This window comes from Cryptomeria japonica, chromosome 9 (assembly GCF_030272615.1).
Source record: "Cryptomeria japonica chromosome 9, Sugi_1.0, whole genome shotgun sequence".
In the NCBI taxonomy this organism is placed as follows: Eukaryota; Viridiplantae; Streptophyta; class Pinopsida; order Cupressales; family Cupressaceae; genus Cryptomeria; species Cryptomeria japonica.
In genome coordinates this window covers 697,750,368-697,822,456 of record NC_081413.1, presented here as the reverse complement: position 1 = coordinate 697,822,456, position 72,089 = coordinate 697,750,368, and positions in this window count along the sequence as shown.

The following is a 72,089-nucleotide window of genomic DNA, read 5'->3' as shown; positions in this document are numbered from 1 at the left end:
GACACTTGGTAATGTTGAAGACATCATGTGGACACTTTTTTTTGAAGAATTAACCATTGGTATATTCATATTTGCATATTTGCTTTTATCGATAAAATAGGTCCAAGGTTACCTAGGGTTACACCGACAGGCTTATCTTTCCAGATCAGCATGGCACACTATGGAGATGATTTATTATTGTTCTAAAATGCATTAAGATGACATGTTTAATCAGTTATTGCATCAGATATTATATTATTTGTAAAAGTCTTTATTGTAATATCTTGTAGAGCCGACCTACTAAAATTGGTCTTAGGTTATGGTATAAATGTAAGATCTTATTTGTAAGATTGAATGTGAAATGTGAAAATAAGAATTGTGAGAAGGTATATGTGAGATTAAGCAGAGGTATACATGAAGACATCATTTGAAGGTGAAGCTAGGTTTTTGTAGAAGCATATCAACATTACACCAGTACTGAATCCAGCATATGAAGATGCTATTTTGTGCAGTACATTCTTATTGGATTTAACTATCCAACTGTAGTTAGTGTGACTCCCATTTTGTGATTGAGCAGTAAGCTCTAGGCTATTGGCCTTTCTGCATGTGCAGACCCCATTTATGTACACTTACTATCTGCAGTAGTATCATCTGATTATGGGTAATGTTTCCCACCATGGTTTTTCCCCTTACAGGGTTTCCACGTACAGATATTGGTGTTATGTGTTGTGGCTAACTTTATGTTTATGTTTCATGCATTAATCTTTACCCGTATAGCAATTATCTATTAACACTGTCTACCAACATACTTAACTAGTTTACCGATATTAAGCATTAAGTTGGTTAAGTTGTTTTGGTTTGAATTTATTAGACAACTGATTCACCCCTCCCCTCTCAGTTGTCTCTAAGACCTAACAATTGGTATCAGAGCCTAGTCCTCTTTTGCAGAAGTTTAACAACTTGAGGAGATCCAATGACTACTAATTATTTTAGGAAGGAAAGTCCTAAACTTGATGGAACCAACTATGGGATATGGAAGATAAGGATGGAGACACATCTAAATTGCATTGGTAAAGACATTTGGGAAGTTACAAAGAATGGCTATACTGTTGTTGTAGCTCGTCAGACCGCTCCAACTACCTTAGCTAAAGATGAGGAGAATGATTGCAAAGCAAGAGAAGCACTTTTGAGCGCTTTATCAGATCAACAAATTATGGGATTATCATATAGGTCTACTGCTAATGCTATTTGGGATCATTTGGAAACATTGAAATAAGGAGATTCCATAGTCAAGATTGCAAAACTTGAAAGCTTTCAAGTCAGGTATGAAGATCTGAAAATGGAAGAAGATGAAAGGATTTTTTCTTTTATGGAAAGAGTAAATGAAATTGTTTTGGGTATTAAATGTTGTGGAGGAACCTTGAGTGAGGATGAAATTGTTTCAAAAATATTAAGAGGATTGCCACCGGCATATAAAATGAAGGTTACTGCTATAAATGAGTTAAGAACAATGCCCAATACATCAATAACTAGGGATACATTGATTGGAAAACTTTCATCTTTTGAAATTGAGGAATTTGGTCCTGTTACTACTATAAAGATAGATTTGACCTTTAGAGCATCAACATCATCTACTCCATCATTTGACAAATCAGATTGGAAAGCCTTTTATGCAAGAGAACTTGAAGAAACTAGGAAGGAGAATGAAGAACTCGGAGAACTTGAAGCACTATTTGTAAGGAAAATGCCAAAAGGTCTAGTTGGAAGTAAGTATGAAGGTAAAGCACCCTTTAAATGTTTTAACTGCAATAAGATTGGTCATATGGCTTCGAGATGCCCTGATAGACATGCTAGACTAAGAGAAGAAGCTAGAAGAACATACACGTCTAATCCTAAATATCAAAGATGCAGATTTAAGAAGAAAAAAGACAAATCTTGTTACATTGTTGATGAAGGTGTGACTGATGATTGTGATGAGGATCCAATAGACAATGGATGGGTTTTTGTTGCTATAATAGAAGATCAACTGACACCTACTGCTCAACTGGTAGAACAAGCCCTAGCACCTAAAGTTGAAGTAAAGGATGAATGGATCATTGACTCAGGATGCTCACATCATATGACAGGAGACAAAGGTAAATTCTTGAACTTTCAAGAATACAATTGAGGTTTAGTAAGATTTGGAGATGACAAAGCCCATTCAATCAAAGGTAAGGGTACAATATCTCTTGATGGTAAGCATAACACTAACAATGTCTACTATGTTGAAGGATTAAAGCATAATCTTTTGAGTGTTGGTCAATTGGTTGAGAAAGGATTTCAGTTGCAATTTAAGAATGGAAAATGCAAAATCATGAATAGAACTGGTTTGGAAATTGCAACTAGTAATTAGACTAGAGGTAATATCTTTCATTTGAATAACAGTGAAAAGGCATGCTTGATTGAACATATAGATGAAATTTGGTTATGGTATAAGAGACTATGTCATGTAAACTTTGATTGCATGGTAAAGATCAGTAATTCTAAGGCAGTTAGAGTTCTACCTAAAATTGTGAAACCTCATAATACAATATGTAAGGAATGTCAATTTGGAAAACAAGTTAGAGCTAGTTTCAAAAGTATTCCAAAAAAATCCAATAATGCTCTTGATTTGATTCACACTGATTTATGTGGTCTAGCTAGAACTAAAAGCTTACAAAGTGATAGATATTTCATGCTAATTATTGATGATTATTCTAGAATGTGTTGGGTTACTTTTCTTAGAGAAAAATCAGAAGCACTTGGAAAGTTCAAGCTGTTCAAAGCAATGGTTGAAAATGAAACCGGTATGAAAATCAAATGTTTAAGATCAGATCAAGGAGGAGAATTCACATCTAAGGAATTTAATACATTCTATGAAGTGAATGGAATCAGAAGACAACTATTAGCACCTCGGACACCACAGCAGAATGGAGTTATTGAAAGGAAAAACAGAACTATCTTGGATGCAGCAAGAAGTATGTTATCTGAGGAAAATTTACCACATGTATATTGGAGAGAAGTAGTCAGCACAGCAGTCTATACATTCAACAAAGTTCACATCAAAGGTGAAACCGGTAAGACCCCTCATGAACTATGGTTTGGTAATACTCCTACTCTTAAGTATTTTGGAGTTTTTGGAAGCAAATTTGATCCTAGAAGTGATGAAGGAATATTTCTTGGTTATTTATCTAAGAGCAAGGCATATAGATGTTTTAATATGAGATTGCAGAAAATTGTTGAGAGTACAAATGTAAAGATTGATGAACAATTCAGAGGAACTTCAAGGTATATAGACTCTAAACCGGCAACAGAAATTGTGACAAATGAACCTACACTAAATCCACTGATATAGAATGAAGATCCAGTTACCCTGACACCATCAGAACAACAACAACAAACTAAGACACCCCGATATGTAAAATTGAATCATTCTGAAGATCAGATAATTGGAAACAAATTTAAAGAAGTTATGACAAGAGGAAGATTGGCAAATGAAGAGGTATGTCTTATTTCTCAAATTGAACCATCATCTGTTAATGAGGCATGTGAAGATAAATTTTGGATTAAAGCTATGTAAGAAGAATTAGAACAAACTAAGAAAAATAATACTTGGACATTAGTTCCCCGACCTAAAGATAAAAATGTAATTGGAACCAAATGTGTATTTAGAAACAAACTTAATAAAGATGGTAAGGTTTTCAGAAATAAAGCAAGAATAGTGTGTAAGGGATATTCTCAGAAAGAAGGAGTGGATTATAATGAAACCTTTGCACTGGTAGCTAGAATTGAGGCAGTCAGATTATTCTTGGCCTTTGTAGCTCACAAGAACTACAAAGTTTATCAAATGGATATTAAATGTGCATTCTTGAATGGAGATCTTGAAGAGGAATTCTATATTGAACAACCTGACGGATTTTCTTTGACAGATGACAATGATATGGTTTGCAGGTTAAGAAAAGCTCTGTATGGATTGAAACAAGCCCCAAGAGCTTGGTATGCAAGGTTGGATAAGTATCTTTTAAAGATTGGTTTTACTAAAGGAAATGCAGACAACAATTTATATTACAAAATAACTAATGATGACATCTTGATTATAGAATTATTCGTTGATGATATAATCTTTGGAGGAGAAGATGGATTATGTAAAGAATTTTCTATTAAAATGCAACAAGAATTTGAAATGTCTATTATTGGAGAAATAAAATTCTTTTTAGGATTGCAGATTTCACAGACTGACAAAGGTATATTTTTGAGTCAATCCAAGTACTTGAAAGAGTTACTAAATAAATTTGGGATGGAGAGCTCTAAACCGGTAAGTACACCTATGACTACAAATGACAAATTATCTCAAAGGGATGAATCTACACCTATTAATCCAACTAGATACAAATCTATGATATGAGGTTTACTGTATTTGACACAAACCAGACCTGATATTATGAATGCAGTATGTATTGTTTCTAGATTTCAAAGTAATCCTAGAGAAAATCATGAATCAGCAGTAAAAAGGATATTTCGGTACTTACAAGGCACTTCAAATCTTGGATTATGGTATCCTAGAGATGAAAATTTTGATCTATGTGCATACACAGATGCAAATTGGGCAGGAGATGTGGATGATAGAAAAAGCACCACCGATGGAGCATTTTTTCTTGGAAAGAGATTAGTTTCTTGGTTGAGTAAGAAATAGAGTTGTACATCTTTATCAACAGCAGAATCAGAATATGTTGCAGCAGCAACTAACTGTACATAGGTACTATGGCTTAAGCAAATGTTGAAAGACATAAAGGTAAAATGCAAGGAACCTATTACTATATATTGTGATAACACTACAACAATTGATATATCTAAGAATCCGGTATTACATTCTAAAACAAAACATGTTTCTATCAAACTGAATTTTCTAAGGGAAAAAGTTGAAGAAAAGGAGATAAAACTAGTTTATGTGAATACTAAAGAACAGCTTGCAGATATTTTCACAAAACCTTTGCATAAGGAGACTTTTGAATATCTCAGAGATCAGCTTGGAGTCATACCACCACCGGTAGAGACTTAGATAGTTGATGATTGTCATCAACCAATAGAATTAAAAGACAAATCTTTTACTCTAGTCTTTGATGAGGAAGCTACTTCTCAGGGGGAGTAGTTGGTATATTGAATTGATTGGTATTTTGTATATGAACTTGATTTTTGTAACTTTGGCATTTGATGTCAAAGGGGGAGAGATATCTATGGAAAAACACATTATCTTTTAAGGAGAGTTTGGTATTGAAAATCTTTGATAACACATGTTGCTCCCAGGGGGAGAGATTGTTGGTTTTGGGTATTTGGCATTTCTGTTTTGGCACTTTGATGGTTTTTCCATCTTGTGTTGCCATCAATGCCAAAGGGGGAGATTGTTGGTATTTTGGTATGGTTTTGTCATTGATGTCAACACCTACTAAAACACTAGCACTTTGGAGGTCTAGCAGCATTCACCGGCAAGCAAGTAACTATTGCACAGTTACTAGTATATAGTTCACCGGCAGGACATAATGATCACCGACACTTGGAATGATATGGAAGACACTTGATAATGTCGAAGACATCATGTGGACACTTTGTTTTGAAGAATTAATCATTGGTATATTCATATTTGCATATTTTCTTTTACCAGCAAATAGGTCCAAGGTTACCTAGGGTTACACCGACAGGCTTATCTTTTCCAGATCAGCATGGCATGCTATGGAGATGATTTATTATTGTTCTAAAATGAATTAAGCCAACATGTTTAATTGGTTATTGCAACGGATATTATATTATTTGTAAAAGTCTTTATTGTAATATCTTGTAGAGCTGACCTACTAAAATTGATCTTAGGTTATAGTATAAATGTAAGATCTTATTTGTAAGATCGAATGTGAAATGCAAAAAAATAATTGTGAGAAGGTATATGCGAGATTAAGCAGAGGTATACAAGAAGACATCATTTGAAGGTGAAGCTAGGTTTTTGTAGAAGCATATCAGTATTACACCGGTACTGAATCCAGCATATGAAGATTCTATTTTGTGCAATACATTCTTATTGGATTTAACTATCCAACTATAGTCAGTGTGACTCCCATTTTGTGATTGAGCAGTGAGCTCTAGGCTATTGGCCTTTCTGCATGTGCAGACCCCATTTATGTACACTTACTATCTATAGTAGTATCATCTAATTGTGGGTAAGGTTTCCCACCGTGGTTTTTCCCCTTACAGGGTTTCCACGTACAAATATTGGTGTTATGTGTTGTGGATAACTTTATGTTTATGTTTCATGCATTAATCTTTATCGGTATAGAAATTAACTATTAACACTATCTACCAGCATACTTAACTGGTTTATCGGTATTAAGAATTAAGTTGGTTAAGTTGTTTTGGTTTGAATTTATTAGACAACTGGTTCACCCCTGCCCCACTCAGTTGTCTCCGAGACCTAATAGAAGATTCAAGGAAAATTTGAAGGAGATAATTAGAGCTTAACCGATACTGAATCCAGCATATGAAGATGCTATTTTGAGTAGTACATTATCTAGGATTTAACCATCCTATTGTAGTTAGTGTGACTCTCATTTTGTGATTAAGTAGTGAGCTCTAGGCAGTTGGCCTTTCTGCATGTGCAGACCCCATTTGTACACATGTACTATCTGTAGTAGTATCATCCGATTGTGGATAAGTTTTCCCATAGTGGTTTTGCCTCTTATAGGGTTTCCATGTATGAATATCTATGTTATGTATTGTGGAAGTTATTTCTCTTTCTATTCCATGCATTAAGTTTCACCGGTATTCTTATTAACTGTTAAACTGTCAATCAACATTAAGTTTGATTAAGTTATATTTGGGTTGAAATTAATAGACAACTGATTCACCCCCCCCCCTCTCAATTACCTATGGGTCCTAATAGTCTCTACCAAGTAGGGCTCCTCCAATCATTGTAAGATATCTTCCATTCACCATTAAACGTCAGATCTATGTAGGATCTCTGATTGTTCACTCTTGACCTGCACACAACAACTATATGCCCCTTCAATTGAAGGAATATCCATCAAAAGTACTAGGATTATATCCTTCATATGCATTAAGTCTATATCCATTAAAAGTACTGGATCTAATTCTACAAACATTTGCAATATGACCTACCTTATGACAGTTAAAACATACTGGTTTGTAGGTTCTCTTACCAGTGTTCTTCTTGGTCTTTGGTGTAGGTCTGGCTTCATACATTGTGTCCTTTGTACCATATGGCTCTCCTTGTTCAAAGGTTGTGTATTCCAAGCCATATGTATCTCCTTACTACCTTTGTGTGTGAATCTGTTCATCAAGAATAATAGTGCTCTTATTCAATAGCTAGTAACTCATTTGCATCAGCCAACTCCTTGGTAAGCTCCTCATTATTCTTTGTGAGAATTTCTCTAAGAGACATAGCCATGTCTAGATCATCTTGTATTTCCTCTTTTTCCTCATAAAGATATGCATGTAGGGTACCAATCTTTTTGTTCAGCTTAAAGTTTCATGCTCCTTATCTCTTAATTTGTCTTCAGTTGTCCTCTTGGCTTCCAACTCTCTCCTTAGAATTGACTTTTCATCATTCACCTTTTCCACCTCATTGGACAAGGCATCAATTATTGCTTCCTCAAATGAACTAATTTCAATGAATTACATAAACTGCTCAGCCAACTCTTTTCTCTTAGCCAATGAAGCTTTGTACTTGACCTTTAGTTCATTAAGGGGTTCTTCAAATTCTGCAAGCCTATTTGAAAGCTCTTAGTAATTCATTGAACCTTCCCCCATGTTAGCCTTAGAGATCCTTCCCAAGCAGTTAAGCCTTCAGGAAATAGGCTTCGATACCAATTGATAAACTTATAAGTCACTGAGAGGGGGGCTAAATCAGTGCAAGAAAAAACATAATAAATCTGATAACTACTTTTACCAACTTGAAAATCAATAAGCATGCAAGAAATATAACCATAGAAGTAAACATCCAAAAAAGCTTGCAAACCATAACACAATGATTTTTCACATGGAAACCCAACTGGGAAAGCCATGGTGGGAATTAGTACCCACAAGGATATTCTAATTGTAGTATAGAGATCTTACCAATTAAGTTCATACAACCACCCTATTAGGGGCACACCCGGTTAAGAGTGTTTTAGCCTGGTTAAGAGCTATACAATAAGGCCTAGTAGGACCTAGCTCTATTAGGAGCTACCTACATTACTGGGATTTACAAACACAAGATAATATGTCACTTGGTTAGAGGATTTCACCTTTGGACCTGCTAGGATCCTACCGCACCCGATTAGGAGTGATCTTGTTATAGGATTTTCTTGCTAGAACTGTTAGGGACATAACAAGTTCAACTAATTTGACATTAGCACCTATGTGCCTAATTATATCTGCTTCTTCTCAACTTCCATCATTGACTAGACATGAATAGCAAACTTCTTCTTTAACCACACGATCAAATTCTCAGTCTTGATACGTGAAATCATACAACTTACATCTCCTTATAAAGAACCCTGTTAAGTAGGTTAAGAACCTTGGAACAATTCCCTAGGTTCATTGAATCTAGTCACCTTTTACATTTTCCTGCTCATTACACTTTTCTCTTATCAAAAAAATAATTCATAACTTAAAAACATAACAATAAGTGTACCAGTTACCGATTAAACTAACTTTCCTATACCAGTTCTCTGCTCTTCCTCACTCTAACGAGCAAATCCATCATAACTCACTCAATACACTGAATCTACTAATATGGTTTGGAACATAGGTGCATGTTCTTTTCTCCAACACTCTTATAAAACCACAATATATAACTCTTCTCCTATCATCCATATCAACTGCTTGATCATCGCTTTGTTCTTGTTTAACAGTCGACAACAACTTAGCAGTTTTGTTGTCTAACTGATTCCACTACCAGTTAGGCTATACCGGTCGGTCTAGATGACCCAGATGACTAAACAAACATGGTTTCCATCAATGACAATTCTATTACAACTATATCATCATCATCAAGCCAGTAAAATTTTTGCAGCATTCTTTGTTTTCTTTCAAATGAACATGCAAAATTTAGATAGATTACCAAAGGATATTCTTTAGAAGTATAGAAAGGATATCACATTTATAATTACAATTGACAAATGCTACATGGAAGATATTGTTGCTAGAAAATTTTAGGTCCCTCCTTTTAGATATGAAGTTCTGGTTGATATGCTTGATGGCACAGCTAAAGTTCTCTTGGAGAGTTTGGTACATGAATCCCAAGAATGTTTTGAGATTGTTGATGAAAAATCATTACAAGTCTGGATGGAACTGACCAAAAAGCACAATTAAAAGAGAGTGAAAAAGGTCATTCAAGAATCCCTAGACAAGACCAATCTGACTAAGGAAGAAATCTCTAAGGTCGGAAATCTAGAAGACTTGGTGCATCTAGAACAGCCAAGGCTTATTGGGAAGAGCTTCCCTCCTAAAGCTCTCCAAAGAAAAAAATCAAAATCAAAAGGAAAACTATTGTCCTAGAGTCCGAGGAAGAAGTAGAAGAAGATGGGCAGTAGTGGATACATTTCTGGAAGTCTAAAGGAAAGAAGGTCAAAAAACCTCTTGATACAAAAAGTATCTATGAATCCCTCTCTCGCAAAAAAAGTCCAAGGGAGGTAGGTAATCTATTTACTAATGCTAGTGTTGAAGATCACAATTCCCTTATTAAAGGTTTTATTATGTATTGTTTAAAGTTTGAATCTGCAATTGAGAAATATAGAAATATATTTCCAAACAAATTGTATGAAGAGTTAATGTCAATTAAGAAAATTTCTAGAGAAGAGGAACAAGTTATTAAAGATCATATCTTTGAAGTAGTTGGCTCCACCCTCTCTCCAAAAAACAAGGCCACCTTATTGGAAGTATGTTAAATAGAGTTAAGAACCAAAAATAAATTAGATGATCTCATGCTTCATGTACTGAAGACCATATAGAAGGTTCATAAAGAGATCATGGATACAATTGTGTATATTGCCAAAAACCATGGTATTTTCCTCTATAATTTGAGTACCACGATTGGTATATCTAACAATGTGCACATTACCACCTCTGAAGACAAAGGTGATCCCTCAATTAGTCTTCTCAATAATTCGATGGATGTGAATGATGTGTTTTCCATGGAAATTTATGTAGACAGTGTTATGGATAGAAAAGATGCTCTCGAAATCACTGAAGGCCCTCTGGTCAATCCTGGATCCGACAAGGTAAAATAAGTTGAAGGTTCTATTGTCAACCAAGTCTCCAATAAGGAAGAGAAAAACAATAAATGTGAAATTCTAGATCAAAAGTAGATGTAGATGTCTCCGATACGGAATCTAATATGCAGGTATCTATAATTGAAACAAATCCTCGCTCCTCAGAAGATGCATGGAAGAAGACATTCTCTGCTTCATTGATACTCCTACCAATCACATCTTCTATACAATTTATTGATTTCTCCAATATGGATCAGATACAAAAGCTTGATATTGGAGAAACATTCATTTCCTCTACAAGGCAACATTTTCATAAAGGCAATCAAATTGTTGAAGATCTCCTGACAACACTCCATGCTGGTATATCTGAATTTTAGTTAGATCCAGATATTTTTTTTGCAATTTGGAGGAATTGATTATGTGTTGCATTGATGTTTTGAAATTCATGGAAACACCAAATGTTTTGGTTGTTTACTAGTTTCTGGTTGGTTCTAGTAGAGTAGCTGGTTTATGATATTGATCTAGTATGCTTTGGTTTATGGAATTTATTTGGATGTATCATTCATGATATTCAGATATGTATCATGATTAGTTGGTTCGGGATTTGATCACTCAGGAGCTATCATTTATTCTAGTATGCCTTTTGGTCACTAGTGAGGGTTTTACCAGTAGAGCTTTGTTGAAGATCTTTTGATGCATGTGATAAGTGGTGTTGGTGCGGCTTCTAGATGGATTTTGAGATGTTGTTGGTTATCTTGTTCATATTCTAGTTCATCGGTGGTGTTGAATTTGGTTTATGGTGATCTATTTTGGGTTTGATAATTATCTATGTTATGGTCTAGTTTATGTAACGTGTTGGAGGATGTTCTTGATGCATTACCGGTGGGATTTAATGATTGGTTTACATTGTTTTCATCCTAAGCTGACCTGGTTGATCATTGGATTGTGGTTTTATGTTATGAACTTATTGTATTATCTTTTAGGTGGGTTACCTAATTGTTTAGGTCCTGAGTTGGTATAAATATGAAGTAAGATATCTTTGTAGATCATGGTATGTGGGTTATAGGTTTAATTGTGTGTGAATAATGTTGTAATCATATGCAAAAGGTTTGGTCGATCATAGGTGATAAAATTTGGTTTGTGAGAGAGGTTTAAGACCTTCAGTATTGAGCTTAACTGGAACTGTACTCAAGCATAAAAGATTCTCTACTTGCAGTTCAATCTTCATTCTAAATTGTAGTCTAATGGTTTTGTAGTTAGTGATGCTTATTGTTTTGATGAACAGTGTGCTCTAGGCTGTTGGCCTTCCTGCATGTGTAGGCCCCTCACTATTTTTATCAAAAACTTACTATAGAAGTATTATCTGACTATGGGTAGGCTTCCCACCGTAGTTTTTTCCTTTACTAGGTTTTCCATGTACAAATATTGGTGTCAAGTGTTATGGATGGATGGTAACTATTCTGTGATTTATGTTTATGTTTAATTGCTATATTTGTCATTCTGGTATATGGTTTATGTGTTTCGGTAATAAGAATTTGAATGCTTAAAGTTCTATAATCCGGTGACAACCGATTCACCCCCCCTCTCAGTTGTCCTCTAGTTATTTGAAATGTTTAACAATTGGTATCAGAGCTTAGTCATCTCTACAGAATATTACCTGCTTGAGGAAGATCGTATGGCATCTAGAATTTCAAGTTCATCAAGTGCAGCTACAAATTTTTTCTAGAGAGAAATTCCTAGGCTTGATGGAATAAATTACAGGGTATGGAAGATTCAGATGGAGAGTCATATGATATTTCTTGGAAAGGAGATTCGGGAGATAGTTGAGAATGGTGTTACATCATTTAATCCGGCATCTAGAAATCCTCCTCTGGTAGGTCTGGACAAATAACTTGAGAATGATTGTAGAGCTAGAGAAGCCCTTTTGTGTGCACTTTCTAATCAACAAATAATGGGACTAATAGACAAATCAACTGCAAAGTCTATATGGGACAAATTGGAGACTCTGAATGAAGGTGACCCTAGTGTTAAAATTGCTAAAATTGATGGTTACTGGGTGAGTCATGAGAACCTGAAGATGGAAGAAGATGAAAGGATTACTACTTTTATGGAGAGAGTTAAAGAGATTATTTTGGGAATTCAATATTGTGGTGGATCTCTAAGAAAAGATGAAATGGTTTCTAAATTATTGAGAGTTTTTCCACTAGCTTATAAGATGAAGGCTACTACAATTAATGAGTTGAAAACTATGAAAAACACTTTTGTTAATAGGGATACCTTTCTTGGGAAGTTATCTTCTTTTGAACTTGAGGAATTTGGATCTTCTGGAGCTGTGAAATCCGAACCTTCTTTTTATGCATCTACATCATCTAGTGGTAAGTGTGATTGGAAAGTTTTATATATGAAGGAACTAGAGGATATGAAGAAACAAGATGAAGATTTTGAGAAACTTGAAGCCTTATTTGCTAGAAGAGTACCTAAAGGACTGACAAGAAGTAAGAATGAAGGAAATTTACCTTTTAAATGCTTTGCATGTAATAAGATAGGTCATTTTACATCTAGATGTCCTGAAAGGAATTCAAGATTTGAAGAAAGAGATAGAAGATATTGTAGGCCTAACCATGATTATCAGAACAAGCATAAGTATAGGAAAAACAAAGACCTATCATGTTACTATGCAAATGAGGAAGGTGTGACTAATTTTGATGATCAACCGACACAAGTTTCAGCTAGTGGATCTGGCAATGGAAAGGAATGGGTATTTTTGGCTATCAAGGAAGATGATCTAGTACCTAAAGAGAAAGCCCTTGCTGCTAAAATTGAAGACAAGCATGAATGGGTAATTGATAGTGGATGTTCACATCATATGACTAGAGATAAAAGGAAGTTCTTATCTATGAAATAATTTGATGGTGATCTGGTTACATTTGGAGATGACAAAGTTGTTGACATTATGGATGAATTGATTATGTGTTGCATTGATGTTTTGTCATTGATGTCAACACTAGCTGATATGGTTGGTTATCGATAGACATTTTTTGGTTACCAGTAGAAGATCTAGTGTTACCGAAAGAAGAGACTATCTATTCAATGCTTCCAGCATGTTTGGATTAGTGAAGTATGGTTGATTGCATGTGTTATATGCTCCATGAGAATGCTTTGGTAAGTTGGTATTGACTTGGTAATTAGATGGTATCATACATTCTGGTAAACCCTTACTGATATTGGTTTAAGGCTCTATTGAAAAAGCTTGCATTGAGGAATCTTGACAGGATGCATAAGTGGTGTTGGTGTGGCTTCTAGATGGGTTTTAGGATGCTGAAGATGTTCTTTGATCATGCTTCAACTACTTGAATTCATTTCTTTGGCATGGTGGACACAGAATAGGTTCAGTGCCTATCTAGGTTATGGACCAGTATCATGCTAACATTTACTCTACATGTTACTGAGATGTTTTGGGATGTTTTATGGATTTGTTATTGTTGTTTTGGTCTTAAGAAGAGATGGCATATCATTGTAGTATGGATTTATGAAATGATCTTATTGTAATATCTTTTAGGTGGATGACCTAGTTGGTTTAGGTCTTAGGGTTGGTATAAATGATTGTAAGATTTCATTGTAGATCATGGCATATATAAGAAAAAGTTGTCATGGTCTTAGAATGCAATATCATATGCAAAGGAGATTTGGTCGATCATAGGTGATCGAATTGGGATTAAGGAAGAGCTCAAAGGCCTCTAGTATTGAGCTTAACGGGGACAGTAATCAGACATGGTAGATGCTATCTCTAGTAGTTCACTCTATTGGATTGTTGTCCATTTATCTTGAGGTGGTTTTAACCTCTGTAGTTAGTGAGACCCTTTTGTAATGAGCATTACGCTCTAGGCAGTGTGCCTTCCTGCAAGTGCAAGCCCCTTATTGTGACACATACTTTCTGTAGAAGTATCATCTGAGTGTGGGTAGGCTTCCCATCATGGTTTTTCCCTTTCTGGGTTTTCCATGTAAAAATCATGGTGGTATGTGGTATGGTTTCTTTGCATTGATTATCTATTTAATTGTTAAGTTGCATTGTTTACCGGTATTTGTGTCTACTGACATGTATTTCTGCCTTACAAGTATTTGAATACTTGTGTGCTCTAGTTTGAAGCTATATTGTGGATTAACTGTTATAATCTGTTAAAAATTGATTTAGCCCCCTCCCCCCCTCAGTTGTTCAACAATTATCCTAACAATTGGTATCAGGGCTTTGGTCCTCTTTTATAGAAGATTAACTTCTTGAGGTAGATCCTATGGAAACTAACACTTCTAATCCACCAACAACTATTATCATAAGAGAAATCCCTAAGCTTGATGGAAAAAAATGTGGGATATGGAAAATTCGAATGGAGACTCATCTTAGATGTCTTGGCAAGGATATTTGGGAGGTCACTAAGAAAGGGTACAGACCTTATGATCTGGCATCTGGCAATCCTACTCCTGCAAACTTGGATGAACATTGAGAATGATTGCAGAGCTAGAGAAGCCCTCTTGTGTGCACATACTGATCAGTAGATCATGGGATTAACTAATAAATCATCGGCTAAGGTTATGTGGGACAAATTACAAACTCTGAATGAAGGTGATCCTACTGTCAAAATTGCTAAACTTGATGGTTACCAGGTAAGATATAAAAACTTGAAAATGGAAGATAATTAAAGAATTGTTGTGTTTATGGAAAGAGTAAATGAGATTGTTATGGGAATACGATGTTGTGGAGGATTTCTAAGTGAAGATGAAATAGTTTCCAAATTATTGAGAGCCCTTCCAATGGCTTACAAGATGAAGGAAACTACAATTAATGAGTTGAGAACAATGGAAAACTCTTTAGTTAACAGAGACATTCTGATTGGGAAATTATCTACAAGATGAAGGAAACTACAATTAATGAGTTGAGAACAATGGAAAACTCTTCAGTTAACAGAGACATTCTAATTGGGAAATTATCTGCTTTTGAGCTTGAAGAATTTGGATCTTCTGGAGTTGTAAAGTCTGAACCTACTTTTCATGCATCATCATCATCATCTACCGACAAAAGTGATTGGAAAGTCTTATATACAAAATAATTGGAGGAATTGAGGAAAGAAGATGAATAAATTGAGCAACTTGAAGCCTTATTTGCTAGAAGAATACCTAAAGGTCCAATAGGAAGTAAGTATGAAGAAAAAACACCTTTTAAATGTTTTTCATGTAAAAAGATTGGTCATTTTGCATCTAGATGTCCTAAAAGGAATGCAAGGTTTGAGGAAAGAGTTAAGAAATATTTTAAGCCTAACCAAAACAAATATAGATTCAAGAAAAGTAAACAATGTTACATAGCAGATGAGGAAGGAGTAACTGATGAATCTAGAGATGAATCAATAGAAGACTCTGCTAGTGGATTCGGAAATTGAAAGGAATGGGTATTCTGTGCTTTAAAGAAAGATGATCCGGAACTGGCTATCAAAAATGAAGAAAAGGCCTTGGCAAAAAAAGTTGAAGATAAGGATGAATGGGTAATTTATAGTGGATTCTCACTGGAGATAAAGGGAAATTTTTGTCCCTGCAAAAATACAATGGTGGTCAAGTTAGATTTAGAGATGACAAAGCATGTATCATTAGAGGTAGAGGTACTATTTCTCTAGATGGTAAGAATAATACTGATAATGTCTATTATGTAGAAGGTTTAAAGCATAATATTTTGAGTGTTAGTTAATTGGTTGATAAGGGTTTTCAACTTCAGTTTAAATATAGAAAGTGCAAAATCATTAACAAGACTGGTTTGGAGATTGCAACCGGTATTCAGACTGGAGGTAATATCTTTCACTTGAACATTGGTAATAAAACTTGTTTGAATGCTCATATTGATGAGAGTTGGTTATGGAATAAGAGGTTGTGTCATGTTAATTATGATTGTATATTAAGATCAGAACAACTAAGATAGTTAGAGATATACCTAAGATTATGAAGCCTCATAATCCAGTATGTAAGGAATGCCAATTGGGAAAGCAAGTTAGAAGTTATTTCAAGAGAATACATGATAAATCTAATGATTTAATTTATTTGATTCATACTAACTTATGTGGTCCAACAAGGACTAGAAGCATTCAAGGAGATAGGTATTTCATGTTGATTATTGATGACTATTCTAGGATGATGTGGGTGACTTTTCTTAAGGAGAAATCTGAAGATTTTGAGAAATTCAAGATCTTTAGAGAAAAGGTTGAAATTGAAACTGGATTGAAAATCAAATGTCTAAGATCCGATCATAGTGGTGAGTTCACTCCTCATGAATTTATAAGTTATTGTGAGACAAATGGAATTAGGAGACAACTATCTACACCTAGGACTCCTCAATAGAACTAAGTAGTGGAAAGAAAGAACAAAACCATATTGGATGCAGCAAGTTCTATGATGATGGAAGCCAAATTGCCTCATATCTACTAGAGAGAAGCAGTGAGTATAGTAGTCTACACATTCAACAGAGTTCACATCAAAGGTGAAACCAGTAAGACCCCTTATGAATTATGGTTTGGACATACACCTATTGTTAAGTACTTCAGAATTTTTGGAAGTAAATTCTATATCAAAAGAGATGATTCAATTGGAAAGTTTGATCCTAGATGTGATGAAGGGATATTTCTTGGTTATTCAATTCAAAGAAAAGCATATAGATGTTATAACAAAAGATTACAGAAAATTGTTGAAAGTGCTAATGTGAAAGTGGATGAACAATACAGAAATCATTCTATATCATTTGCAGGGAACCGGCAGTGAAAATGATCATAACTAAACTGACGATACCTTAACCGGTATAGGAAACTGAGATAATTACGCTGGCACAATCAGAAAATTCAATTGTGACTGATGATTAGAGAAGTGAACCTAAAGTTCAGAAGACACCAAGGTATGTAAGATTAAATGACTCTGAAGATCAAATCATTGGAGATAAGAACAAGGGAGTTATGACTAGAAGAAAACTGTCAAATGAAGAGCTATGTCTTATTTCTCAAGTTGAACTGACAACTATTATTGAAGCTTGTAAGGATAAACATTGGTTAAAGGCTATGGAAGATGAATTAGATTAGATAGAGAAGAATGAAACTTGGACTTTAGTTCCCCGACCTAAAAATAAGAATGTTTTTGGAACTAAATGGGTTTTTAGGAATAAAATGAAAGAAGATGGTCAAGTTGTAAGAAACAAGGCTAGATTGGTTTGTAAAGGATATTCTCAAATGGAAGGAATTGATCATGGTGAGAGATTTTCACCTATAGCTATAATTGAAGCTGTTAGACTATTTCTTGCCTATGCAACTTATAAAAAATATAAAGTTTATCAAATGGATGTTAAATGTGCATTTTTGAATGGTGAACTTGAATAAGAAGTATAAATTGAGTAGCCTAGTGTATTTTTATTGATAGATGATAAAGATATGGTTTGCAAATTGAAGAAAGTTTTATTTGGACTGAAACGAGCTCCTAGAGCTTGTTATGCAAGATTGGATAAATATCTTTTGAAGCTTAGTTTTACTAAAGGCAGTGCTAATATTAATTTATATTATAAGATCACTGATAATGATATTCTGATTATTGAAGTATTTGTTGATGATATCATTTTTGGAGGAGAAGATAAATTGTGCATGGAATTTGCTAACAATATGAAGAATGAATTTGAAATATCCATGATTGGTGAGATGAAGTTTTTCTTAGGCTTGTAGATTACTCAAACTAACAAAGGAATTTTTATTTGTCAAACCAAGTATCTGAGGGAATTTTTGAATAAGTTTGGTATGGATAATTCCAAACCAATAAGTACTCCTATGGTGACAAGTGAGAAATTATCTATCAAGGATAATTCTACACCTGTAAATCTGGCAAGGTACATATCTATGATTGGTGGTCTGTTATATCTAACTAGACCTGATATTATGAATGCAATAAGTTTTGTTTCAAGATATCAAAGTAATCCTAGAGTAAATCATGAATGTGCAGTAAAGAGGATATTCCGGTATTTGCAAGGAACAACATAATATGGTTTATGGTATTCTAAAAATCATGATTTTACTTTATGTGCATATACTGACTCAGATTGGGTAGGTGATACTGATGACAGAAAGAGAACTTCTAGTGGAGCTTTGCTTCTTAGAAAGAAACTGATTTCATGTATCGACAAAAAACAGTCATGCATTTCTTTATCTACTGCAGAAGTTGAGTATGTTGCAGCAGCAACTACTTGCACTCAAGTCCTATGGACGAAGAAAATGTTGAAGGATATTAGGGTAAATTGTTGTGAACTGGTAGTTATCTACTGTGATAACTCTACAGCTATTGACATGTCTAAGAATCTGGTATTTCATTCTAAGACTAAGAATATATTAATAAAGTACAACTTTCTGAAGGACAAGGTAAAAGAAAAGGAAGTCAAATTGGTTTATGTGAACACTAAAGAATAGATTACAAACATATTCACCAAACCACTGTCTAAGGAATCATCTGAGTATTTGAGAGACAGGTTAGGGGTTTCTGCCCCTCTGGTAGAGACTTGATTGATGTAGTTTTCCATTAGTCCGACATGCATTACCAGAGATATTATTCATTCTGGCACTGATGAGTGGTGCTAATACTTAGGGGGAGTAGTCAGCTTTAAAATACAGAGGTTTACATTATTTCTTTAATATATTTGTTAGATTTTTGAAATTGATGTTAAAGGGGGACTGATGTTGATGTGAAAATAAAGAAAAAGCAGTTGTATACATTAGGGGGAGATATCTATCCATAAATTTACAGAGATATCATTCACACAGATTTTTGGTTGTCTTCCACAGGGGGAGACTTGTTTGGCACTTCTTGGTACTTAGATGTTTTTCACATATAGTGTTGCCATCAATGCCAAAGGGGGAGATTGTTGGCATTATGGATGAATTGATTATGTGTTGCATTGATGTTTTTTCATTGATGTCAACACTAGTTGATATGGTTGGTTACCAACAGATAGGTTCTGGTTACCGATAGAAGATCTAGTGTTACCGAAAGAAGAGACTATCTGTTCGACACTTCTAACATGTTTGGATTAGTGCAGTATGTTTGATTTCATGTGTTATATGCTCCATGAGAATGCTTTGGTTAGTTGGTATTGACTTGGTAATTGGATGATATCATACATTTTGGTAAACCCTTACCGACATTCGCTTAAGGCTCTACCGATAGAGCTTTCACTAAGGAATCTTGACAGGATGCATAAGTGGTGTTGGTGCGGCTTCTAGATGGATTTTAGGATGCTGAAGATGTTCTTTAATCATGCTTCAACTACTTGAAGACATTGCTTTGGCGTGGTCTACACACAATAGGTTCAGTGCCTATCTAGGTTATAGACTGGTATCATGCTAACATGTACTCTACACGTTACTAGGATGTTTTATAGATTTGTTATTATTGTTTTGGTCTTAATCCGACATGGTATATCATTGTAATATGGATTTATGAAATGATCTTATTGTAATATCTTTTACGTGGCCGACCTAGTTGGTTTAGGTCTTAGGGTTGGTATAAATGATTGCAATATCTCATTGTAGATCATGGAATATATAAGAAAAAGGTGTCATGGTCTTAGAATGCAATATCATATGCAAAGGAGATTTGGTCGATCATAGGTGATCGAATTGTGATTAAGGAAGAGGTCAAAGGCTTTTGGTATTGATCTTAATTAGGACTATAATCAAGCATGGTAGATGCTATCTCTGATAGTTCACTCTATTGGATTGTTGTCCATTTATCTTCAAGTGGTTTTAACCATTGTATTCAATGAGACTCTTTTGTAATAAGCAATATGCTCTAGGAAGTGTTCCTTTCTGGAAGTGCAGGCCCCTTACTGCAACCCATACTTTCTGTAGAAGTATCATCTAACTATGGGTAGGCTTCCCATTGTGGTTTTTCCCTTTTCGAGTTTTCCACGTACAAATCATGGTGTTATATGGTATGGTTGCTTTCTATTGATTATTTGTTTAATTGTTAAGTTGCATTGTTTACCGGTATCTATGTCTACCAACATTTGTTTCTGCCTTACTGGTATTTGAATACTTATGTGCTCTAGTTTGAAGTTGCATTGTGGATTAAATGTTATAATTTGTTAACAATTGACTCATCCTCGCCCGCTCTCATTTGTTCACCGGTTATCCTAGCAAAAGCATGCATGATCAAGGGAAGAGGAACAATATCATTGGATATTAAGCATAACACTGATATTGTTTATTATGTTGAAGGTTTAAGGCATAATCTTTTGAGTGTAGGATAGTATACGAGATTTCAGTTATAGTTCAAGGATGGAAATTGCAATATTATCAATAGATCTGGATTAGATATTGCAACTGGTACACGGACTAAGGGTAATATCTTTCATATGAACTCTGGTGAGAAGACATGTTTGATTGCACAAATTCATGAGAGTTGACTATGGCATAAGAGGTTGTGTCATGTGAAATTTTGATTTCATTGTGAACATTAGTTCTACTAAGGCAGTTAGAGATATACCTAAGATTGTAAAGCCCTATAATCTGGTATGTAAAGAATGTCAAATAGGAAAGCAAGTTAGAATTTATTTTAAAAGTATACAAGACAAATCTAATGATTTTCTTGATCTTATTCATATTTATTTGTGTGGTCCTCCTAGAATCAAAAGTTTTCAGGGTGATAGATATTTCATGCTATTCATTGATGACTATTCAAGAATGATGTGGGTTACTTTTATAAGTGAGAAATCTAAAGCATTTGAAAAGTTTAAAATATTTAATTCTAAAGTTGAGATAGAGATAAGATTGCAGATTAAATGCTTAAGGTTAGATCAGGGTGGAGAATTCACATCTAGTGAATTTAATAGCTATTGTGAGAAGAATGGGATAAGGAAACAGTTGTCTGCACCCCGAACACCTCAGCAAAATGGAGTTGTGGAAAGGAAGAACATAACTATCTTGGTTGCAGCTAGAACTATGATGATGAAAGCTAATCTGCCTCATGTCTATTGGAGAGAAGTTGTAAGCACGACGATATACATATTCAATAGAGTTCACATCAAAGGAGATACCGGTAAGACACCTTATGAGTTATGATTTGGTCATACACTGACTGTTATGTTAGGGTTCCCACAAATACTGAGAGGGGGGGGGGTGAATTAGTATCTAACCGGTAATGAGATTTTCTTAAGATAGAACATGCAAAACATAAAGTAACAGTATACCGGTATGCAAGAATTAATGTAAATAATAGAATAAAAAACATCCACATGAAAAGAACACCATAACACAAGATGTTTAACGAGGAAACCCAGTGTGGGAAAAGCCTCAGTGGGATTTGTGACCCACAATATTCACTTACTGGCCAATAAGAGAATATTACTTACAATAGGGGCCTGCACATGCAGGAAGGCCAACTGCCTAGAGCACACTACTCAATAAGAAGTCACACTGACTTACAATGAGGATTATTCAAATCCAATGATATGTACTACTTTACAATAGCATCTTCAATGCTAGATTCAGTACTAGTTCTTGCTCTATTCTTTACATACACCCTTGACCTAGAATTCGCACATTAGGTCTTCCTTATAATTTTCTTTATGCTTCCTATCCATATCCTACAAATGACTACAATGATCTCTTTTATATACAAGAGTCATTTTACAATTTGCCAAGTCAGCTTACAATAATAAAAAAAATATTACATATCAAAAATCTTGTCGGCCTCTGTGCCGGTATACATGTTCTCTTCTATGCCACTGTACATCTTCTATGCCAGTGCCGGTGTAGATTGATCTTGCTGATGCCGGTGCACTGTCTTGTTTGAATAATGCTTTGCGGATATAATGTCTTGTTGGTGCCATAGGATTGCAAGGTTGCCATAAATGACAAAACCTTCAATCACATACAATGTCTCATTGGAGTGTCCATATGCCAACAATCTCCCCCTTTGGCATTGATGGCAACACTCATGAGAAATTTCAAAAGGATATCCAAAAATGTGTAGACCAAAAATGTTACCAAAAATGTGAGAACTCCCCCTGACCATATGATCCCTGTGTTTTTGAATTTTCTCATCCTACTACTCCCCCTTTGGCATCAATGACAAAGGTTAGTAGAGTTTGTAGTTGTACCAATCCATAACCTCAACCTTGTAGTTGGGTAGTTATTATCTGAAGAAGATCTCCCAAAATTAAGTGTATGCCATCCATAAACTTCTTACTGTCTTTTATTGCTGTCTCAGTTATGTTTACTATACCAGTGAGATACTGCAAGTGCTCTACCAATGTTTTGCTTCCCTATGTTAGTGCCTCTGAGATTTCCTTCCACAGAGATGCTAAATAGTCCAATCTTGGACTTAGTTTAGATCTCAAGAGTTTTGCCTTGTTTGTTATTTTCTCTTTTTCTCTTTCCAATTTGAGTACTTCTTCCTCAAAATTTGTTATCTTTTCCTCAAAAACTGATAATGTATCAGGTGAGTTAACAAAATTATCTGCAAGTTTATTGATCTCTTCCTATACCTTTCTCATCTTTTTGTCTACATCTATGGTCAAAAAGTTTGTCTTACAGGTGTCTTTGTACAGAGTTTTGTACTCTTTCAATAAATTGCACAGTTCCGGTAGAAGTGTGTCAAATTCCCTGTTACACTTCTTTATTCCTTCCTCAAAGAATTTATGTTTCTCTTTTTCTACAATTTCCTTTATAGTTTCTACCTTAGTTGGCTCAAAATTTCCAGAAATATATTTACAAAGTGTATCCAACTAGCCTAAAGAATCTTTATTGTTTATACTACAATTAGGAGCTATTGATTTCAAAAATGGAATTGAATCATCTATTGCTTTATAAGATTGTGAGCTATAATCAGTTATTTGCTTAATAGATTCAAGTAATACCTCAGTCACATTTGATGGTGACCCAACAAACTGAGTGCCGGTGGAAGTGACCATGCTAGTATTGACCTCTGGTAGGTCTAATTGTGTCTCCATCTCTTTAAGCACTGGTTTTCCTGCATCATTTCTTACCGGTGGCATCTGTTCTGGAGCCTTTAGCTCTGTTGGTTGCTCTATTTATGTTTCAAATTCCATCTTTTTCTCTGTATCTGCTGCCGGTTGCTCTTTGTTCCCTGTTACCGGAGGCTCTTTGGATATACCTAATTTATCTGTTGTATCCTTATCTACCACTATGTTGATCTTCTGAGTATCAACATTCACAATATATAGGACTTCAGGATTAGGATTATTATCCTTTGTATCCATACTCTCAGTTGTCGGTTGATCTTCAGTAGTTGTTGTTTTTACCGGTGGAGTATTTAGAGGAGGTGGGGGTAAGTTGTCTCTAATCTTAATACTTGGTTGTCCACCAACTTTACCTTTCCCTTTGTCCTTCTGATATACTAGAATAGGCTTAGGATTCCTATATTCTTCTTGTTTTTCTTTTTCAACCAAGAATATATCCCGACCATTTTTTGTTTCCTAAGAAACCTCTATAACTCTACCTGCCATCAATGAAATTTGCCGATGTGTAGTGGAAAAAACTATCCGGTTGGCCTAAGCTATCAGATCATCAATTTCCTTAGGTGAGTTAACTGGGTATACTGCAAGTAGTTTTTCTATTTTAATTTTCTTATCCAATTCAATTATTCCTTGCCTTCTGGCCTCAAGTCTTTTATATAGTTCATCAGGAATTTCATTTAAGACTTGCAACAAAAACTTTTTATACATGTCCATGTGTAATATAACACTCTCCTCAACTTGTCCTTTCTCATCATCTGATAGGATGTCATAGATTTTTACTATGTTTTTCAATTTACCTTCCTCTGTGATCTCATTTAGTAATATATCAAGAGGGGCCAAGTCAGTGTTTTTCTTTTTCTTCCTTTTGGGGGTCAGCTTCTTCTTAGGTGTGACCTTTCTAACTGGAGATCTCACAGCTTGTTGCTTATATCTTGTCCTTCTAGGTGAAGGAGTGGTTACCAGTGAGGGGTCTCTTTTCCTAACAACTCTTTTAAAAGTTGCTGGCATATCTCCTTCTGAGGAAGTACCTACCAGTGATAGATGAGTTTCAAGTTGTTGGGCTGCCAACTCATCTTCAGTTATGCCGGTTTTCTTTAATACATCTTCCTTTATGGCTTTTGCTTGCCTGGATCCTTTTCTCACAAATGCCTCAACCTTTTTCAGTCTCTTCTTAGATTGAATTTGACTTTCTATGGTCTCCACATTGCCAAATACTTCTTCCTTTGGTTCATTGGGGGCTTCCAGAAGTGCTTTGGCATAAGTTTCCACTATGTGGTCATCTGTTTCATACCCCATCTCTGTTACCCAGATTGTCCTTGGGATGACTGCTTCCATCCAGATCTCATCCTTTTTTATTACAAAACATATATCATCCTTGTATTTGTTGACAATTTCCTGTGATAGTCTGATTCTTTTATTCATTTTGACCTTTAGTGCTTGCAAATACTCACTGATATTCTTTTCCTTGTTTTCACCCATGTTGTTGAATAAGTCTGATAATTGTTTTCCTATCGGTATGTCGAATCCAAAAACCTCGTTGCCTATATCGGGAGCCTATTTGGTTATATGTAGCATTAAGCATACAAGTAAATTTCCAAATCTAAAGGTTCCTTTCTTATCTTTCTTGATTTTGCCTAGGTTATCAATCAGTTCATCTTTTAACCATTTGCAAACATCAATTTTCACATTGTCCTTAACCATGTCATAAGGACTCTTTATGCATAAACTAGAAACTGAGTTAAGCCTATTAGCATGAGTTTCTTTGTACCCTAAAATCATGCTAATGAATCTCACATTTGTATCAGTTACATCATTAACCCTCAATGATCTCTTGTCCGATGTTGCACTAGTTAACTTCGTTACTAGGTTATTGGAGACCTTAGTCTTGTCAGGTCTGTTACCGGTGGAAGGTAACCCTATTACTACTTTCACAGCTTCCTTTGTAATTTTGTGCACTGAATCAAGCCAAAAGAATGAACCATGTACCCTTCTTAAAACTATCCTAATCACTTCCTTGGGAAATTCAAGAATGCAGAGGATTTTAGTGAATCCTAGGGTTTCAACAACTTTATGTTCAGGTTTCACATTTCTGGAATTGTCACATATAACAGTCTTATACATGTTTTTGATTTCTTCATCACCTAGTTCCTCTATGTTGCAATGAATATACATTCTAGGGTCTTCTGCATAAACAACACCTTTTGGATTTTGGGAAAAAGCACCTGTATTGTCATCTTTCTTAGCTACCTCGGGAACTAGCTCAAGCATGGGCCTAGGGCATTTTATAACCTCGACTACTGTAGGGTTTGCTATGAATTCAGGTGCAGAGGAGGATACCATGATGATAAATACCTTTTTCTACTTTTGAATGGATTGATTGCTGAAGTGCTTTGCCTCTTTGCTCGAAAATGCCTTGGCTCGGAAATCTTCGCGCTCTCTGAAAGTTTGAATGTTTGGTGAAGTGAAATGGAGCCAAAACCTTATTTTATAAAGTCTTTTCTACTACCTACCACATTATTTTCTTGCTGGTAATGTATTAGCTCAACTTTATTTGCTGGTAATGAATGATTTTCAACTTCTTTTCTCTAACCGAGGGAATAATAGCACATGTGTCATTAGATTGCCAAACCCTCAAGATAATTTTCTTCAATTTGATGAAGAACATCCTGCCAGTGGAGCATTGCTCTATCCTTCCAGTGGAGCATCATATTGTCCTGCCGATGGAGCATTTGTTGGTTCTACCGGTGGAGGAGTATCCCCAATATTTAGATCACCTTTTCTAATCCATTGCTTTGAGAATTCTTGCTTAACCTCTTCAACCTTTTCTTTACCTTTCAAACTAGTACTTTTGTTGTCTACCGGTGTACCTTTACTTCTACAAAATTTAGCAATATGACCAATCTTGTTACATGCATAACAAGTTACATTAGTTTTCTGAATAGCTTTCCCATAACCTATGCCGGTTTGTGTTCTACATTTATTTGATAAATGACCAAATCTTCCACAAACATAACATCTTACATTCATTCTACAATTTTCAGAGTTATGACTAATTTTGTTGCATTCAGAGCATTGACCGGTGGGAGAATTGATGTTCTGATTATTCCTATATCTACATTCATTTGCCCTATGACCATATTTATTGCAGTTAAAGCATTTTCCATTGAATTTGTAAGTATTAGAAGGTCTTACCGGTTTGCTGTGATCCTGGGTATTTGCAATACCGGAGCTTTCTCCAACTTAAAATTCAATTCCAGAAGTGTCACCTTTGGGTTTTTGATTCTTCAATAAGGTACCAAGTTCTTCTGACCTTTTCTTGAATTTTTCTTTGTGTTGATTTGCAATTTCCAATTCCCTTTCCAAGATTTCTTTTTGTCTCATTAGTTCATTCGAGTCATTCTAAGTATGCATCAAATCTATTTTCAACATGTCATTTTCATAGCTAAGTCTTGTGTTCTCATTTGCTACATCACTTAGTCTCCTGGTCAATTCTTCTTCATTCTTCTTTCTATCCTCAATCTCTTTGCAAAATCTCATAGTCATATCCTGCATTTCATTTTTTGTTGTCATGATCTCTTGTTTCAATTTGCTTATCATATCATTTAGTGATTCCTTTTCATCATTCTCATTTTGCAATTTTTCACAAAGTTCTCTTCTCTTATTTCTTGTAATAGTAATATTTTCTTGAAGTGACTGAATAATGTCCTGAGCTGCTTTTAAATCATCTTCTAATTTGATATTTTTCAACTTCTCTGCATCATAGTCAATAAGAGCTCCTTCAAGTTGCTTCATCAGATTTTCCATCTTTATCGGTGTCAAGATCTTCCTCAAGCTGTTAGGCTTCTGAAAATAGAGGACCAGACTCTAATACCAATTGTTAGGGTTCCCACAGATACTGAGAGGGGGGGGGGTAAATCAGTATCTGACTAGTAATGAGATTTTCTTAAGATAGAACATGCAGAACATAAAGTAACAGTATACTGGTATGCAAGAATTAATGTAAATAATAGAATCAAGAACATCCACATGAAAAGAACACCATAACACAAGATGTTTAGCAAGGAAACCCGGTGTGGGAAAAACCTCGGAGGGATTTGTGACCCACAATATTCACTTACTGGCCAATAAGAGAATATTACTTACAATAGGGGCCTGCACATGCAGGAAGGCCAACTGCCTAGAGCACACTGCTCAATAAGAAGTCACACTGACTTATGATGAGGATTATGCAAATCCAATGATCTGTATTGCTTTACATATACCCTTGACCTACAATTCGCACATTAGGTCTGCCTTATAATTTTCTTTATGCTTCCTATCCATATCCTACAAATGACTACAATGATCTCTTTTATATACAAGAGTCATTTTACAATTTGCCAAGTCGGCTTACAATAATAAACAAAATATTACATATCAAAAATCTTGTCAGCCTCTGTGCCGGTATACATGTTCTCTTCTGTGCCAGTGTACATCTTTTGTGCCAGTGTTGGTGTAGATTGATCTTGCTGATGTCGGTGCACTATCTTGTTTGAATAATGCTTTCCCAGTATAATGTCTTGCCAGTGCCATAGGATTGCAAGGTTGCCATCAATGACAAAACCTTCAATCACATACAATGTCTCATTGGAGTGTCCATATACCAACATGTTAAGTATTTCAGCATCTTTGGTAGTAAATGCTATATCAAAAGAGATGATTCCACTAGAAAGTCTGATCCTAGATGTGATGAAAGAATATTTCCTAGTTATTCTAATGAAAGAAAATAATATAGATGTTATAACAAAAATTGCAGAGAATTGTGGAGAGCACAAATGTCAAAGTGGATGAGAAGAACATAAGTCAAATAAAAACTTATGAGAGAGAACTGGAAGTGGAAATGATCATAACTGAACCAGTAGAACCTACACTGGAACAAAATGTTGAACTACTTACGACAGTATCAGAAAATTCAACAATGATTGAAGATCAGGACAGAGGAATAGAAAATCAAAAGACTTCTGGGTATGTAAGGTTGAATCATTCAGAAGATCAGATCATTGGAGACAAAAGAAAAGGAGTGATGACAAGAAGAAGGTTGGTCACTAATGAGGTATGTTTTATTTCTCAAATTGAACCAGAATTAGTAATTGAAGATTTTAAAGATGAATGTTGGATGAAAGCTACAAAAGAAGAATTAGATCAGATAGAAAATAATAACACATGGACTTTAGTTCCCCAACCTAAAAGTAAGAATTTTATTGGAACTAAATGAGTTTTTATGAATAAATTGAATGAAGATGGACAAGTTCTAAGTAATAAAGCTAGATTGGTTTGTAAAGGATCTTCTCAGAAGGAAGGAATTAATTATGGTTAACCTTTGCACTGGTAGCTAGGATTGAAGCTGTGAGATTATTTTCTACTTATGTTGCACATAAGAACTACAAGGTTTATCAGATGGATGTTAAGTGTAAATTTTTTAATGGAGATCTTGAAGAGGAAGTTTATATTGAGCAACCTGATGGATTTTCACTTTCAGATGACAAAAACATGGTTTGCAAGTTAAAGAAATCTTTATATGGATTGAAACAATCCCTTAGAGCTTGGTATGTAAGACTAGATAAATATCTTTTGAAGCTTGATTTCACTAAAGGTAATTCTAATAGTAATTTATATTATAAGATCATTAATGATGACATGTTGATTATTGAGGTCTTCGTTGATGATATCATTTTTGGAGGTGAAGATAACTTGTGTATGGAATTCTCTAACAATATGAAGAATGAATTTGAGATGTCTATGATTGGGGAGATGAAATTTTTCATAGGTTTATAGATTACTCAAACTAACAAAGGTATTTTCATCTATCAAACTAAGTATTATAGAGAGTTGTTGAAGAAATATGGGTTGGAAAATTGTAAACTGGTTGGTACTCTAATGCTTACAAGTGAGAAATTGACAAAGAATGATGCATCTACACCGGTAAATCCTACAAGGTACAAGTCTATGATTGGTGGTTTGTTATATTTGACTCAGACTAGATCAGATATGATGAGTGTAGTTTGTAATGTATCAAGATATCAGAGTGATCCTAGAGAAAATCATGAGAGTGTAGTGAAAAGGATTTTTTAGGTATTTGCAAGGAACAACTGAATATGGTTTGTGGTATCCTAAAAATGATGACTTTACATTATGTGCATATATAGATGCAAATTGGGTTGGATATGTTGATGACCAGAAGAGCACATTTGGTGGAGCTTTCTTTCTTAGAAAGAAACTTGTTTCATGGATCAGCAAGAAGGAGTCATGTACCTCTTTATCTACTATTGAAATTGAGTATGTTGTTGCTACTAATAACTATATGCAAGTTCTATGGATGAAGCAAATGTTGAAGGATATAAAGGTGGATTGTAATGAACCAGTAGTTATTCACTATGATAACTCTGTTGCTATTGATATATCAAAGAATCTAGTACTTCATTCTAAGACAAAGCACATATCTATCAAGTATAACTTTATAAAGGATAAGGTGGAAGCAAATGAAGTCGGACTGGTTTATGTAAACACTAAAGAGAAGATTGTGGAAATATTCACTAAACTTTTTCCTAAAGAATCATTTGAGTACTTTAGAGATAGATTGGGGATTTCTATCCCTCTGGTAGAGACCTGAGTGATGTTGACTGGAATTAGTCTGGTGTGCATTATCAGAGCTATTACTCATTTCGGATTGATGAGGTGGTGCTACTACTCAGAGGGAGTAGTTAGCAGTAAGAATCAGAGGATTTATGATCTTTCTTTGATATTTATGTTAGATCTTTGGCATTGATGTCAAAGGGGGAGAGATATATATTTGAAAAATAGATCTTAACATAATATTGGTCAAAGGGGGAGAGATCAAAACTTCATTGCTAAATCATTTTGTGGGAGATTATTGGTTTTCTTCCATAGGGGGACACTTGTTTGGCATTTCTTGGCACTTGGATGTTTTTCACATCTACTGTTGCAATCAATGCCCGAGGAGATTGTTGGAAATTTTGAGGAATTGATTATGTTTTGCATTGATTTTTTGTTATTGATGGCAACACCAATTGTTTTGGTTGTTTACTAGTTTTCGGTTAGTTCCAGTAGAGTGGTTAGTTTATCATATTGATCTGGTATGCTTTGGTTTATTGAATTGATCTAGATTTGTCATTAATGCTATCTAGATGTGTATCATGATCAGTTGGTTTAGGATTTGATGACTCAGGAGCTATCATTTGTTCTAGTAAGTCATTTGGTCATTGGTAAGGGTTTTACTGGCAAAGCTTTGTTGAAGATCATTTAATGCATGTGATAAGTGGTGTTGGTGTGGCTTCTAGATGGCTTTTGAGATGTTGTTGGTTATGTTGTTCATATTCTAGTTCATCAGTGGTTTTGGATTTGGTTTATGGTGATCTATTTTGGGTATGATGATTATCTAGGTTATGGACCAGTTTATGTAATGTGCTGAAGGATGTTCCTGATGCGCTATCGACAGGATTTAATGATTGGTTTATATTGTTTTCAGCCTGAGCTGACTTGGTTGATCATTGGATTGTGTGTTTATGTTATGAACTTATTGTATTATCTTTTAGGTGAGCGACCTAATTGTTTAGGTCCCAGGTTGGTATAAATATGATATAAGATCTCTTTGTAGATCATGGTATGTGGGTTATAGGTTTATTTGTGTATGAATAATGTTGTAATCATATGCAGAAGGTTTGGTCAATCATAGGTGATTTAATTGGGTTTGTGAGAAAATTTAGGAGCTTCGGTATTGAGCTTAACTAGAACTGTACTCAGGCATAGGAGATGCTATACTTGCAATTCAATCTTCATTCCACATTGTAGTCTGATGTTTTTGTAGTTAGTGAGGCTCATTTTTGTGATGAGAAATGTACTCTAGGTTTTTGGCCTTCCTACATGTTTAGGCACCTCTTTATTGTAATCACATACTTACTACATAAGTATTATCTAACTGTGGGTAGGCTTTCCATCGTTGTTTTTGCCTTTACCGGTTTTTCCATGTACAAATTTTGGTGTCGTGTTTTGGATGGATGGTAATTGCTCTATGATTTATATTTATATTTAATTTCTATATCTATCATTTTGGGATGTGGTTTATATGTTCCAGTAATAAGGATTTGAATGCTTAAAGTTATGTAATCCGGTGACAACTGATTCACCCCCCCTCTCAATTGTCCTTTGGTTATTTTAGTTGTCTAACAATTTCAAGTGTGGAAAAGTAAAAAATATTGATCAAATCCTTGGGTAGTAAGGTTTATTCCATGATAAATAAGTATGATAAGGACTTAGCTAATGATAGAGAAAGGATTTTTCAAGAAATCAAGTCCATGTGTGAATCAACCCATCAACATCTTTCCTAGATTATCTCTAAAGGTTGGTCCTATTTGGAGAACAAAGATATATTGTTTTCTTTTAGTCTATAGTGGTTGGATGCTACTCAAAGTGTAAAAAATGAGATGAACATTATTGAAGACAAGATCTAGTAGGCACAAGAAAACTTCAAGCTTTCCAAAGACCTATCTGACTCTCCATGATCAAAAATTGAGGAGCTACATGAAAAACACTATGAGCTGCAACAACAAAGAGTCAACATCATCATGATTCTAGGTAAGATATGAGATCTTAGAAATGAAAGTATCTCTTATGAATAGGGCTCTTTCTCATGCTTCATAGTTATCTTACTCTGACCCCAGTTCCATTCCTAAAGTAGAGTAACTTTATGCACCCCTTTTGGCTCGAACATATTTTTGACAAAAGAAATCTCTCATTAAGACTTGCACAAGGACTCTTGGACTACTCACATCCAAAATGTCAAATAGTCCTTTGGAAATTAGTAGTTGTTCCTATTTGGGGGAGTTCATAAGTTTTGGTACTCTACTTACCCGTTTTCATTATTGTCAAAGGGGAGTAGTAGTGGTAGGAGTAATTATAGCAGTTAATTACTCTCTTTTATCTCATGCAAAGACTATTGATACTTTATTTCTTGTTAGTATTTTAAAAAACTTACTTTGTATAGCTTATATTTCTATCAATGACAAAGGGTGAGATTTTTGTCCTATTTGTCATTGTTTTCATTGATGTCATGATTATTCTTTCTATCCAACATGTGTGTATGTGATCGGATCCAAAATAGTTTTCTTTATCATGTTTTGCACAATTTTGAGGTCCAATATTCTATGTTATTGAAAGCTACTCTTGGAGTTTGGTCCTATTTGAATATGATTATTACACAAATTTTGAGATCTGGTCCAATCCAAATATGTTGTGATGCACACTTCTCAAGTTTGTAGTTGAAATATGACACTGAACAAAGCCACACAGATTTTTGTAATGTGTGGTTTGGTCTCATCCGCCCCGGTTGAGCCGACTTGACAATCAAATGGTGTGGATATATATCATCGAGGATATCATTTTCTAAAGGCATGGTTGTTGAAAGACAACTATTTTTGATGTCCTATATGAGAAAGATTTGTGATTATATTTTGTGTGCAAGTTTAGTATAGTGAATTTATGTGACAACTTACTGACTTCAAGGGAACTATATTTCATGCATATGTTAGATGAACTTGTAATAGTTCAAAATTTGTATACTCTATAAATTTATCTATAATCCCTCTTTTATCTTTTGGATAGTAAGTTCAAACCGACAGTGAGCCACCCCTTTGTATTGTGTAATCAGTTGCATACTACACTATTACTAAGAGTATCATCTCTCGGTGGTTTTTTCCCATATTGGGTTTTCCACATACAAGTCTTATGTTATGTGTTATGTCTCCATTTTTGTTTACTGTACTTTGAATTATGTCATTTGATCGGTTATGTAACATAGTTCAAAGTGCACTTTTAATAATAGATCAGTATTATTAAATTGATGCTAACTTCATACGAAACCCTTAAATTTCAATCAATATCCATATATCAAACCTTTAAACAAAAAATATCGATATATAGGAACTTCCATTGCATGGGTAATATAAATCTAAATTTAAACTTATAATATAAATTCTAACAGTCAATGCTCATATAAAAGTGTGATAAGTAATCAAAACAATGCAGTTCTAAGAAAAACCACAAATGCAATCTAAATAGCTACATACTCTCTCACAATATTTCAACATCCCGCCAAATCATATAATCATGAATCTCATGATAGCAACCATAGATTAAAGATAAAAAAATTATAAACCATAACATGTCCTTCTACCAACACCCCAAGGATAAATGTTATGTCAAGTATGATACGCTTACACCCACATGTAAGAATCCATAACCACACTAAAAATCATTCAATCTCTTTGACCAAATAGATATATATATCATGTGTAGTGATAACATGGATGTAAGGCTCTCATAACCAAGAAAATAAAACTCATAGTGTCATAAATTGTAACATTTTATAATGTACACCATGTTTTGTACCCCTCATTTAGCATGCCATGTCTTAACTCTCTCCCAAGTCCATTTCTAGCATTTTTACGTCAAAAATGATGTCATCTCTTTGCATAGAGAAATTAACCTACACTTGGGCTATGTACTCCTCATCTTCCACCTAAATCTCTATTTTGCATGGTCAGGGGTACCTAGGCAATCTTGGACCTCCTTAAATAGGACCTATGTTTGATATGTTGGTGCACTTTTTCGTTCCCAATGATTTTGGATCTTGGTGTTTTAATATGATTATTCAAGGTCAGTCTAGTCATTAAATTCCTTTTTATTCATTTTCATATTTCACATCCATCCTCAATCGTAAGTCATCAAGTATAAGACATCAAGTATCTTCAAGAATTTAAGGAAGCATTTCATCCCACCATATCCTTCCCACATTTTTAACATCATGGAGAAGGTAATTACATCAATATTTATGCAATAATTTATTTTTCTTTTACTCATTCATGCTTCTTAATGTTATTGCATCAACACTTATGATTACATTCAAAGAGCATTACATCATCAACCTTCATCAATTGTAGAAGATTTGAGGTATATCATTCAACATTTACATTACAATTTCTAGTTACAAATTCAATTCAATTCAATTCAAGGGTTAATTATGAACCCAAGATTTGATTTAGGAAAATGCCTATCAACAACACATCTTTTCTTCTTTATATGTGTTGGCAACATATTCTGTTGAACATAATATACCACTGAGAGGGGGGTGAGTCTGTGACTCCCAATATTCTAAATCTTTTAAACCTAACTCTTGGTATCAGTAAGCAAATTAGACACAAGGAGGATATAGTGGTGAGCAAAGGAAAGTGATCAAATGCAAACACACAAAGATACTCAACTCGTAACACCAGATATTTGATAAAAACCCAATGTGGAAAAAACCTCGAGGTGAGAAATGTTGTTGTAGACTACTATTCCAATCTGGCCTCATAGTAAACACTGATTACAAAGTTTAGGGAACCAACCCAAGGAGCACCAACCCCTACACCGAGCTCCAACTCAGTGATATACAATAGATCAGAGTAATACAATAGTTGTAGTCTTGTTACAAGTGAATTTTGTAACTCTTGCAATCAAAATACTTCACCAGTTTTGTAACTCTTCCTCCATACCTGCATGACTTCACTTTTCTTCCCATTTTTAGTCTTGGGAGCAGGTTTTACTTTATTCTACCAATATTTCCTTTCTCTACAAGATTCAACATCATGACCAGAGACTTTTTTATAGAAGCAAATAGGGTTCACGCCAAATGCATGTTTGGAGGACCTTCTGTCAAATTGGTTTAACCATCTTTTGGTCATGCTATTGTAACCGGCTACCGGAACCAGTGGACCACTTGATCTTGTAGGAACAAAACTTCTTTTTCTTTTTTTCCATACAACATTTTGTCTCCCATATGCTCTATATCTATTTCCGTATTGAGCATAGTTGCTATACCGATTACCACATGACTGCACATTCATCCTTTTGCAATCATGACTTTTAGGGCCAGACCTATTACACCTCTGACATACAATAATATTGTCTATAGGAAGAGAAAAATGTCTACTTCTAGACTCCATATTGCATTCATCTTCTCTATGGCCATATTCCTTGTATGCAAAACAATAACCAAAGAAAGGAGGCTTCTGACCTACAAATTTGTTTTACCAACCATGAGGAGATCTTACCAGTTTAGTATCTCCATTTCTGCTTCTCCGATAATGGATCTTGGATTGGTCATGCTCTACAGCTCTTCCATCTGATCTCTTCTTTTCCCACACTTGCTTTGTCTTGTGGGCGGTAGCATTTCCTTGTCCTCTACCGATAGGAAGTCTTCTTTGTTGTATTCTTATGTTCTTTCTTTCGATGAAGCTTCCTTCTCCCATATTTCCTTTTCCTTTGGGATCTAAATTGTTTCTCCTTCTTGTAACACTGGTCTTCATCCTTGTCTGCATGCCTTCACCGGTTGTGGTTAGATCAACCTTCTTCCGGGGAGCATCTCTAACTATGAAGGTTTGACCCATGTTATTTCCATTTGAGGAGACAAACAAAATGTCATTATGGAGGAAATTATTGATAGTAGAGTAGTCGTCAGCACCACTTCCTAATATACGAGCATCCTTGGCATGCTTTTTCTTTTTCAACATTTTTTCAAAGGCATCATTTCTACCATCAAACTAGATTTGAACCTTGAGCTCATCCTAACATTTCTCAAGGTCATTTCAGAGAATCTCCATTTCTCCTACCAGCTGTTGATATTCTTTATCCTTGACTTCTAGCTCAGATGCTAGATCATTACATTGACACACCTTGGTGTCTTCTTGTTGAGTTTAATTCTAAGACACATTTCTTAGATTCTTCAATGCATCTGATCAACTAGTTCTGCTCCAGAATTGTAGCATTCTTGAATAACCTATACTCATTCCTCACTATACTAAGTTCTGCGAGTGCACTTACAAGTTCTCCTTTAAGATCAACTTCTGCTTCTTCTTCTTCTTCTTCACCTTCACTATCACTGTCAAACACATCTTGTCCATGAGATCTATTTTCCTTATCACTTTTAGATGTGTGCACCTTACTTTATGTCTCTTGGGCCATGAAGAGATGAGTTTCTTCATCATCATTACTACAACTATTGATTGATCCTCCTTCTACACCTACACATCTATTTGCTACACTATTCGTCTTTCTTTCACAATCTAACCCAACAATGGCAGGCTCATTACCATAGGGTTTCTTCAATATATCCCACAAGCTCTTAGCTGACCTAAACTTATCCACTTTTTAAGAAACATTACGGATAATCCACTGAATATATCCTTCATGGCTTTTTCATTTCCCCTAGCTCTTCTTTCTACTTCAAGGCTGGTGGGAGGAATGACATGACTGGGGAGACCATTAACAACTGGCATCCAAACATCATACCCTAGAGAGGATAAGTAGACTTCCATTCTACAACTCCAAATGGAATAATTTGAACCATCAAATACCAGAACTGGGATTGACACTAAATAGACCATTGTGTCCTTAACCCAGAATCTACCCAAGCTGGATAAAGCTAATTAACTGGGAACCTATGCTCTGATACTAATTGTTGGACATAAGATACCACTGAGATGGGGGTGAATCAGTGGTTTCCAATTTCTTCTCCCTTAATCTTCTAAGTATATGTACCGATTAACATCTTAATACTTAGTAGACCTACTAATAAGATAAACCAAGACAATGCAATGCAATACAATAATACACAAGGGCACATTATATGACAGTAGTATATACAAGAAAAACCCAAGATGGGAAAAACCTCGATGAGAAATGTTGTTGGAGTCTACTTCTCCAATCTAGACTGACAAAGGAAATCTGATTACAATGTTTAGGGCACCAACCCAAGGAGCACCAACTCAGTGATCTATAATGAACAATATCAAATAGAAAAGTAATAATCTAGTTACAAGTGAATCTTGTAACTACTATATATACTTCACCCTGTCAGTTTCACTTCTCCTCTACCTTATTGGTTAACTCCTCATTTTCTTTCCATCACACTACCTCTGTTCTATTCTCTGCTGGCTTTCTATTTTCTCTTTCCTTCTCTCCTCCTCTCTCTACACACCTTCACCTACTACTACTGCTACATTGGTTCATCCTCTACTAGTTGTCTGCCTTTGTAACTGGTTACCAGTTCTCTATTTTCTCTATCTCTTCTCCTTCTGCTCTACTTCTGGTTTGTTGGCTCTCTTCTGACACTCACTGTCCCCCACTTCACTCTCAGATGCCTTCCTATAGGTTCTACCACTACCAATTGTCTTCACTTATGCACTCTTATAGTTTACCAGTTGCTCTGGCCTTACTAGTTAAACCTCTGCTAAACCCTTCCATCAATTGCCTCACTCTCACTAGTTGAAATCATCAACTCAATTCTCTCTCACACACTCAGTCTCTTCTCTGATCAACGTTGAGAACTTGACTAAATGATACTCTTCACTTCTTCACTCTCTCATGCAGTAGCAACACTTTTCATCAATTTAGACTTGCATATTTATAAACAAGTCTTCCCGCCAAAAAACAATTCAAACTTTAGGTGGTTAGGGTTTATTCATCGACCTCTAGGAAAACTAAATCCAATCAAATCTCATCACATATAATCACCTTGATTGATGATCTGCAACACATCAGTCAACACTACCATTTTCATGCCTTCCAGAAAACACCTTCCATATTTAGCAATATGCTTTTAATCTGTCGGCTGATCTCTTGGTTGATCACCAAGAATGGTTTGGCAGTTTCCTTCACCTACCTCGATCTGGTCAATCAGTTTGTCTTGGATCTTTGTTGTTGGTTTTACCTTGAGCCACAAACCTCTGCTACACATCCCATGAATTATGCAGTCGATATAAATCTCGACCTCCCACCATCTACCTCGCTGATAGACACTTCACCAACACACCATAGTGACCTGTGCATTCATGCTTGCCACTTCAACTCCACGTGGCCACTTTTTCAACATCCACCTTTGCTAGGTCATCTATTTCGGTCTAGATAGGATCATTGACCAACCCCATAACCGGGTTCATCTACCAGTTCACAAACCCTGCCGATTATACCCTAACCAATCTGTCATCAAACTTGCACCTTTCTTCTCTTCTGTTGGAACACCTTCACGGTCATCACTCTTGCCAAAACACCTCATGCACCTTGTTAGTTTTACCGGTGGACATACTTATCCCTAACCACCTTGATGACACCATGTCATCAACCTTCAACAAACTCCATCTTCAATCCAACAATGTCCTCTATCTGCAACTCCTCCAACGTTTCCTTCTTCATCATTTGACCAGTCCTCCTCTTAACCAGTTTGCCAAGATAGAAAACATATCCTTCCTTCTATGTACTAGCAACTCAACATGTCTACCTTTTCCAATCTAGTACACATCTCTAATCTTAAGGTGGGAAGGCTTCCTCATCATTCATATTTGTCATCCAGTCTATGCATTCAATCTCCTGCTTTTCGTTCCTCTAGTTGCCTTCTCTGAGAGGGAAATGATACATTCCATGTGTATGGTGAGGTAAGTTACACTTACCTATGGGAGTGGATCTAAGTTATCTACATCCTGCATTACACCAATGTGACTTCCCTATTTGAGCAACATATCTTCAAACATGCACATGTGATCCGGTTGGGGCACATTCACTGTCAGCCATCTCAGCAAATGGTGATTGCATCTTTATCTGATGGGAGTCATGTTGATTGACATCCACACACCATACTGGTGGTGTGCACATACTTCAGGTCTAATGTTGATGCAGTTTAGATAACATTTCCCCTCTTCATCACAATCAACAACCCAACATCTTGCCCACTTATAGATGTCATGATTTACTGGTCTCTTGTCCATATCTTTAACACAAGTCAAACTCTAACCTATGTACTAGTGAATCCAATGGCCATTATGCTAGGTGACATTTTTTTCTTTACCGGTGAGATTTTAAGCTAGGTGGCATCAAAGACATCACATCTGGTATGCATCAATGAGAGTACTACACATACATCTCCCGTACCAGTTGACATCAATGACAACACAATTCCAACAACAATTTCTTCTTCTAGATTTTGATGCACCTTCTCCTTCTTCATGAAATCAGAGGATATAACTTCAAATATCCTCTTAGCTTCTTCCAACTGGAGTTTCAAGTTAGAAATCACTTGACTGAACTTATCTAGGGATTGCTTCAGGAGATTTCTTCTATTGCAAAAATCTTGAATGTCTTGAGATCTCTTCTTATCTTACTTAACTCCTCAAGAGAACTTATGAGCTCCCCTTCTAGATCCACTTAGCTTCAATATCTTCATCTTCTTCATCTTCAACAATCAGTTCATCTAGTGCCATAAAGAGATTAACTTCTCTTTCATCCTTATGGAAGTCATCTTCTGATGCACTGTCTTCATCTATGGCATCATCCTCAATGGTATATAGGCTATTCTACTTCCGGTAGCTTCTTCATCCTTGTTGGTAAACTTTCTTCTCTTTATCTTTATCGAAAGGTCTACCAGAGCTCCTTTACTCATCAACATCAGTTTCACTGTAGGGTTATTTTTCAGCAAAGTGTCCTATTTTACCACAGTTGAAACATTTGAGTGGCAACTTTCCTTTATAACTTACCGGATCCTCTCTTGACCTTTCTAACAAATTTTTCTACCTCTGCATCTGAGTCTCCACTGGATCCTTTATGAGCAACCTCTTCCTTTCCCTTTTTGGTGGAATTGAAAGAAACATCTTTCCTTAAATATCCTTCTTTGGTTGGCCTCATCTCATAATTAGTTAAGGAGCCAAATAACTCATCCATTGTGAAGGTCTTCAAATCCTTGGCTTCCTCTATAGTAGAGATTGTATCATGCTTAGATGTGAGTGATCAGAGTACCTTTTTGACAGTAATTTTATCAGCAATTTCCTCTCCAAGTACTTTGATGGTGTTCACAGTTTCATCTATTCTATGAAGGTAATCTGCAATATTTTATTCATCTTTCTGTTGGCATATGGACACTCCAATGAGACATTGTGTGTGATTGAAGGTTTTGTCATTGATTGCAACCTTGCAATCCTATGGCACCGACAAGACTTCATACCGGCAAAGCATTACACAAGCAAGATAGTGCACCAACATCAACAAGATCACTCTACATCGGCACTGGCACCGGCACAGAAGAAAAGATGTATACCGGCATAAAGGCCGATAGGATTTTTGATATGTAATATTTTGTTTATTATTGTAAGCCGACTTGGCAAATTGTAAAATGAGTCTTGTATATAAAGGAGATCATTGTAGACATTTAGAAAAAAGGTAGCGAGCATAAAAGAAAATTATTAGGCAGACCTAATGTGTGAATTATAGGTCAAGGGTATATGTAAAGAACAGAGTTAGAACCGGTACTAAATTTGGCATTGGAGATGCTATTATAAAGCAGTACAAATCTTTGGATTAGTATAATCCTCATTGTAAGTCAGTGTGACTTCTCATTGAGCAGTGAGCTCTAGGCAGTTAGCCTTCCTGCATGTGCAGGCCCCTATTATACTGATTCACCCCCCTCCTCTCAGTATCTGTGGGAATCCTAACAATTGGTATTAGAGCTTGGTCCTCTATTTTTAGAAGCCTAATAGCTTGAGGAAGATCTTGACACTGGTAAAGATGGAAAATCTGATGAAGCAACTTGAAGGAGCTCTTACTAACTATGATGCAGAGAAGTTGAAAAATATCAAATTAGAAGATGATTTAAGAGTAGCTCAAGATATCATTCAGGCACTTCAAGAAAATCTTACTGTTACAAGAAATAAGAGAAGAGAACTTTGTGAAAAATTGCAAAATGAGAATGATGAAAAGGAATCTCTTAATGATATGATAAGCAAGCTGAAACAAGAGATCGTGACAACAAAAAATGAAATGCAAGATATGACTATGAGATTTTGCAAAGAAATTGAGGATAGAAAGAGAATGAAGAAGAATTGACTAGAAGACTAAGTGATGCAGCAAATGAGAACACAAGACTTAGCTATGAAAATGACATATTGAAGACAGATCTGATGCATACTTAGAATGACTCAAATGAACTAATGAGACAAAAAGAAATCTTGGAAAAGGAATTGGAAACTACAAATCAACATAAAGAAAAATTCAAGAAAAGCTCGAAAGAACTTGGTACCTTATTGAAGAATCAAAAACCTAAAGGTGACACATCTAGAATTGGCTTTGAAGTTGGAGAAACCTCTGGCACTACAAATACTCAGGATCATAGCAAACTGGTAAGACCACCTAATGCTTATAAATTCAATGGAAAATTCTTTAACTATAATAAGAATGGTCATAGGGCAAATGAATGTAGATCTAGGAATTATCAGAATATCAATACACCCACCCATCAATGTTCCAAATGCAACAAAGTTGGTCATAACTCTGAAAAACTACAGAATGAATGTGAGATGTTATGTTTGTGGAAGATTTGAACATTTATCTAATCACTGCAGAACACAAACCGACACAGGTTATGGGAAAGCTATTCAGAAAAATAATGTAACTTGTAATGTATGTAACAAGATTGGGCATATTGCTGTAGAAATAAAAGTACACCGGTAGACAACAAAAGTGCTAGCTTGAAAGGAAAAGAAAAATTTGAAGAGGTTAAGCAAGAATTCTCAAAGCAATGGATTAGAAAAGCTGATCTAAACATTAGGAATACTCCTCCACCGGTAGAACCAACAAATGCTTCACCGATAGGACAAAGCAGTGCTCCACCGGCAAGAAGTTTTTCATCTAATTGAAGAAAATTTCCTTGAGGGTTTGGAAATATAATGACACATGTGCTATTATTCCCTCGGTTAGAGATAAGAAGTTGAAAATTACTTAACCGACAAACAATGTTAAGTGAATACTTAACTGACATGCAATTAATGTGGTAGATAGCGAAAAAGACTTTATAAAATAAGGCTTTGGCTCCATTTCATTTCATCGTGATTTCAAACTTTCAGAGAGTGTGAAGATTCCGAGCTAAGGCATTTCAAGCAAGAAGCAAGCACACTCTAAGCAATCATTCATCCAAGACAGAAAAAGGTATTTAATCATGGCATCCACCTCTACAATTGAATACATAGCGAACCCTACTATTGTGGAAGTAATTAAAAGACCCAAGCCCATATTTCAGTTAGTCCCCGAAATAGCAAAGAAGGATGATACCTTAGGTGCATTTTCTCAAATTTCTAAAGGTGTTGTATATGATGAAGACCCTAGAATGTACATCCACTGCAATATTGAAGAGTTAGGAGACGAGGAAATCAAAACCATGTATAAAACCGAGATATGTGATGATACCGGCAATGTTAAAGCTGAACACAAGGTTATTGAAACCCTAGGATTCACAGAAATCCTTAGCATTCCTGAATTTCCTAAAGTTGTGATTAGGATAGTGTTAAGCAGAGTTCATGGAGAATTTTTTTGGTTAGATGCAATTCATAAGATCACCAAGGAAACGGTAAAGGCTGTCACAGGGTTACCAACCACTGGTAAAAGACCAGACAAAAACAAGAAGGTTTCAAATGATTTAGTCATAGACCTAATAGGTGCAACATTTGATAAAAGATCTCTAAGGGTTAACGATGTAAAGGATACAAATGTGAGATTCTTAAGTCTGATATTAGGTTACAAAGCCACTCATGCTAATAGACTTAACTCAGTTTCAAGTTTATGCATTAAGAGTGCTTATGATATGATAACAGACAATGTAAAAATTGACATCTATGAATGGTTAAATGATGAACTAATAGACAACCTTGGAAAGATAAAGAAGGATAAGAAAGGAACTTTCAGATTTGGAAATCTGTTAGTATGCCTAATGCTTCATATAACAAAATAGGTTCCCGGTATAGGATATAAAGAACTAGGATATGACATACCGGTAGAAAAGCAATTGATAGAACTATTTAATACCATGGGTGAGAACAAGGAAAACAACATTCATGACTTTTTCCAAGCATTAAAGACAAAAATGAAGAAAAGGATAAGGTTATCTCAGAAAATTATAGATAAATACAAAGATGATATATGCTTTGTTATTAAAAAGGATGAAATGTGGATGGAAGTAGTCATCCCAAAGACAATCTGGGTAACAGAAATGGGCTATGAGATAGATGACCACATAGTTGAAACTTACTCCAAAGCACTTCTTGAAGCCCCCAATGAACCTAAGGAAGAAGTATTTGGTAGTGCTGAAACCATAGAAAGCCAAATACAGTCCAAGAAAAGAGTGAAGAAGGTAGAGGCATTTGTGAGAAAAGGATCCAGACAAGCAAAGGCCATTAAGGAAGATGTATTAAAGAAAACTGGCATAACTAAAGATGAGTTGGCTGCCCCACAACCTGAAGCCAATCTATCACCGATAGGTACTTCTTTGGAAGGTGACATGCCAACAACTTTTAAAAGAGTTGTTAGGAAAAGAGATCCCTCACCGGCAACCACTCCTTCACCTAGACGGAAAAGGCAGAAGCAACAAGCTGTGAGATCTCTAGTCAAAAAGGTCACACCTAAAAGGAAGCTAACTCCTAAGAAAAAGAAAAAGACAAAAACTGACTTGGCACCTCTAGACATTTTGCTAAATGAGATCACAGAGGAAGGAAAAATGAAAAACATAGGGAAAATTTATGACACCCTATCTACTGATGAGAAAGGGCAAGTTGAGGAGAGTGTAATACTGCATATGGACATGTTCAAAAAGTTTTTGATGGAAGTTATCAATGAAATACTTGATGATTTATACAAAAGACTTGAGGCCAAAAGGCAAGGAGTGATTGAATTAGACAAGAAAATAAAAATAGAAAAACTACTTGTTGTATATCTGGTAAACTCCCCAAAGGAAATTGATGATCTAATTGCTCAGGAAAACTAAACTATTTTCTCCACTACACACCGGCATATTTCACTGATGGAAGGAAGAGTTACAGAAGTTACAGAGGAAATAGAAGATGGTTGGGACATATTCCTGGTTGGAAAGGAAAAACAAGAAGAATACAAGAATCCCAAGCCTATTAAGGTATATCAGAAGGATAAGGAAAAAGGGAAAGGCAAAGTTGGTGCACCTCCAAGCATAAAGGTTAAAGACAACCTACCTCCACCTGTGAAAATCACAACTCTGAAGACCAACCGATAGCAGAAAGCATGGATGTAGAGGATAGTAATCCAAATCCTGAAGTCCTATACACTATAAATGTTGATACCCAAAAGATCAACATAACAGTTGATAAAGATACAACTGAAAAGTCAGATATGGCTAAAAAGCCTCTAGTAGCAAGAGATACAGAGCAACTGGCAAAGGATACAGGGAAAAAGATGGAATCTGAGGCACAAACAGAGAAACTAATAGAGCTAAAGGCTCTGGAACAAGCTCACAAGGAAACAATGCCACTGATAAGCAATGAAGCAGGAAAACCAGTGCTAAAAGAAATACAAACACAAACTGACCTACCAAAGGTCAATACAAGCATGGTCACTTCCACCGGTACTCAGACTCTTGGATCAGCATCAACATTCAAGTCAACTAATGTGACTGAGGCATTGCTTGAATCCATTAAGAAAATAACTGACTGCAGCTCACAAGCTTACAAAGCAATAGATGATTCAATACCAATTTTGAAGATAATTTCTCCTGATTGTAATATAGATAGTAAAGATTCTTTAGGACAGTTGGATACATTATGTAAATACATTTATGGAAATATTGATAAAATAAAGGAAGAATCAGTAAAGGACATAGTAGAAAAGGAGAAACATAAATTCTTTGAAGAAGAAAAAAAAAAGTGTAATAGAGACTTTGACACATTTCTACTGGAACTATGTAGTTTGTTAAAAGAATATAAAAATCTATATAAAGACACATGGAAAACAAACTTCTTGACTACAGATATTGACAAGAAAATAAGCAAGACACAAGATGAGATAAATAAGCTTGCAGACAATTTTGTCAACTCACCAGAATCACTATCTATTTTTGAAGATAAGTTAGCAAATTTTGAGGAAGAATTGCTTAAACAAGAAAGAGAGAAAGAGAGAATAATAAACAAGGAAAAACACTTGAGATCCAAACTGAGTCCAAGATTGGACCATCTAGCATCTCTGTGGATGGAAATCTTAGAGGCATAAGCACAGGGAATTAAAACACCAGCAGAGCAATTACAACATCTCACAGGTACTGTGAAGAGGACTGAAACAACAATAAAAGATAGAAAAATGTTTATGGATAGTATAAACTTAATTTTGGGCTATCTTTTTCAGATAATAACTACCCAACTACAAGGTTGAGGATATGACCACAAACTCTACTAACATCTTGACAACCTTTGTCATTGATGCCAAAGGAGGAGTAGTAGGATGAGAAAGTTCAATGACGGGAATCATATGCTCAGGGGGAGCCCTTCATATTTTTGGTAAACATTCTTTTTGGTAAATTTTTTTTGGACCACACATTTTGGACACTTTTTGAAACTTCTCACGAGTGTTGCCATCAATGCCAAAGGGGGAGATTGTTGGCATATGGACACTCCAATGAGACATTGTGTGTGATTGAAGGTTTTGTCATTGATGGCAACCTTGCAATCCTATGGCACTGACAAGACTTCATACCAGAAAAGCATTACACAAGCAAGACAGTGCACCAGCATCAACAAGATCACTCTACACCAGCACTGGCACCGGCACCGGCATAAAAGAAAAGATGTATATCGGCATAAAGGCCGACAAGATTTTTGATATGTAATATTTTGTTTATTATTGTAAGCCAACTTGGCAAATTGTAAAATGACTCTTGTATATAAAGGAGATCATTGTAGACATTTAGAAAAAAGGTAGCGAGCATAAATGAAAATTATTAGGCAGACCTAATGTGCGAATTATAGGTCAAGGGTATATGTAAAGAACAGAGTTAGAACCGGTACTGAATCTGGCATTGAAGATGCTATTGTAAAGCAGTACAGATCTTTGGATTAGTATAATGCTCATTGTAAGTTAGTGTGACTTCTCATTGAGCAGTGAGCTCTAGGCAGTTGGCCTTCCTGCATGTGCAGGCCCCTATTATACTGATTCACCCCCCCTCTCAGTATCTATTGGAATCCTAACACTTTCATCTTCAAGCCTTCAAGCTGACCTCTTAGTGATTGCAGCTTGGCATCTTTGACTTTGGAATCTCCTTCAAATAATCTCTATAATTTATCCCATCTCCTTGGCAGATGAGCAGTACATGACCTTAACAAACTCATTATGTGACAACCCACTAAGAATAGCATATTTAGCCTTTGCATTGTTCTCATACTCCTTCTTAGATTCTGGGTCAGTGGGAGGAACACTAGGGACAGTATACCCATTCTTTACAGACATCCAAACATCAAATTCTAGAGAGAACAGTTATGTTTCCATTCTTTTGCACCAAAATGCATAGTTGGTTCTATCAAACATGGGATCTTTAGAAGAGGAGGATGACTCATTTCTTTCCATTGTGTTCTAAGACCATAATCTACTCAAGCTAGAGAAAGCTTATCTAATTGGGAACCTATGCTCTAATACCGATTGTTGAACACAATATACCACTGAGAGGGGAGTGACTCAGTGGTTCCCAATATTCTAAACCTTTTAAACCTAACTCTTGGTACCGGTTATCAAATTAGACACAAGGAGGATATATTGGTGAGCAAACGAAAGTGACCAAATGAAAACACATAAAGATACTCAACACATAACACTAGATATATGCGGAAAACCCAATGTGGGAAAAACCTCAGTGAGAAATGTTGTTGGAGACTACTACTCCAATTCAACCTCATAGTAAACACTGATTACAAAGTTTAGGGAACCAACCCAAGGAGCACCAACCCCTGCATCAATCTCCAACTCAATGATATACAATAGATTAGATTAATACAATAGTTGTATTCTTGTTACAAATGAGTTTTGTAACTCTTGCAATCAAAATCCTTCACCTGTTTAATTCTTCTCAACCTATTCTCTCTTGCTTAGTTCTCTGTCATTTTTTTGTTCTTTTTTATATCTTTTCAGTCCTAATTATGTCTTGCATACCCTTCATCAGTACACTCTCTTATCTCATTCACCTTCTGCAGCTTTCTTCCTGAATCTCCCTTGCCAGTTTCTCTAACCTTACTGGTAAAACCTTTGATAAACCTTCTACCAGTTCAACCTTTCTATCAGACAGCTCCAACACTTAGATGCTTTTGATCTTCTCTTTGATCACTCTCTACTCTCTCAGTTACTCTATTTTCTATCGGCATCAAGCATCAGTAACTCAAGACTTCAGTCTGAATTTTTATACTTGAATGTTCCCGCCAAAACCTCCATTCAAACTAGGCATGTTAGCATTTTTCTCCATCGAGTAAATTCGTATAAAATATAATTGGATCTCCTCTCCTTGATTGATAATCTGTAGTAGATCAAACATCACCACCATTTTTGATGATATTTATATGCGCTTTCTATATTTAGCAACCTGCAACTTGTTTTTTGGCCTTACTCTGTCATTCACCATTAATTCCTCTATTGTTTCCTTCGACCAATGAGCAAAAAGGTTAGATTGTCCTTCTTGATTTATCTCACCAAAAAATCTTTTGCATCTTGATCCACAATGAGCCACACTTCTTCTATCATTGACCTGTGATTCATAGGTTCCTTATTTAAAGTCAACCTACTCATCACCTACCATGTCAATGGACAGTTTTCCTACCACTACATGCCTACCACATGGAATCTATGTGTCGTCCTCAGACACCATCCAAATCAACCCAGTTTGTTATGTCGGTTTGACTTAATTCACCAACTAAGACACACGACTAGTATAAGGAGCTTATCAGTTCATATACCCTACCGGTAGATCATATTAACTTGGAATGCTTCTGGTTCTGTGTCCATACCTCATGTGATCTTAAAACCATTCACTCTATTGGTTTGTCTTCTTCATGTTCATACATGCTCACCAATGGATCTCCTTATTGTTGCACATTGGTAATCTTTATGACTCCACCATTCCAAAAGTCTCACCTTGCTTCCATCTACATATCAGGAACATACCTACTGATTGACATTTCATACCGGTTTCCAACACTTACTTGTTGGTTATCATGGCAGATCGATTGACATCAGTGACAACACAATGCCAACATATTAAAAAAAAAAAAAAAAGATTCTAAGAGAGGATATGACAATTATCAACTTTGGCTTTTGTAGAGGTGAAAATTAGAGGACCAGGTTGCCTTGGAAATGTTAGTTATGTGAGTTTAACAAAATTCCTTGAACAAATTCTAAGTGATTTTTTTATTCTAAAAGTTTCTTGTTCATCCACATTTGATAGTTGGAGGACTCCTAGTCTCATACTTTTAAGCCATATTTTCTAACATAGGTTCCTTTATGTCCCTTTAACTTAGATCTATCTCTATATCTCCATACCTCATTTGTAGCTTCTTGTCATGTTTTTTCATATCATTTTTCCATCATCTTTCCTAGGTCTAACATTCATTTTCAAATTCCTTAAGCATCCTCAATTTAAAGAAAGAGAGGGTAAATTCTAATCAGCATTTCATTCCATTTACGATTGAATCTATTAATTTTATTCCTCTCTTATTTAGTACAAATAAGTGGATTCATATTTGTGGATTTCTATTTCACCACTGAACATTTTCATGAACCTAACACTTCTTACATTTGCTTTATTTCTAAGTTTTCACTTTTAGATTTTATTTTTCATAATGAAATTTACAATATCTGATTGGTTTTCTATTTAACATGTGATGACATTAATTATTTATATTTATCAAAACCATTTATTGGAAAACACCCTCTTTCATTTCATCTTGCATGCATATTTTCATATTACTTTCACATATTACATAATAAGGGTTTCAAACGTATTTCCTACTTATAAATCATTTGTCATGTCTGTAATCCATGTTTCATTAAATTGTTATATAACTTTTTTTGTAAATAAATTAATGAAACACATTGATCTCATAAAGGCTTTAGTAGATAACACCCTTCACAATGCTAGAGATCATATTAACATAGATAACACTTGTGCCTCTCCTATGGTATCTTATGAGGAAATAATCAATCCTACTATTAATGATCTCTCAAAGGTTGAGGCAACATTGAAGAGTAACATTTAACCATTTAACCATACTTTTGTGAAAGGGGGCAAAGGAAAATATGTTAATCTTAGTACATCAATCACTCTATATCCTTCCTATTCTCTTGGAGCTTATCTTAATCATCAACATTTTTTGAGGAAATATTATGTTATGCATTTTATTCATGATCCATCCCCTAATATAATATTAAGAAAAGATGAAGCCTTAGATGATAAGGATCCTCCTCCCCAACCTAACAAAGTGGACATGAATGGTGGTGATCTAAAGGAGAATATTCTTACAAAGAATATTCCTTCCTCATCTATTAATCCCTTTTAGCCCTTCGTCATGTAATTACATAATAAATTTTAAATAAATTCATAATTAAATTCCTTCTCTTTAAAAATTGAAAACATCCTTTGATGTTGGCTATGATATGATTTCAAATTAAGGCTATAGTGGACAAGGACTTGGAAAAATGGAATGAGGAATTAACGTCCCTATATATCCTCCCTCACAATGCACTAGAGAAGGTGTAATATTTCCTCCACCTTCCTTATTAATCCTTTTACCACAAGAAGAAATTCAAGATCATTACCCTCCTTTACCTTGTCCTATACCTCAAGTGACAAGACCTATCCATGTTAACAATGAAGAAAAACTAGCCACAAGAATTTTTGGAGACTAAAATATGACAAAAATATTACTTTTCCTTTTATTAGATATATCAATAATTATAATAACAAATATGGTAGTTTCTATTTTATTTTTTATCATAGTTATTCTCATTGTATTGTGATTTGTAAGCATGTTTTAAAGAGTTTGTTCAATATTTATATGATAGAGCTTATATTCATCTCACACTAGATCCAAATTTGAAGGTGGTGCACTTGCACTTCCTTCACCCTATTATGCTTCTTCTCACTCTTTGTTACTAGTAGCTTACCTATTGGGGCCTCTTTGTCTTTCATAGTGGTACAATCACATTTTCAATCATAACTATCTAGCAACATAATAAACTTCTCCTTGTTGTACAACCTGAGTTGGCCTAGTGGTAGAGAACTTGTGGCTCTTGAAAGAGAGGTCACAAGTTCAAATCCCACAAGGGGGTAGGGTATGTACATCATCGGTTTTGCCCCATTACCAATAAAATAAAAATAAATAAATAAACTTTTCCTTGTCTCCATGCTTTGGTTGCAAGAATGATGTTTCAATTTTCCCTCTTTCAAGGATTTCCTTTTTCTTTGTTGAGTTGCATCTTTCATAGCTTGATGTCCTTTCTTGCATGGAGTTATCCTCCATATGAGTTTATGTGTGTACCTTGGTTTGGGCATATTTGTAGACACCCAAAATTAATATTTGATTAATTTAAGCCTATCAACATAATTAATTAATTTAATTGTGTTATCCTTATTCCTCTCAGAATCAATTAAATCTAATTTAATTAATCCTGTCACTATTGTCCAATAATTAATTTATCAAATAAATTAATTATTCCCTTATTCCTCTAAACCCACTTAGTTAATTAATTCTAATTAATTAACATAGTCATGTGATTCCTACAAATCACTTTTCCTAATCTCAATAGCCTAATTAATCCTTCTAGAATCTCTTATAATCATGCTTATCATTATCCCTCAATTTTTAATTCCCACTCATGTCATATCAACATTGAGTCTCCCAAATTAATTCCAATTTCTTTGAATCCCTCAATGCATCCTTATTTTGGAATTTTTAATTCCTCATATTTGAAATTCAAATTTCTCCCCCCTTTTCCTAATGAATTTTATATTCCTGTTTATTTTCCCAAGGCACCCTTGATCCATGCCTTCTATCTAAAATCAATCTCAACCCTTCATGATCAAATAATCTTGGCCCTCCATTGGCCTTCTCCAATCTATAAATTGAAGCCTATTCTCCTCACAAATCATCAACTTCTCATGCATTGTCATGCTGCCTATTTCTTCTCTCATCCTCTTCATAATCCTCTATCAAATCCATCTATCCTTAATATTTCAATCCAAATCCAATCCAACAATCCACTTACCTTGTTGATAATTTGGAGAGTATTCCACATCCATCAAGAAGGAGCCCATCCAATCAAGTTGAAGAGAGATGCTATTCAACTTCACCGAAGGCTCAATCCAAGGAAGAGGTAAAATAGAAAATGTATAAAATGATCTTTTGATGTTTTATGGTTTTATTGTTTATTTCATTGTCATTTTTATCGTTTGACCTTTCATTCTATTTTTGCCATCTTCAATATTATTTATCTAAAATGGTATATATTTTATGAAAAATATCTCCTTAGTGAATATGTGCAATCCTTTTGTAAGAATCCATTTTTTCCTAATAGTGGGGAAGGTATGTGTTCTTGTTCTCCTTTCCCTTTTAAATATGTCATGCTTATTAAATATATCCTTTATATTTGGAGGTAGATATCTATGGGTAAATATCTCTTCCTCTATGCATCCCTCAAAAGAATCCCTTTATACTAATTTCAATATATCTCTTTTACAACTATCTTTTCCTTGCTCATAAGAGCTATGTCTCTTTGGCTTGCAGATATGTATATTGTTGCCTAAATGATATATCCTTATTTATGAAGATATTTATCCTTGTCTCTCTTTTTTCCTTAAAAAATAAACATAGGGCAATCTTGACATCTCAAAGGGGAGCATACACCATAGCCTCCTTGTAGCTTATTTTTAAATTCAAGTTGTGTATTTTCTTGCATACAATTATTTTCTTGGTTATCCCTTTCCAAATTCAAGTTTAGGATTTCCTTGCATACAATTCTTTTCTTGATTATCCATTTTGATCTCAGGTTGCATAGTTTTTTGCATATAATGCTTTTCTTCATTATCTTTTTTAAATTCAAGTTGTGAATTTCCTTTCATACTATTGGCATTCTACACTCTAGTTAGAAATACTGGTGTTGTCATTGATGGCAACCTACCAAAAACCTTCAAGAAACCACCTGACATTCATCTGGTATAGACACTAGCAGGCACCGACACCGATAGACACTTTACCGGCAGTGCCAATAGTGTATACCGATACTCCAACCGACATGAACAACTTTTGTTTATTGTATTTAATTGTAAATATCTTTTTGTAAAGCCAACATGGCATATTGTAATAGACTCATATATGTATGAGATCTTGTAAATCATTTTGTAACATGGATGGACATATGATGGATATGGCAGAAGTGATGAGCGAATATTAAGGCAGATTTTGTATAAGGTTTATGGTTATAGTATGAGCTTAAACTGGTACTGAACCTAGTATAGCAGATGCTGAATTGTAGCAGTACATTATACTGGATTGTCATAATCCATTTTGTAAGTCAGGGAGACTTCCATTTTGTAGATTGAGCAGTGAGCTCTTGGCAGTTGGCCTTCCTGCATTACATGCCCCTTATTGTAAGTAATATCCATTCATTGGCCAGTGAGTGAATATTGTGGGTCACAAATCCCACCAAGGTTTTTCCCACATTGGGTTTCCTCGTTAAAAATCTTGTGTTATGGTGTATTTCCTATGCTGTCTTTATTGTTCCTATTTACTGCATTAATTCTTGTTTACCGGTACATTGTTTTGGAATGCAAAATACTTAATAAGGTTAAATAATCTATTAACCAGTTAGATACTAATTCACCCCCCCTCTCAGTATATTTGGGAGTATCATTAATCCTAACAAATACAATGATTTTATTGGTTATCCTTTTCAAATTTAATTAGCATATTTCATTGCATTCAATGCTTTGCTTGGTTATTTCTTTCAAATTCAAGTTGTGAATTTCCTTGCATATAATACTTTTCATGGTTATCTTTTTCAAATTCAAGTGGTAGATTGCCTTGCATATAACCCTTTTCTTGTTTATGCTTTTCAAATTTATGTTATATATTTCCTTATATAAAATGTTTTGTTTAGTTATCCTCTCCACTATTTTGAAGGATGAGTGGAACTAGCATTAAAAAAATTACCACTTTGACTCTTCCTTTCCACACAGATCACACAACATAACACAATTTGTTGTCTTGTGAGAATTCATGCTTCCATGGATCACCTAGAATAAAATAGATTTCTATCCTATGAAATCCATTTTCTATCTTATTTTCTCCCATGGATCACCTAGCATAACAAATCTTGCTAGCCTATAGAATCCATGTTTCCTTTTTCTCTTCCTCATGAGTCCATAAGAATAACATACCTTCCTAGTTGTTGGATCATGGTTAATCACGTGAATCATGTTCTTCCTCTTTCCATGTGACCATTTTACTCTTGTAATATCATTTTAAGAAAGATATTAAAGCAGTTGATACATTTTGACTATTGAGGTCTCTTCAACTACTCGACTTGGAGACACTATTGTTATCACTAACCCCTTTGTGTCTTTTTATATATCTTTCATGTTACTTTTAATTTAAATTTTTTTATCTTTACTCTAGTTTCATCCTCACATATGATTGTATGAGATAATATTCTATGGTTGGGCACTTATTCCCTTGAATCTAGTGATGTCTTATCTCTTTTTAATCTTTCTCTCAATTGCTCATATTTCTCTATCTCTCTCTTTCTCATTCTACTACTTTACTATATCTAAATAGGTTCACAATCCCACTAAAGTATGGGATAAATGTAGTGTTGTCTTCAAAATCTGATTCCCTTTAACATCCTCAAAATAATATGTTTTAAAGCTTAGTGCAGAAGAGATATCAAAGATAAGGAAATTCTCAAGACAACATATGACAAGGTTTGATTAGACCTTCTACACTTCAGGCTTACTTAGAGCCCAGGTGGGTATACCTTTGTGAATTAAATTCACGCTTTCAAACATAAACCCACAGCAAACTAGTCCAGAAAACCAGTGGGTCTATTCACCTTGAAATCAACTGAAAACAAAGAATGGAAATTGTACTTATGTTCAACATTTTTTATCAACAAAAGTATGCAATAAACAACTTCAATTTAATACCAGTGCCTTATCCAAGGTCACAGAGTCATCTAAACTCAAATAAGACTCCTCAAACAAAACATCTTTATGCTTCCCGTCGACTTGGTTTCTATCAGTCCTTGTATATGCCTGAAACCTACAAGAATTCAAGCATTATAAACCAAGCTATGGTCATCAGAATTCAAAGTTCATTCCAGAGAGTTTACTGGTATGATTGATCCCCGCCTCTTTAATTTCCCTCCTAAAGAGAAAAGCTAACGAACACTTATACTAAAATTTCTTTGCAATTCCATTCAAATAGAACAACCCTAGATTATTCAGAATGAAAATAGTAAACAAATTTGCGAACAAACTTGAAGACAACACAGAGCTTTACTCAAAACTGATGGTCTGTATATTGATATTTAGTTCAAAAAGTATTACAAGAAATTTAGATTCTCCATTAAACTTAGAAAAGCTCAGATAAATTTCTGCAGTGTTTTCTTACAATTTTTTGCGATCCCTTTTCCTCTAGTCCTGGTATCCATTTATAACAACATGGATGCACAAAGCTTTGGACTTCTCGAGGAGAGTTTGTTACAATCATTTCTTTCAAAATAAAGAGGTTACAAGCTCTTTTCAGCCTCTGCAATTACTTCAACATGTTGTTCGGTTGCAACCTCTTCTGTCTTTCCAGGGGCACTCTCCAACTGTTCCGAATCCTGGGTGGCATATTTAGTTTCCCACTCACTATATATCTCTTTTGTCAGCCATGAAAAATTAATCACATCATCTTTAATTTTAGTCAACCTTTTCCAGGAATTCCTCAGTTTGTTGACTTTTGAATTAAGAAAACCATAATGTGACTTAATTTTTTCTATCTCTTGTATTGTCACAACAAAGAAAGAAGTATCATCAAGATCAATGATTCCTTTAACTCTTGCTGACAATTTGGCTTCTATCTCCTTAAGCCATATCTTCTTGTCTTTTAACTGATCCTGATTAGCAAAATTTCCTGGGAGCAACTCAAAAACTTGATCAGTGTACTCCTTCTTGCACAAATTAACCTTCCTATCCACATTATCCACCTCTGCTGCCAATTGCATCAAGACTTTAGCGACATCAGAAGTGGATTTAATAATGGGATTGGCTCTTGCTTCATCACAGGATACACACATGAACTCTAGATCTTGTTCCCCAGGCCTCCATCTGTCAAAAATGGGTGTCAAAATGGCCTTATCTCTCCTCAGCTCATTCCATATTTCCATAATTTTTCCCACATTATTTTAGAGAAATGAGGCATTTATTGTATTTGCAAAACTGGAGATTGTGGCCCGTACTTTCTCCTCATATTTCCCTGCATACAAGGCCTGAGCCTGTTTCAGGTTTTCTAGTTCTTGGAGAGTGATCTCAATCATTTGAGAGCTGGAGGGTGCTAGAGATGGTGGAAGTTCAATGATAGGGCTAGTAGGTGGAGGTCTTGCAGGAGAAGAGGAAATCATCAATGTTGAAGACTCACCTTGTTGGTATTGTCCCATCAACTGGCTCTGCAATTTAGCAATGATGCTATCTTTACCTCTTACCTCCTCCTTGGCACTATTATAGGCCTTTAAAATTGTTTCCAACTTAATTTGGAGGGCCTCTTTTTCTTTGGCTTCCTTCTCTACCACTGCAACACTAAATTTTGCAGTTTCTAACACAGTGCTAGCAACCTCTACTACCCCTGTACTCTGCACTCTCTTTACCATCATTCCGCCAAGGTAACTTGACCCTGGGGTGTCTTTGCCTTTCTTGCTCTCATTTCTCTTGAGAGACCACATGACTAATGCAGCATTATCCTTATTGAAAGTAACCCCTTCCATGGGTTTAGTCTCTTTTCTTACTGCATCTAATACTAGGGCATCTGCAATATCCCACTCTGGTAAGATAAGCACTCCAGCTTGTGCTACCATATCTCTTCCCTACTCAGGGGTGATGGTTTTGAATTCTTCCATCATCTCTTGTTTTATTTCTTCTTCCACTGAGGCTAGATCTTTATTGGGCTGCTCAGCCTTTCTTGTCTCACATCTAGCATTATATCTATCTATATGCTATTTCCAAATGAATTGCATAAATGCCTCCGATGTGATAAAATTGTCATCAGCTAGAAAGGCACTACTTGCCATTTTTATCTCAGGATCCCACTCCTAGCCTTTAAGTTCAGTGGAAGTGATATTCATTTCAGCATCAATGGGTTCTTTTGGCATCCCTTCCTCCACTTCATCATAGGTGTATGTAATTTCCCCTAAACTACCCAACTGCAAGAGGTGTTCAGTTGCTGCTTGTTCATCTCCTATATGGATAGGGGATTAGGATGGGGAATACAAAGGTGTATCTAATTGCACTTCCTTCCCCACCCTTTGCTTCTTTGGGCTATCTTGGATGTCAATGACATCTTGTATCTTCCTCTTTCCTTTGGATATAGAGGGCTCCCCTGTTGTAGGCAACAGCACACTGTAACCTGATTTCTTATGCAATGTGTAATCACTAGGAGGAATTGCTTTGCTGGAAGCTGACCTACTTAGGATCATTCTGGCTTTTTCAGGGTTGCTCTTAATCACAGCTTCCCTCTTCTCCTTCAGTGTTTGCATCACATCCTCAAAGAAAACAATTAGAAACTTTATTTTCTCTTCTAGTGGGAAGAAGCTAGACAATGGGTCATAGCTAGCATCAAACTGATGCACAAAATCCAAGGCTTTCTTATAAGCCATCCACTTTTCTTTCCTTAGCTCCTGCTCATCTAGATCAAACTCATTTCTGATGAGGTCTTCAGGAAACTGGAATTGATGAGGCCTACCTCTGCATGCTACCTTCTTCCTAAACACACCATTGAAGAAGTCCTCTGGATCAACACACCTGGACACTACAGTGGACAAATGATAAGGTTTGAGGAAATCTTCAAAGCAGTTCCAGCCTCCCTTTGTTATTACAAATTGGTGGGCTATGGTAGCTGCAGGGAAAATAGTCCCTTTACCTCTGCCTGTCAACTCTGCTTCTTGTAGGCCACCAATTTGCCTAAGGATCTCCACTATTCCTACTTTGAGAGGGACCTGGTAAGGTAACAAAAATGGAGTGCCCCTGAAACCAAAAACTCTGAAAACTGTGGAGACTGGATATAAATAAATGTCACCCCAGTTATGAACAATTTTTATGTTCTCTACGAATTCTTTTGGCCTTATGAATTCCAGAAGAACCTTGGGGACTCTTGGGTTGTTAGAGCAGAGGAGAGTCCTTATTTTGGATGCAAAATATTTATCAAACTTCAAAAAACTAGCATCCTCTCTGTCCCATGACAACACAGTACTCCATAATTGTACTGGCATTTTTTCTCCTTCCTTCTCCTTAACCAGGTCTAGTCCACTGGCAAAATAATCACCACCTTTGAAGAGAAAAAGGTGCATTAGGAGTGAATACCATCCGAAAGGTCTGTCCACCTTTCCATTCTTTATTCCTATCAACCCTCCATGGATAGCATCGGCAATGAAAGAGGCATAATCAAATGTGATAGCAAGAGAAGGATTCAAAATCTGGGCAATCATTAGCAAGTAATGATTCGACATATTTGCTTTAGCATCTTCTCCTAGAACTTGACAAAGTGCCCAATACATTCCTTTAGCCCTCAAGCTAAACACACTTAATGAGAAGGGCTCTTGTGTGTTGGGTCCTACAACTGTTAACCCTCCTATTTTCACAAAAAGTTCATTGAGAGGCCCATTCTTGAGATGACTCCTCTGTGCACCATAAATTTGGGCTAATGATGTAAAATTTATAGGTTCTAGGAAGTTTGTGAACTCATTAAGCCTGAATGCCATCCTAAACTCTTCAGCATTAATTTCAACAAGGGTTTTCCCATTTACATCCCGGATGCATCTTGTGACTGGATCATAATTTAACGCCATTTGGGTTAACAGGTCTGTATCCATGAATACCCCTGGGACTACTAGTTTTCCAACATCCAGTTCCTAGATACTGTTTTGCGGGGCAGGAGAATTTCTCATTCCGAATCCCACTTTAAATAACCCCAACCGAGACAGTCCAACCTGTGGGTCTCTCAACCAATTGCCCTTGTCATATAATCCTTCTCCTATTTTTAGACGGCGAGCCCTGGGCACTAACTCTTTAGCCTTTGATGCCTGATTGGTTGACAACGTCAACTGTTATAAAAAATCATCACATACACTTCTTTCTAAATAGTTAACCTTGCCGGAGAATTCCCTTTTAGGAGCCATTTTGTAAATGCAAGAAATAAATGCCACTCTTAAACAACTCTGCGAAGAATTAATTATCTATTTTAGAACACTGCACAAGAATTGCTACACAAAAATACAAGAGAACCTGTTCTTTGCTTGAAGGAATTTGCTCTACAACTGAACCGACTTGCTCTGTATATCAAGAAAATAACTCTATGTCTACTCTTCTGCAAAATCCTTTAAAAGATATCTTTACCCGGTTGTTAGGAAATCAAATATTTGTACTCAGGGCCTTAACTATAACATTGATTCCGCATGCTTCGGCCGTCCCTTCAAAATTGAATTCAAACAAGAATTCATATTTTTTGTTCCAATGGGTCACAATATTCCTACAAGTGCTTCATTTTGTTCTTTCGCAACTTCACGAGGCATAACTATTGGGCAGCTTAGTCGTGCAAAATAACGCCAACCGTTTGATCAAAAGAAACTTGATCGAGCGTTAGATTAACTGATGACTTTGGCTTTTCTTTGGGTTTCGCTTGTCTATTGGCTATATAATACCATGTGGTGGTTAATCATTGGCCTTGAAATCCCCTTCGTATTCCACTTGATACTGGCCGCATGTCTTTCCTTTTATACTGCTGGTTCCACCTTGGTGGGCTCACACTTTCTTCTTAGACCACGTGTCATCATGACATGTGGACGGTTCTCGTTCACTCTCGCTATTTCACCGGCATAAAGAGTGAGCACTTACCTTCGTGAAATAGCGTGGACCGTTGGATCATCTCTCAATTTGATTGGCATTTAATCCTCTAAAAAGGCTCTCAGGAGGGGTGGGCCCGCTGACGCATCGTGAACACCTGGTGCCCTGTCACTTTCGGCACTGATCTATCGCTCTGTTATTTTCCAAAAGAAAACCACGGGGCCCCACTTTCATCTCAACAACTGCATCCTCTAGGTCATCATCATGACACATGGATGGTTCTCGTTCACTCTCGCTATTTCGCAAGCATAAAGAGTGAGCACCTTACCTTCGTGAAATAGCGTGGACCATTGGATCATCTCTCAAGCTGATCGGCATTTAATCCTCTGAAAAGGCTCTCAGGAGGGGTGGGCCCGCTAATGCATCATGAACACCTAGCACCATGTCACTTTTGGCGCTGATCTGTCACTCTGTTATTTGCCAGAAGAAAACCACGAGGCCCCACTTTCATCTCAACAACTGCATCCTCCAGGTCATCATCATGACACATGGACGGTTCTCATTCACTCTTGCTATTTCGTGGGCATAAAGAGTGAGCACCTTACCTTTGTGAAATAGTGTGGACCATTGGATCATCTCTCAAGCTGATCAGCATTTAATCCTCTGAAAAGGCTCTCAAGAGGGGTGGGCCCGCTGACGCATTGTGAACACCTAGCGCCCTGTCACTTTCGACGCTGATCTGTCACTCTGTTATTTGCCAAAAGAAAACCATGGGGCTCTAGGTGTTATTAACAGCTATACCCACCAAGTCATATCTACCTACGACATAACTCACCTCTGGGGCCCGCCTTTTAGCCTTTAACCCTGACCCGCTGACTGTTGTGACTTGTACCATGTGCCACCATTTTACTCGCTGTCAACAACCAGCTCGATCATCAATGTGGCATGCCATGTGGTTTTCTCTATTTCACAGGGTATAAACTATGCGCAACTTCGCCTAGCGAAATAACACGAGCTGTGGATCCATCCACGAGATGCGCACTAGTTACTGGGCCCGACAACTTTAGAAGAAAAACATACAAGGCATAAAATTTTTGATTAATCAACATAACCGCCTAGGCAAACAACAAGGGGGGACACATCCTATGACCCCACGACCCATTACTTAAGTGAATAAAGTAACGAAAGATTAGAAACCAGAGGGTTTAAAACAAATACGATAGGATCTAAAATCAAATACCCTTAAACCCTTAAAGGCTAGAACAAAGCTGAAGCATTTGGAATTACACCCTATTCAAAAAATTCAACATACCATAGCCAATCATGGGAAAAGAAAAACCCCAATTTTAATCAGTGATAACATGTAGCATCATAAATTTTAACCTTGTATAATTTACACCACCTTTTGTGCCCCTGGTACAACATGTCACATCTTATCTCTATCCTAGGTCCATTTCTAGCTCTTTAACATCAAAACTAATATCATATTTTTTTACAAATAATTGAACCTAAACTTGGGTTGTGTACTCCTCGTCTCCCACTTCTTTGCCCTATTTTTGTGGACATAGGGACCCAATGCATCTTGGTCTAGGACAGGAGTGCTTAGGGCATCCTCATCCTCCTTATACGAGACCTATTTTGGATATGTCAATGTACTTACCCTCCTTAGTGATTTCAAATCTGAATGTCTCAATATGATTGTTTGAGGTCAACCTAATTGGTGAATTACATTGGGAACCCTATATAAGAAAATCCTTTTGATTCATCTTCATAATCCACATCCAGCCATAACTCATAAGTCATCAAGCATCTTTAAGCATTCAAGGAAACATTTTATCCCACATGGATGACTTTATCCTATAAAATATGTGGAGAAAGAGGATTTACCCATCTTTGTGGCCAAGGTTAATGAAATTTTTTAGGGTTTCAATAAATATAAACCTATCATCCATTGGCTTATTTGGCAATTTGAGGTGTCTAGGAAGAAAATCAACAGACTTAAGGACTTTGCCGAAGAGAATGTAGGATCTTTGAGTTGGGGAGTATATGAAAAGGACTAGAGAGTTTGGATGGTGACTGGTAAGTTTTTGGAAATGTTTGTGGGAAGTCTTGGAGAAGGTTGTGAAGGAAATTAATGAAAAAATGAACTAGGGAAATGATACTAAGGATTTGGTGGATGTAGTTAATGATTTCCATGATAATCAAGCATCCATGAAAATGAAGATGGAGTGTATGTTTTCTCAGAATATGGAGATGAATAAGAATAAATTTGGTTCCCTCAAAGCCATACACGATGAAATTGACATGAGGTAAGTAAAAAAGAGGTACCACTTGGAGCCCTCTGCTACCATCGGCCTGGAGATTTCTATGTTAAAGGTGATGGAAACATCAGATTCCCTAGTTATCTCTTCTCAAGAAGGACCTAACAAAATGCTCTAGTTTTCAAATAAAGTTAAAGATATGAGGTAGGATTGGAAGTTGGTGATTTCCCCCACTAGGTAGGCCTTTGATTCATGCCTTTTATGGGGGTGTCTTTTATTTTATTTTTATATCTGAACATTCTACTAATTATCATCAGGGTTTTGTTTGTGGTGTTGAATGTGTGGTAGATTTTTGTTCCTTTTTGGCAGTAGGCATTCTGGTCTTGGGCCCTCACGCCTCATGAGCCCTTGGTTTTTGTCACTTTTTGTTTTGTTGCAGTTATGCAATGGTTCAAGGCTCTCTTGGTTTAATGTATTCATAACATTGTATCCCACAATATCCTTCCAAGATTTTCAACATCATGGAGCAACAAATTACTTCCATATTCTTGCAATCATAAGTTTATGTTTGATTCATTAATGATTCATAATATTATTGCATCAACACTTGTGCTTACATTCAAAGAGAATTTCATTATCAATCTTCATCAATTATTGCAAATCTGGGGTATACCATGCAACATTTACTTCAACATTTCAATTTATAAATTTTAATTCAATTCAAGGTTTAATTCCAAACTTTGGTTTTGACTTAAGTAAACCCCTATTAACAACACATATTAACTTCTTTCTATTTGTAGATGACAATTTTAGAAGCTACAAACAAAGATTCTGGTAGAGGAGATGTTAATTATTAGTTTTGGATTTTGCAAAGGCATAAAGCAGAGGATCGGGTCACCATGGGAATCTTTGCCCCATGGATTTTTGACAAACTTTTGGGAAGAGATTCTGAGTGACATTGTAATTTTAAAATTTTCTTGTTAGTTTACATCTAATAGCTAGAGGATCGAGTCTCTCTAAACATCCTAGCCTTGGTCTTTCAGGCCAAATTTTCTAGCATAGGTTCATCTTTGTCCCTTTTGTTCAAATCTAGATCTATGTCTCCATACAACATCTGTAGTTTGTTGTTCATGTTATTCTTATATCAATTTTCCATCATTTCCCCTATATCTAGCATTCAATTTCAATGCCCTTAATCATCATTGACTCAAGAAAAGAGGACGTAAATTCTAATCAACATTCCACTCCATTTGGGGTTGATTCTATAAATTTTACTCCTCTCTTTCATTTTTAGTATAAATGAGTGGATTCATATTTGTGGATCAATATTTCACCACTAAACAACTCATAATGACCATTCCAAAAATAGAAAATTATACCAATAATAATATCTTAAGATCAACAAAATAAATGTCACAATATCAAATCATTTTCATAAGGAGATAACCAATGACAAATATCTCTCAAAATTAATCATTGAGAACTAACCATCTATCCATAGCTTAGGATGTATATTAGTGAAATATAGAGAATAAATATAATAATCCAAGAAATAACAACAGGAAATACCTCTCATGTAGTAAACCATCGAGTATACCAATACTGATGAATGATAATTCTCATCTATAATATCCAAGTCACTGATACAGGAGCATCCTTGGTTCTTGGAAATCTTGCATCAACCAAAACAAATTTCTTTTCAATTTGTTCCTATTATGCAGTTCAACATTTGACTCTATGTTTCTTTGCATTTGTTCACCGGATCTTGTGGAGATGTATTTTTATTGTGGACATGTTCATTTTCATTATCCTAAGTTCACAAGATGTTTGGATCTTTTCCTAGCAAGTTATTGCTTCCAAAACCTAAGACAATTTTCTAGCTTAGAACACCAGAACTGGTTGGACGTATTTTGTTGTTGGTGAATCTTGATAACTCAATGATGAACTACTAGTATCAAACCGGGACTGAGAGGGGGGGGGGGGGGGTGAATCAGTACAAACACAAATACAGTCCAAAACTAGTTTGACAACAAATACTCTAAATGACTGGCAAATAGGGATACTGGTTAAAACAGAGAGCAACCGGTAACACCCTAAATAGCTCAAACAATCATAAACCGGTCACCCACTAACCTTTCCTCTTAGCTCAAATCTATAGTACCATTACAATCTCATGTATGAATAGGTAAACTAACATCAGAACTTCATAACAGTTAGTTCAATATGTTTTATAGATAGGCATAAAACATAGAACCATCATATGCTCAATAGGTAAAAACAAAGCATCAAAAGATAAAAGCATTACACGTGACACACATATTTTTCACGTGGAAACCCAACTAGGAAAAACCATGGTGGGGATGAATACCCACAAGTTTCTTTTAAACTCTTTTGAAGTCCGCTCTGTTAGTAGCCTTGTCCAGTTAAAGACATTACAATAGGTTCTGCTAGGAACCGATCCTATTAGGGATCACCCAGTTAAGGGATGGCTATAATACCCGGTTAAGGGTTAAACCCAGTTAGGCTTACCTTGTTAGAGGATTTCAAGAACTCAATAGCTAAAGGATCTCCAGAGCTCTATAGCTTCCTAGAACTCATTAACTTCAAGTTACCCTATTAAGGGATTTGAAACAAGTCGGTTAGAGCTACCCTGTTAGGGGATTTGTATCAAGCCCAGTTAAGGCTACCCTGTTAAGGGATTTCACAACTGTTGAAGTGGTTAAATATCAATAGGAATTACAATGATTTGGTAACAACATTCAATGCTAATGCAGATCCATTTTGGCTCCTTTTCACCTTCTGCACATTCACTTTGCAGGTATCTCTTCTCTCCTTTGGTCTGGCAAGAATCACATATCACTTCCCTTGGATACACACTCACAACTTTTGCCAACAAACTTAGAAAGAAACACAACATTGACCTTATAGGAAATAGATAGGTCATTAGAAAAAACCCTAAACCCTAAATCTATTAGGTTAAGCAATTCAAGTGGTTCAATCGTAATCATTGAATCATACTGCATTAAATGCAAAAATCTTGAATTGATCTCAAGACATTCTCCATCGTCCATTGTCCACCAATTTCATGGTGGCTGATAACCCATCATGCATTATCACCATTTGACAAACTTCACACATTCCCGAGGTAGATAGGAATATTTTTCTTCATGCAAGATCCTTCACGTGCACAGAGCTTACATGGCAACATGATCTGTTCTCCATTATACTGCTAACTCATCACACAGGCTTGAGGTACTCCAACCGGAAATCCTGAAGTGGAAACTACCTACCAACCGGTAGTCACACAATGCTTCCATGTGTCGGTTCCCATAACTACATGCCAGTTCATCTTGAATAAATATGCCGCTTCAATTTGGCATATATACTGGTTCATACATATGCCGGTTCTCTCTTCTCACCTATCACTCACCTATCACATGTGCCGGTTCACATCATGTCACATATTGACATCAATGACAACATACAATATCATTATGTCTTCATGCCAGTTCACATAATGCCAGCAAATCTTGTGGATCATTTCCATAGCTTATGGAGCTTTAGTTCATTGTTTCCAATATTCCTTGGCATGTGGCTAACCTTCCCTTAGGTCCGTACTTCATCCTACATATTTTTTCAGATGGATCTCTTCAATGAAGGCCAACCTTATTGTTTACATGTTTCATCATATTCATCAATGATTATTTCACTTTGGGCCAATGCAGATCACCCTTGATCATATAAATCAATGTAATTATGCATTTAGAATCAATTTTTAGAAGATAGGAGATAGATTTGAAGTTTAGGAGGTCGGGAGTTGGATCACATTCTTACTTGAGCCAAATGTTGCATAACATGCATGTTTTATATTTAGGCTTGTGAGCCAAATGTTGGAGCTCGCATGTTATAGAAAGTTTGTAACTGATTTTCATGATTTAATATAGTTTGTTTCTGAATTGTCTCCATCACTTTGAATTTTTTTTGTTGTGTTAACTCTTGCTGCATGATCTCAACTATTCTCTTTGAGGACTCTCCCACCATGATTGCACCAAGTGGTATCAAAGTGAGTTTTCATTTTGGAACTTGCGTTTTCCTTTAATATTTTATTGTAGGGTGGCAGATTGCGGATCTGACCTACAACTACAGACGACTTGCATGAAGATGGAGCGAAGAGAAAATAGAAATTTTAGAGCACATGCAAATGAAAATCCTAATGTGATATCTAAATGTTGAGAGAATTGTAGCCTGATTTGAAGTTGTTGAAATGGCTCAAAGAAGAGGTTGAGATATTGAAGATGTGAGAGAAGATGAAGAAGTAGAAGTGGCAGCTAGAGATCAAGGAGAAAATCCATTGGTGAACAATCAAGATGGACAAAGGTTTATAAGAGCATTGTCTAGAGTGAATACCAGACCACATTTTACCCCACCGGATTATGATGACAAATTGGATTCAGATGAATTGCTAGATTGGATCACAGAGATGGAAAAGTATCTTCATTTTAAAGGCACCATTAAAGATAGGAAGGTGAGATATGTTGGCACTAAGTTGAAAGGACATGCATCTCTTTACTGGGAGCAGTTGCAAGTTGGTAGACAAAGATGAGGTAAAGAGAAGATAAAATCTTGGGAGCAGATGGTCTATAAGTTAAAAAGAAAGTTTATGCCTATCGATTATCAAGTGAATTTGTTTTTGAAGTTGTAGGACCTAGAGTAGAAGGAATTCAATGTGAAGGAGTATACCAAAGCATTCTACAAGTTGAATATCATATCTAAAAACATTGATGATGAGATTGAATAAGTTGCTAGGTATTTGAATGGGTTGTGGATGTCTATACAAAATGAACTCATTTTAATCAAGTTGCAAAGTCTTGATAAAGCCTATCGATATTCTCTAAAAGAAGAAGAGAAGTTGAACAGAAGACATGATAAAAAGCCAAGAAGTAGAGATGGAATATTTTCCAAAGGAAGAAGCTTCAAGGAGGAAGAAGCTATTCTGAAGGAAGAGGACCTTGTACAGATTAGAATAAATATAAAGAAGCTAGTAGACATGGTAGTTCATACTAGAAGGATGATAAAAAAATTTATTGGAGAAGAGAACCCAATTGATACCAGAATGAGAGTTATGAAAAGGAAGACAAAAGACAAGATAAAAGAGTCTTTAGAGGAACCTACTTTAAGTGCGGATTAGAAGGGCATTGATATTTTGAATGTAAGAAGACCGAGAACACTAGAAGGAAAACATTGGTGAAAGAATACCATGTCAGATCAACTAATAAACTGGAAGATGATGATTTATTGGTGATGTAGAGAGCTTTGTGTCATACCGAAGATGATGAGGACCCCTTGCAGAGGAGGAATTTGTTCAAAACTAGATGTAAGGTATCTTGTAAGTGTTGTAAAGTTATAATTGATAGTGGTAGTTTAGATAATCCTATTTTAGAGGAGATGGTGAATAAGCTTAATCTAGAGAGATGGAAGCACCCTAAGCCATATCAGATGTAATGGATTTAGAATGATCATAACATACTAGTAAGCAAACAATCTTCAGTGAAATTAAAGATTGCATCCTATCATGATGAGGTTTTGTGTCATATTGTGCCTATTGATATTTGTCATAGCTGATGGACTTGAAAAGCATTGAGAGGGGGGGTGAATCAATGACACCAAAAATGAAACTACTTCAATCACTAACCAGTAGATGAACTTAACAAGACATTTAATCACAATGCATGTAATCCAAAATGATATAACAAAATCCACAATAAGTAAAAAATCCACCATAACACAAGTATTTATACGTGGAAAACCCAAATAGGTAAAAACCACGGTGAGATGGAACTAACAAGTTAATTATCTCTAGTAATAGATAACTAACTAGTCAGGGTCTACAAAGTGCTCTTCTAGGAGAGAATCTTGTTACAGATCCCAAAGCTTGATTAGAAGCTTATACCTTGTGAAAGGTAGTACCCTGTTAGGAGTAACCTCGATGGAGGATTTTTGAATCCAAACTAATGGATCACCTTGTTAGAGGATTTGTACAAAGAAGCTTGTTAGAGCCTACCTGATTAAGGGATTTTAATTCTATTGTGATTGTAAGAAAACAACAGGATTGGTTTGATCTATTTAAGTAGCACAATACTTGCTTGATCAAACCCTTCTAGACATATTCAACACTTCTCTTCAGCATACTCTGCAACTTTAACTCTTTTTTCTTTTGAACACAACATATCACTTTCACTCATATGAAATTATTCATTATGATGTCAATATATAGACATTAAGATTTATGTCGGCCCAAAGAAATCATAACACACTTACCTAGGTGTAGTGTATCTGGTCAAGTGATCATAACTCATCACAAAAATACCGCCAAAAATTGTCAATGGGATAACTCATTAGGATTTATGATAACTCATCACACAATCAACGAATACTAGTTGGAACAATCAATACTAGTTGGGGTTAAATATATGAACTGTTATCCTTGAATCTCCTCATATAATCTCTGCTTGATCTTCATCTTGATATCGACTAGTGTGTAACCACTGGTTGTCTTCCAAGCATATACTGGTTATCACAAAGTACCGGTTAGAGATAAACCTCATAGTATAACCTCTAGCATACCGGGTGTAGTATAAACAACTTAAAGTTATACCGGTAGAGAATATAAACATATGTGTGTGTATGTGTTTTATCAATGACAATATATGATGAATTCGTTACAATCATCATCAAGCCAACAATATCCCCCTTTGGCATTGATGGCAACACTTAAAATTTTTTACTGTAATACCATTAAGTGTGCATACAAAACAAATTTACACATATACACATGCTCCCCCTTAATACATACATTATACAAAATTTTCAAAAACACACATACATATTTCTACTCCCCCTATGACAACAATGCCAAATTGAAAAAGAAATATATATATATAGAAAATTTGTATCAAAGTGTTTAGCATATATAACAATAACTAAAAAAAATGAATTGAATCAAGATTCAGGCATAAGCTAGTCTCATGAAAATAACATTGTAGTTCCTCTTCAACTATGATAAATAATTTGTCCATGTCTCCAGCATGTTCTTAGTGTACTCTAGTGTAGACATAAGCTGTGAATGGAACTCTTCCATTGAATCTAGTGTACAGGTTTCTGGAGTTGCTAAGATAGCTTCTGCATTTGAGTAGGCTTTCTGTAGTATGTCCACTTGTGATGTGAGTAGACTCTTCAGTTCCTTTAGAGACTGAAGTCTCTTTGCCTTCTCCTGATCATAACTATCCAACCTATTATGCAAATCATCTATAGATTTGCTAAAAGCAAATATAGAGTCCTGAAGTGGGACATATGCATTGCATATCCTTTCCAGCTTTTGCTCAGTTTCTATTTGTCTTTTTGTAATATAAGAATAAAGAATGAAACATTAGAAGTAGAAGCAAGATAATTTCCTCCTTTTTCAATAGCTTTTCTCAACAAATCTTTATTATGTGATAGAGCCATTTTTCTAGTATCAATATCCTTTACCAATTTTTCTCTATACTTCTTTTTGCGACTTTTCTCAGCATAGGTTTTAGCAACATCTTCAAGTGACTTGATTTGATCAGATGCATCTACAACAAACTGACCAAGTTTGCTAATAGGGGTTGGTAGATGTGCAGTAGACATTTTTGGTAGCAGGCCAGATAAAATATCTACTACAGTCTGAATTATTTCTGCCTCAATCCTTTGCTCTTTTAGTCTCTTCTTATGCACTCTAGATTGCATGACATTAGCAATCTTCTTCATTTCAGACATGCTCATGTTGTCTGTTGGTATTTTGGATGTGTTGCACTAGTTTTGTCATTGATGTTAACACTTGTCAACACCTATCAGCACTTGGAGATCTTTGGTTATGTTCACCGGCATGTTCGGTGACTTATGCACATTCACCAGTATTTGGTTCACCGGAAGGTTATATTGTTCACCACCATTGAGGATGACTTGGAGATTACTTGGTTATGTCGAAGACATTTTTTGGACACTTTGTTTTGGTGATTTGGTTATTGGTCTAATCGAGTTTGCATATTTTTTGTTACCAGCAAATAGGTCTAGGTTATGGACCGGCAAGCGTTATCTATTCCAGATCAACATGACACGTTATGGAGATGATTTGTTATTATTTTAAATGCATTGAGCCGACATGATGCATTACATATTGATTCATTTGTAATTAATTTTATTGTAATATTCTTAGTAAGCTGACCTACACATTTGGTCTTAGGTTTTGGTATATATGTAAGATCTCATTTGTGAGATTGATAATGGGAATGTAATAATTGTTAGAGAATAAGGTATTTTGGTATATGCAAATATAAGTAGAGCTATACACATAGATATCATTTGAAGATTCAAGGAAGGTTATGGAGAAGGCAATTAGAGCTTAATCGGTATTGAATCCAGCATATGAAGATGCTATTTTGAGCAGTACATTATCATTAGATTTAACCATCCAATTGTAGTCAATGTGACTCCCATTTTATGATTGAGCAATGAGCTCTAGGTAGTTGTCCTTTCTGCATGTGTAGACCCCATACTGTACACACATACTATCTACAATAGTATCATCTAATTGTGGGTAAGGTTTCCCACCATGTTTTTTCCCCTTATAGGGTTTCCACGTACAAATATATGTGTCATTTGTTGTGGATGTTATTTGTCTTTCTGTTTCATGTATTAAACTTTACCAGTATTGTAATTAACTATTAAACTATCAACCGACATAAAGTTTGGTTTACCGATATTATGAATTAAGTTTGGTTAAGCTATATTTTGGTTGAAATTAATAGACAACTGACTCAGCCCCCCCCCTCTCAGTTTCCTTTGGGTCCTAACAATTGGTATCAGAGCAAAGTCCTCTTTTTGCAGAAGTTTAACAGCTTGAGGAGATTCTATGGAAACCAACTATTTCAGGAAGGACAGTCCAAAACTTGATGGAACTAACTATGGTATATTAAAGATCAGAATGGAGACACATCTAAATTTCATTGGAAAAGACATATGGGATGTTGCAAAGAATGGCTATGTTGGTCCTACTCAAAGTCAACCTAATCCACCAACCTTGGCTAAAGATCAAGAGAATGATTGCAAACAAAGAGAAGCAATTTTGACCGCATTGTTAGATCAGTAAATCATGGGATTATTAGACCAATCTACTACTAAATCTATTTGGGACAAATCGGAAACATTGAATGAAGGTGATACCATAGTCAAAATTGCAAAAATGGAATGCTTCCAGGTCAGGTATGAAAATCTGAAAAATGGAAGAAGATGAAAAGATTTTTGCTTTTATGGAAAGAGTAAATGAAATTGTTTTGGGTATACAATGTTGTGGAGGATCCTTAAGTGAAGATGAGATTGTTTCTAAAGTTTTAAGAGAATTTCCACCAACATATAAAATGAAAGTAAGTGCTATTAATGAATTGAGAACAATGCCTAATGCATCTATATCTAGAGATACTTTGGTTGGAAAACTTTCAGCTTTTGAACTTGAGGAATTTGGTCATGTTGCTACTATTAAGACAGATTTAGGTTTCAAGGCATCATCATCATCATCATCTGAGAAATCTAATTGGAAAACACTCTATGCTAGAGAACTTGAAGAGATTAGAAGGGAGAATGAACAATTGGAAGAACTTGAAGCACTATTTGTAAGGAAAATGTCTAAAGGTCCACTTAGAAATAAGTATGAAGGTAAAACACCATTTTAATGTTTTAACTGCAATAAAATTGGTCATATGGCATCTAGATGTCCTGATAGACATGCAAGATTGAAAGAAAAAGCTAAAAGAACATATAAGCCTAACCCTGAATATCTGAGATAGTGATTTAAGAAGAGTAGAGAGAAATCATGTTGTTATGTTATTGATGATTCTGATGAGGAACCGATAGATAATGGATGGGCTTTTGTTTCTATAATAGAAGATCAACCGACACCTACTATTCAACCAGTAGAGCAGGCCCTGGTAGCTATAATTGAAGAAAAGGATGAATGGATCATTGATTCTAGATGTTCACATCATATTTGGTGATAAAAGTAAATTATTAACTTTTCAGGAATACAATGTAGGTCTAGTAAGATTTGGGAATGATAAAGCTTGTTTGATCAAAGGAAAAGGCACTATATCTTTTGATGGTAAGAAAAATACTAATAATGTTTACTATGTTGAAGTTTGAAGCAAAATCTTTTGAGTGTTGGTCAGTTAGTTGAAAAAGGATTTCATTACAATTCAAGAATGGTAAATGCAAAATCATGAACAGGACTGGTTTGGAAATTGCAACCGGTAATCAGACTAGAGGTAATATCTTTCATTTGAATAACAATGAGAAAGCATGTTTGATTGCACATATTCATGAAAGATGGTTATGGCATAAGAGACTTTTTCATATAAATTTTGATTGCATTGTGAAGATTAGTACAACTAAGGTAGTAAGGGATTTACCTAAGATTGTTAAACCTCACAATCTGGTATGTAAGGAATGTAAATTTTGAAAGAAAGTTAGAACAACTT